Source organism: Bombina bombina, chromosome 3, assembly GCF_027579735.1.
Source record: "Bombina bombina isolate aBomBom1 chromosome 3, aBomBom1.pri, whole genome shotgun sequence".
Taxonomy (NCBI): Eukaryota; Metazoa; Chordata; class Amphibia; order Anura; family Bombinatoridae; genus Bombina; species Bombina bombina.
In genome coordinates this window covers 744,956,421-745,028,509 of record NC_069501.1, presented here as the reverse complement: position 1 = coordinate 745,028,509, position 72,089 = coordinate 744,956,421, and positions in this window count along the sequence as shown.

Here is a 72,089-nt window from a genome sequence, read left to right as displayed (position 1 = left end):
GAAAAAAGAAAATTTGAAAACAGAAGTAAATTAGAATGTTGTTTAAAATTGCATGCTCTATCTCAATCATGAAAGAAAATGTTGGGTTTCATAACCCTTTAAATATGGGGTGTTCAAGAACAACAATAAGTGTCTCTTAATACAGTCCAGATAGTTAAAGGTACATTCAGCCAAAATTGGATATACACGGGTGCATTTCAGTTTTGTAACATATATAATATTTGCAAAACACATGTATTATCAAAAAGGCTTTATGTAAAAGCTATAGCTGTTTCAAAAGTGTACTTCAGTATGCTCTGTGCATATGTATCCACTTTTGTTAAAGCGGATAATGTGGTTTCTGGAGCTGAAGTCATGTTTTATTTTGTGAGTGATGGTGCTGGCCAACTGAGGGAAGGAGGAGGACACACTTAATGACTACAAATGGAGCGAATGGGGAGAACCAAAGGAATAAGTCCAGACTTATGTACGGCACTTACCTCATTACCATTGAGGACAAATATTGTGAGCAGACTTACTCAAAGAGAACTTTGCATCCATTATACCAGTCACATTGCTTTGAATCTGATATCAGACTTTATTTATGATTATTGTGTTTATGTTTTTTACACACAATTCTGTTGTTGCATTGTACTACATATTTTAAGCATTTATTTATTTTAATGATTCACTTCTTTATCCAGATCATATATGCTTTGGTGGTTCATTGTATATCTCCACTAAGCGCTATACTTATTACCATTTCTTTTCATTGTATATATATATATATATATATATATATATATATATATATATAAATATATATATACTTCATCTACTTCATACATATATCATTCATCTATGGAATTTCAATTTTGATCAGAATGTCCCTGTGAACTGCAAAGACCCTTGTGTAGATTGCAGGAGTATTTGGATACTTGTTCTGATGTAGTGGCAATACAAAAGCTAGTAAATAATCAAACTCACCTTTATCTAGACACACTAGTGCCACTCCAACCCATACGTTGTAAGTCTTAAATTAGATACTACTAGTCAATGTCCTTGCAATATAACACTATGCTCTGATGCTTGGAGTGCCGGAAAGAATTGGGACTCTTTACCAAATGTCTGAGTACTCATCATAATAACCTGTATAAGGGACACAGACAAACTGACATGCTTAGAGCTTATTGCTGTTTATGTTAGATACTCGTGTACTTAGCACATTTTACATTTAAATATATATGCACTTTAGAGTTGATGTTCTTCTGTGATAAACCTGTTTCTTTGGTTAGCGATGGGGTTTTAATAAAGACTGAGGACACCCAGTCTAGTGGGGTTTTATCTGGATTTTGAGTATTGCACAAGGGTTGGGGTTTTTTTATTGTTATTTATATTTTTTCATTTTATATAATTATATAATTATTTTATCTTTTTTGACAATTATATAAACATTATTTATGTTTCACACAACACACACCACACACACACATGTATATATATATATAATATATATATATATATATATATATATATATATATACAGTATATATAAATATTATACACACACACATTATATAGCCCTTATCCACTTATCATATACCTTTTAACCCTTATAAAACATTTTAATTTATATAAATTTTTATTAGATAGTTTTTATATAAGTGTAACACTTTATTTTAATATATTTATGTTGTGTTTTGGTGTATTTTTTTAGCTCTAACCAGTTATGCTAGGTCTTCACTCGAGATAACCCGACGAGTTTGCAGGTGCATGTTTACTTTTTTTTTTTTCCATTAAACAGTTTTTATGTTTTTTTTATAAATTAGAATAACATAACATGGAATGCAACATTGCCAATCCAACATGGATTGTTTACAAACATCAGGTACAGACCGAAAAATACAGTAGCTGTGATAGCGAATCATACAAAAAGTACATTGGTAATGCAGTACCTAGAAAAAATATAAATCTGTAAATCTATAAATCTATAAATCTAAAAATCTAAACCTCGGCAGATCGTGTCCCCAACACCCCAACAATGGGGGTAGTACTAGATATAATATATACACTGCATCTATGATTGTAGTGTAACTATTCTCTCTGCTCCCATATGTATAGTATATCTGCAATGAAGTCTTGCTTGCCCATGTAAGTGTAGTACACTTTTTCTAAAGACAGTACATGATTCATTTCTCTTACCCACATTAAGAAATCAGGAACTTGGTGTTTCTTCCAATACCTTGGAATTAGGCGCTTGGCACAATTTAACATGGATTGCAGTAATTTCTTCCTATATCTACACAGGATTTTAGGTGTGTCATTCAAAAGGACTATGGTGGGAGATAGTGTTATTGAAGTTCCTAAGGTAGTGTTAATACATTCATTTATAGCCTGCCAGTAGTTTTGTATTAGTGGACAGGACCACCAAAGATAGATTGCCACGCTCCCCACAGTGTCTCCAACATAAGGGGGAAGAGTTAGGGAATATGCTGTGTAAGCGATGAGGGGTCAGATACCAACGAGAAAGCATGCATGTTTACTTTTAACTTGTAATACTTGCACAAGTTAACTTTCATGTGGCACTTGTAATCTAACCCAAAATATATATTAAAATGAAAGCCTGTATCTCCCAGTAGAGTATCTTAAAACAAATATTTATTTCCACTTCCATTGAAAGCATATACATCCAAACCAATTTTGTTAAATTTCTTATATGTAAAAGTCAACAGGTCCACATTATTATTGCTCATTAAAATGAATTTCAACAATCTCTTATTGTCCTTGAGAACCACTGCCCCATATGCAATGTGGCAATTTCCCACTTTTTCTGTAACCAATCATGTGGCATTCTTAAATGGCCTCACTGAATAATAGGTTAATTTGTCCCTCTAGAAAGCAGGGAATTGCCATAAATTATATAAATTATTTATAAACTATATAGCACAGCTGATTAGATATTAGTATTATGTAGCATGATAACGTAATATTTTCTGTATGAATCAAAGGTCACTGTACCCTTTTACACTTGAATCCTTACCTAGATATACATATTCATGTACTCTTAAATACAGATATATGTATACTTTAGTGGCAAATTAATGCATATTACTAACCATGTAGCAATGTTTAGAAATATGTTATTATATTGCAGAAACATAATCTTATCACCAATAATTACTAGAACTTATCTTAAAGTTGGACCTATTGTAACCATATATTAGTGAATATAAATTTACAGTATCATGGTATAACAATATGTATACTGTAATAATATAAACACAAGTAGTTTTGTTTATGTATTCATGAAATATTCTGTTAATAAGTTTTTTTATAGTATTGGTCTATGCCCTTGCACAAATGTTCAGACTTGCATAGGAAAAATATGCACTGTGCGTTATTATTTATTTTTAGCTTTAAGGGATGCTAAAGAGTAAATACATGTAAATACATGATAGACATAATGATTTATTCAAAGCAAAGATTAAATTTAGAATAATCTGTAGATGTTACCCCTTATCGCTCGCGATAACCCCTTATAGCTTCTGTGCAAAAGTTGCGCTCCGCTCATAATCTGGCCCTTTTTATTACAATCTCATACTGTGTAATATCCATGGATTTTTCTGCTGCCCTTAGAGAGGGTCAATCAGAACTCTTAGCCTGCAACATTTTAAAAGGACATTAAACACCATGACATTATAACATAAATGTAAAATTACAAGTTGTAAAGCAACTTTGCAATATATCATCTTTATTTATTTTGTTCTCTTTTCCTATAGTTTAACACTAAACTCTTGTGGCTTTCTAATTCCTGCTAATAAGTGGAATTGAAAGTCATATCTGGCTTTTTGTATAGATTCTTTCAATTTATAATGTTATCAATTCTGATTGGTTATCACTTCCTCGGTACTGTGGTAGGCATGCTCACTGTAAAAAATCACTGATCAATGAATCAGAATTGTAGGAGGGGTCAGCTATGTACTTCATCATGTCCCATCAATCCACTACCCATAACCATTATAAACCTCTGAAAATTTGCATATTTTTTGCAATTGCAGTTACTTTATTCATTTAATCAGTGGGTAATCAATATATATGTTTCTCAGTATTTGATTTGTATTTATTCAGAATTATATATATTTCTTTGAGATATTCAAATTAAAAAGTTGACCAACCTTGATTTTCTTGAAACTATGAAAAACTTTATTACCATTTAATCCCACAATGATTTTTATCAATTTGAAACTTCAAATTAGGCTTTTAATAAAATTCTGTAATATTGTTATAACATTGATAGGAATAAATTAATTTGCTAGGCACAATTAGAAACATTGATTTCTATTTTGTTATGCAGGTTAAATTAAACACTCGGCAATAAACCTAACATCTGTGGTCACAATCTGTGCAGTATTCATTTTTATTGTCTGAATTTTACTTTCATATTATTGATATCAATAAAAATTGTATGATTTCAGAAAAAAAATCGGTCATCATTCCAATCCATCAGAATTCTTATGTGAAGTGCCTTTTATGTTTTTTTTCAAGGGTTTTCAAAATCAAACCATTCAAAACAAATTGATAGGGTTTTCAAAAGCATTTTTTGAGCAAAAACACTTCCTATAAATTTGAATGGGGACAAGCTTACACTGGTATTCTAGTCTAATGGTATTCCAGTTTTTCACAGGGTTTTTGCATGATTCAAATTTTGACAGCTTTAACCTACTGAAAAACCCATTTTTCACTAAGTGGCTCGCTATTTTGCGCTCCCGCTAAAGCATAAACATTGCTAGAAGTATTCTTTTTTCATGCATGAGTTAGCATATTACAAGTTGAAAGTTAAACTTTTGCACGCAATCGAAACCCGTTGCGCTCTAACTTCAGGACCTCGGATATCGTGACCTTGCTAACTTTTTCTCCCCATAGACTTTAATGAAGAGTGCAGAAAAAAAAACTAACACTTATTGCTCGCACACTAACCCTACAAGAGTTATAATATTTCACATTCCAATGTTCTTCACATACAGGACATTATTTTTTTATATATATATATATATATATATATATATATATATATATATATATCTATATATATCTGTATATACATATATATATCTATTCCTATAGATATATAGGTATAGATATATATATATATATATTACATGAACATTATCAGATACATATAGAAATAAATATTTAATAATAAAATTTACATTTTAGAAAACAATCAAACATGCAAAATGTGCTTTGGGCTTCACACTTTAGGCCTAACGCAGTGTCAGGTTAGCACACCTGAGAAGGTGTGCTATTGAAATATAAAATATTGAAAAGTATTAATAATAATTATATTATTATTATTAATAATTTATTAAAATATTATTAATAATCATTATAGATGTACTTAACATTTCTAAATGTTTCATAGAATATATATATATATATATATATTATTTTTACAATCTATAATAATTTATAATAATTATTATTCATTGTTGATATATAATATTTCAATAATGCGCCATTAGATACTAATTCTTCATGTGCGCTAATCCAGCTCCAAGTTAGACCTAAAGCACGAAACCTGAAGCACGTTTCACATATTTTCCAATTTCACATAGCAAAAAATGTAATTTGTGTTATTAAACATATATTTCTCTATATATCTAATAACGTTAATTTAAAAAAAAAAAAAAACCAAAAAAAAACACCAAATCTATCCTATCTATTTTAAAGCTGCAGTAGTCTATTTATTACTAGCTATCAAGTGCATAGTGGATCGTTAAAGGGACACTGAAACCAAAATTTTTCTTTCATGATTCAGATAGAGTATGACATTTTAAGCAACTTTCTAATTTATTCCTATTATCACATTTTCTTCATTCTCTTGGTATCTTTATTTAAAATGTAAGAATGCAAGTTTAGATGCCAGCCCATTTTTGGTGAACAACCTGGGTTGTCCTTGCTGATTGGTAGATAAATTAATCCACCAATAAAAAAGTTCTATCCACAGTACTGAACCAAAAAAAAGTTTAAATGCCTTCTTTTTCAAATAAAGATAGCAAGAGAACGAAGAAAAATTGATAATAGGAGTGAATTAGAAAGTTGCTTAAAATGGCATGCTCTATCTGAATCATGAAATAAAACATGTGGGTTCAGTGTCCCTTTAACACCTAATGTACATTGCATAGGACAATTCAACACAAGTATTCCAAGTATTGAGAAACACATTTTTAAATTATTTTAATTCTTGACAGTCCATTTTCATATAACCTATCCTATATGTTTGTATAATTTTTCTACATTGCCAATAATTTTGAATCAGTTCACATGTTAACAAGAATGTTTAAATATTGGTTTGGTAAAAACAATACAGCAATTGGGATGTACTAGAATGAGGGCTGCATATTGGTATAGATCCTAAACTAACTAATTGTTCATGTTACAAAGCAAACACTTTGGGCTATATACAAAATTCTACAAAAAACTAAATTTATGCTTACCTGATAAATTTATTTATCTTGTGGTGTATCCAGTCCATGGATCATCCATTACTTGTGGGATATTCTCCTTCCCAACAGGAAGCTGCAAGAGGATCACCCACAGCAGAGCTGTCTATATAGACAAGCAAGAGAAAGGAGAAACTATAGGGTGCAGTGGTGACTGTAGTTTAAAAATAAAAAACACCTGCCTTAAAATGACAGGGCGGGCCGTGGACTGGATACACCACAAGAGAAATAAATTTATCAGGTAAGCATAAATTTTGTTTTCTCTTGTAAGGTGTATCCAGTCCACGGATCATCCATTACTTGTGGGATACCAATACCAAAGCTATAGGACACGGATGAAGGGAGGGACAAGGCAGGCGCTTAAACGGAAGGCACCACTGCCTGCAAGACCTTTCTCCCAAAAATAGCCTCCGAAGAAGCAAAAGTATCAAATTTATAGAATTTTGAAAAAGTATGAAGCGAAGACCAAGTCGCCGCCTTACAAATCTGTTCAACAGAAGACTCATTTTTAAAAGCCCATGTGGAAGCGACCGCTCTAGTAGAATGAGCTGTAATCCTTTCAGGAGGCTGCTGGCCAGCAGTCTCATAAGCTAAGCTTATTATACTCCTTAGCCAAAAAGAAAGAGAGGTTGCCGAAGCCTTTTGGCCTCTCCTCTGTCCAGAGTAGAAAACAAACAATGCAGATGTTTGACGAAAATCTTCAGTAGCTTGTAAATAAAACTTTAAAGCACGAACCACGTCAAGATTGTGTAAAAGACGTTCCTTCTTAGAAGTAGGATTAGGACACAGAGACGGTACAACAATCTCCTGATTGATATTTTTATTAGATACCACCTTAGGTAAAAAACCAGGTTTGGTACGTAACACTACCTTATCTGCATGAAAAATGAGATAAGGGGAATCACATTGTAAAGCAGATAACTCTGAAACTCTTCGAGCCGAGGAGATAGCTACTAAAAACAGAACCTTCCAAGATAAGAGCTTAATATCTATGGAATGCAAAGGTTCAAACGGAACCCCTTGAAGAACCTTAAGAACTAAATTTAAACTCCAAAGTGGAGCAACAGGTTTAAACACAGGCTTGATTCTGACTAAAGCCTGACAAAACGCCTGCACGTCTGGAACCTCAGCCAGACGTTTGTGCAAAAGAATAGACAGAGCAGAAATCTGTCCGTTTAAGGAACTAGCTGACAAACCCTTCTCCAATCCTTCTTGGAGAAAAGATAATATCCTAGGAATCCTGACCTTACTCCATGAGTAACCCTTGGATTCACACCAATGAAGATATTTACACCATATCTTATGATAGATTTTCCTGGTGACAGGCTTTTGCGCCTGAATTAAGGTATCAATGACCGACTCGGAGAAACCACGCTTTGATAAAATCAAGCGTTCAATCTCCAAGCAGTCAGCCGCAGAGAAATTAGATTTGGATGGTTGAAAGGACCCTGAAGTAGAAGGTCCTGTCTCAGAGGCAGAGTCCATGGTGGAAAGGATGACATGTCCACCAAATCTGCATACCAAGTCCTGCGTGGCCACGCAGGTGCTATCAAAATTACCGATGCTCTCTCCTGCTTGATCTTGGCAATCAGACGAGGGAGCAGAGGAAACGGTGGAAACACATAAGCCAGGTTGAAGGACCAAGGCGCTGCCTTGAGATCCCTGGACCTGGATCCATAACAAGGAAGCTTGGCGTTCTGGCGAGACGCCATGACATCCAGTTCTGGTTTGCCCCAACGTTGAATCAACTGTGCAAACACCTCCGGATGGAGCTCCCACTCCCCCGGATGAAAAGTCTGTCTGCCTCCCAGTTCTCTACTCCTGGGATATGGATAGCTGATAGATGGCAAGAGTGAATCTCTGCCCATCGAATTATCTTTGAAACCTCCAACATCGCTAGGGAACTCCTTGTTCCCCCTTGATGGTTGATGTAAGCTACAGTCTTGATGTTGTCCGACTGAAATCTGATGAACCTCACTGCCGCTAGCTGAGGCCAAGCCTGAAGAGCATTGAATATCGCTCTTAGTTCCAGAATGTTTATTGGAAGGAGTGCCTCCTCCTGAGTCCACGACCCCTGAGCTTTCAGAGAGTTCCAGACTGCACCCAGCCCAAAAGGCTGGCATCTGTTGTTACTATTTTCCAATCTGGCCTGCGGAAGGTCATACCTTTGGACAGATGGACCCGAGATAGCCACCAGAGAAGAGAATCCCTGGCCTCTTGATCCAGATTTAGTAGAGGGGACAAATCTGTGTAATCCCCATTCCACTGACTGAGCATGCAGAGTTGCAGCGGTCTGAGATGTAGGCGGGCAAACGGAACTATGTCCATTGCCGCTACCATTAAGCCGATTACTTCCATACACTGAGCCACCGAAGGGCGAGAAGTATAATAAAGAACACGGTAGGAATTTAGAAGTTTTGACAACCTGTCCTCTGTCAGATAAATCCTCATTTCTACAGAATCTATCAGAGTTCCCAGGAAGGAAGCTCTTGTGAGAGGGGATAGAGAACTCTTTTTTTCGTTCACTTTCCACCCATGAGACCTCAGGAATGCCAGAACAATGTCCGTATGGGACTTGGCAATTTGGAAATTCGATGCCTGTATCAGAATGTCGTCTAAGTAAGGGGCTACTTCTATGCCCCGCGGCCTTAGGACCGCCAGAAGTGACCCCAGAACCTTCGTAAAGATTCTTGGTGCCATAGCTAACCCAAAGGGAAGAGCCACAAACTGGTAATGCCTGTCTAGGAAGGCGAACCTGAGAAACCGATGATGATCTTTGTGTATCGGAATGTGAAGATAAGCATCCTTTAAGTCCACGGTAGTCATGTATTGACCCTCCTGGATCATAGGTAGGATGGTTCGAATAGTCTCCATCTTGAAAGATGGGACCCTGATAAATTTGTTTAGGATCTTGAGATCTAAGATTGGTCTGAAGGTTCCCTCTTTCTTGGGAACCACAAAGAGATTTGAATAGAAGCCTTGCCCCTGTTCCTCCTTTGGAACTGGGTGGATCACTCCCATAACTAGGAGGTCTTGAACACAATGTAAGAATGCCTCTCTCTTTATCTGGTCTGCAGATAATTGTGAGAGGTGAAATCTTCCTTTTGGGGAAGAAGCTTTGAAGTCCGGAAGATATCCCTGGGACACAATTTCCAATGCCCATGGATCCTGGACATCTCTTGCCCAAGCCTGGGCAAAGAGAGAAAGTCTGCCCCCTACTAGATCCGTTACCGGATTGGGGGCTGATCTTTCATGCTGTCTTAGAGGCAGCAGCAGGCTTCTTGGCCTGCTTACCTTTGTTCCAGGCCTGGTTAGGTCTCCAGACTGGCTTGGACTGGGCAAAATTTCCCTCTTGTTTTGTATTAGAGGAAGATGATGCCGCGCTCATCTTAAAGTTTCGAAAGGCACGAAAATTAGTTTGTTTGGTCCTTAATTTATTAGACCTATCCTGAGTAAGGGCATGACCTTTTCCTCCAGTAATATCAGAAATGATCTCCTTCAGTCCAGGCCCGAATAGGGTCTGCCCCTTGAAGGGAATGTTGAGAAGCTTAGACTTTGAAGTAATGTCAGCTGACCAGGATTTAAGCCATAGCGCCCTACGCGCCTGAATAGCAAAACCTGAGTTCTTAGCCGTTAGTTTGGTTAAATGAACAACGGCGTCAGAAACAAATGAATTGGCTAGCTTAAGCACTTTAAGCTTGTCAAGTATATCATCCAATGGGGTTTCTGAAAATAGAAGAAAACAGAGGCACCACCATGGCCCAGTACCACCAAAACAAAGAGATATGTGGACAGATGGCAATATATATACTCACAAACATAAAGCACCCAGATGGTGCTATTGGGGCAGACTGGAACTTCACAGTAGTCCAGCTCACTGATAGTCCTCTCTATAGATTCAGTTGGAGTTCCTTGGAGGGCCTAGGTAATATGCCTAGAAGAGAGAAAGGCAAACCAACATGGTCTAGTATTGTTTGGGCCCAGGGAGGATGTGACCAAATGAATATACTCACAGGAAACAAAGCACCTCCAGGTGCAATACCAGCAAGCTGGAACCACAAGTAGCCCAGTAGACAAACCCCAACAGGTGATCCTCGACTTCCAGCAGAGATGATATTAGTAAAAAGTGGTATGATAGACACCACAACAGATTAATGGGTCAAAATACCACACATGCAAGTGTATATGTAAAATAAAATATTTAATAACACAGCAACGCATTTCTCAGCCTCCTATGGGCTGTTTCATCAGGCTATAATAAAACATTAAAATATACACTTGCTATATACCAGATAGTGGAACCTAAAAAATTATCTAATTGGACAGTCAATTAAAATTTCAACCAATGTGTGATCGTTAACAATCAATTACTATGGCAACCAAAAAATCACATTCATTAACATTCGGGTGGAAAGGTGGAACAAGGTGTGCACCTAATTTACAAACAGGTGCACCTCCTAACTAGCAGACCCTGCCACACAATTCATTACCATAGTAACCAAAAAACACATAAATCAGTACAAATACATCGTTAGTTTGTCTGATATGCATGACACATCAAAAGGATATTTGGGAGTACTTGGATATTCATTCATGATCTATATGCAAAAATATATACCTTGTATGAAAATAATATAGAACACAGACCTTAGAGAATGACCTGGAGTACATGTATTTAACTATATGTGACTACCCAGTGTAGTAGTGAAAAAATTCATCTTGATATAATCACTAACCCCATATGAGAACCTTGATATAAATCAGAGTGACACAACATATTGGATCTTATATATATATATAAGAGATAGTGGTGATGATCTTAATAAATAGAAATAAAAATAACTGTGATCTAATGAGCCGTGTGTGAATGCATGACTTCCACTTTATAGTTAAACATTTCTTAACTTATGTACCATCATGGAATAAACATCCCTTGTGTATACGATCAATCCTTAACGAACTTCTGTACTATAAGGCATCTATTAGCCTTATTCGCAAATTACTACTATGAATATGGAGATCCTCGACGCCATCAATAGCGTCTTGATCTCTGCCTGTGTTATTTTACATAGTTTGGCGATATCGGAGCTTCCTCCAATCGTTCTAACTATTCTAAGGGGAGTGTAAGCCCACTCCAATCAGTTTGCATGTTGTGGGAGGTATATGATGCCTAGTCAAATTGTGTTCACTTGCTATCTCCCATACGTGTTATCCAATGAAAGGGGAGCACGGGTAAAGTGCCTATCCAGGAGTGTCAAGTGACACACCTTCCATTTAGTCGGTTCCCATTGGTCAGTGGGCATGAGAGGCATGTAAACCTAATCTAAAACGCCCACGTAATGTAATGGAAGATCATACTAATCCTAAACAACAACCATTGTGCATATCGTGAAAATACACGAATATTACCATAAAACATATATGTCCTGTAACTGTAAAGGGGAATAAGTAGTGTGTTATTCTTGAATCCTAAAATCGCAAGTAAAGGGAAATAAATGTATATGGTGCCGTGCTAATGAACGGAGACAATTTGTTGGTTTGGTCAGTAAATGGTGACACTGCTGTGTCATGCTAAAGTGTGTACTGCTGTGTGATGTAAAGTAATGTGTGTTGATGTACTTGTGCATACATCATCCTTGAAATCAAACAAAATTGTGATGGTGAAGTGATTGGTGTAGAATAATAAATAAATTAATGTGTGTGTGTCTCTGAATAATAAAATATTGGAAGTTAAAAATACTTAACGTATGCACTGGTAATCCAGTGATAGGTGACCAGTGGAAAATAATGGTCCTTAAATAGTGGATGTTGGGGATCCTATAACTGTGAAGAAGAAATGAAGATAATGTGTTGTTCTAAAATCCTAAAGTCACATAATAAAGGGAAATCTAAATGTATGTAGTGCCGTGCTATAGAAAGGGGACAATTAGTTGGTTTGATCAGTAAAGTGTGACATTACTATGTCACACAATAATGTGCACTACCATGTGATATTAAGTGATGTGTATTGATGTGCTTGTGCATACATCAACCTGAAAATCGAACAAAATTATGATGGTGATTATGGGGTTTCTACCTGTAAGGCCTCTTCCAGAGACTCAAACCAGAAGGCCGCAGCAGCAGTGACCGGGGCAATGCATGCAAGAGGCTGGAGAATAAAACCTTGTTGAATAAACATTTTCTTAAGGTAAACCTCTAACTTTTTTTCCATTGGATCTAGGAAAGCACAACTGTCCTTGACGGGGATAGTTGTACGCTTAGCTAGGGTAGAAACTGCTCCCTCCACCTTAGGGACCGTTTGCCATAAGTCCCGTGTAGTGGCATCTATTGGAAACATTTTCTTAAAAATAGGAGGGGGAGAGAACGGTACACCTGGTCTATCCCATTCCTTAGTAATAATTTCTGAAAACCTTTTAGGTATTGGAAAAACATCAGTGTAAACAGGCACTGCATAGTATTTATCTAATCTACACAATTTCTCTGGCACTATAATGGTGTCACAGTCATCCAGAGTAGCTAAAACCTCCCTGAGCAACACGCGGAGGTATTCAAGCTTAAATTTAAATGTAGACATATCAGAATCAGGTTGAAGCATCTTCTCTGAGTCAGAAAAATCACCCACAGAAACAAGCTCTCCTGCCTCAGCTTCCGCATATTGTGAGGGGATATCAGACATAGCTACTAAAGCGTCAGAGTGCTCTGTATTTTTTCTAGTCCCAGAGCTGTCTCGCTTTCCTTGTAACCCTGGTAGTTTGGACAATACCGCTGTAAGGGTATGATCCATAACTGCCGCCATGTCTTGTAAAGTAAATGCCATGGGCACGCTAGATGTACTTGGCGCCTCTTGGGCGGGAGTCCCTTGAGTGGGAGTCAAAGGTTCTGACACGTGGGGCGAGTTAGTCGGCATAACTTCCCCCTTGTCAGTTTCCTCTGGTGATAAATCTTTTAAAGACAGAATATGATCTTTATAACTTAAAGTAAAATCCGTACATTTGGTACACATTCTAAGAGGGGGTTCCACAATGGCTTCTAAACATAATGAACAAGGAGTTTCCTCTATGTCAGACATGTTTAAACAGACTAGCAATGAGACCAGCAAGCTTGGAAAACACTTTGATAAATGTAAACAAGCAAAAAATAAAAACGGTACTGTGCCTTTAAGAGAAACAAATTTTGTCAGAAATTGAAAAACAGTGATAAAAAGCAGTAAATCTTACGAAATTTTTACAGTGTGTATAATAGACTAACAGAGCATTGCACCCACTTGCAAATGGATGATTAACCCCTTAGTTTAAAAACCGGATCAAAAAAACGATATAAACGTTTTTCAACAGTCACAGCAAACTGCCACAGCTCTGCTGTGGCCCTACCTGCCCATATAATGATTTTGAAAGGCACAAAAACCCCTCAGAGAGGTCCCAAGTGTTCAGGAGACTCCTTCAGGGAAACTGGATGTCTCAAGCTGCAAAATCTGATGCGCATTTAGGCGCGAAAATAGACCCCTCCCACCCTGTATTCACAGTGAGAGGGCCTAACAAAAACTAACCCTAGGCAAAATCTAGCCAGCCATGTGGAAAAAACTGGGCCCCAATAAAGTTTTATCACCAATATGTATAAAAAAACGTTTAAAACACTTCCAGCAAACGTTTTATTTTTCAGTAATGTGAGAAAGTAATAAGAATATTACCTTTTACAGCAAGCATGGTACAAGTTGTTATTAAATCACTGTAATCAGGCTTACCTTAAATAACTCTGGTATTAACAGCATTTTCTAGCATATTCTTTCTCTAGAAAAATTTAAACTGCACATACCTCATAGCAGGAGACCCTGCACGCCATTCCCCCAGCTGAAGTTACCTCTCTCTTCAGTTATGTGTGAGAACAGCAATGGATCTTAGTTACAACCTGCTAAGATCATCAAAAACCACAGGCAGACTCTTCTTCTATTTTCTGCCTGAGGCTAAAATAGTACAACTCCGGTACCATTTGAAAATAACAAACTTTTGATTGAAGATAAACTAAATAAACACCACATCTCTCTAGCTACTTCCTATCTTGTCGAGATCTGCAAGAGAATGACTGGTAGTGGCAGTTAGGAGAGGAGCTATATAGACAGCTCTGCTGTGGGTGATATCCCACAAGTAATGGATGATCCGTGGACTGGATACACCTTACAAGAGAAATACATTACAAAGTATAGATACATTCATATTAACACCATCTAATTAAAAAAAATTATTTAAAAAAAAATTGCACAAAAAAGTTATAAGGGCTCAAAGATGTATGAGATATTGGGTGTTAGAAAGAAAGCAGGCAAAGTACTTTAACATAGAGATACACACAGATACATTGCTATTAGCTGTATTTGTATGTATATACAACAGTCTATATATGTGTACATATATATAAATGTATTTATATGTGTATATATCTATTGACAGACATATATACACATATAAACACATAAATATATATGTACACATATATAGAGAAATATATATATAAGTGCATTAGAGGCCTTTGCCCTTAAGTAGATGAAAAGATGTAAAAACATATATATGCAATATTAATATTTAATAAAGATTTTAACTATGTATTTTCTGTAAATATTTCACATTTGCTAATGTAAATACGATATGTTGTTTGTGCAATGTGTTTTATGTTTTTTCAACATTTTTTTCTCTCCTTTGACTTCTATGGAGAATGCGAAAATGGTGTTAGTTTTTTTTTTTTTTACTTTTTCTTCTCTGTTGATTTCTATGGGGAAATACATGCACGCGCACATGAAAGTTAGGATTTTTGCGCTATTCGGGCTACTGCTAGCGCAAAATATTTTTTTTTGTAACTTGTTATATGAACGCAACCCGACTAGTTCAAAAAGCTTAACTCTAGCAAAGTTTTTGTGTTCGAAAAAAAAAATACCGCACCCCTTGTATTCTTGCCCTTTATTGTGAAAATTAAGTTAGAAATATCCATAAATTTAACTATTTAGTCATCTTACCAATAATTTATGTTCTTTCTATAATAAAACTATTTGATACAATGTGTGCCTTTTAAGGTTTGCAATCAATGTAATTTCTTTTTCCTTTACTACATTTTCAGGATGGCTGCTTTTGTTATGAAACCAGTAAGGTGAAATGTGCATCTAATATATGAGATGAATATATAGATAAAAATTAACAGTGCTCCAGGAAGCTTCATGAGCCTTCAAAGCAAAGCTGTTTTTAAAATGAAGCCTTTAATAACCATGACAAAACGTGATCTATTTTATGTGAAAACAAATTTTATTTATTTTATCAATAAACAATTTAATCTATGCTCGATGAATATAATGATTTTATTAAAAATTATATAAATAATCAGAGATGAGGGTGATAATGTTGATAATTAGTGGGACAGTTACGAAGGCATTTTTTATTGTAAAGTACTTTTTAAATTATTCAGTAATATTTGAACTAAGCTTAGATAATAAAAAAAGTAATTTTCTACAGAATGCGACAAATTTAGAAATATATCTTTATCTAAGGATTTGCCATAAATCAAAATTAAATTGGTAAATAAGACACTCAAAACAGAGTACAAAAACACATCAAAGCCTAATAAAAGTAATAAACAGCTATTTAAATAAAAAATAGTTACTCCCAAACAGTTATAAGGAACATATGTCTTAGGTATATATTTTCAGGAGACTTATTATTCAAAGGAAGAATATAAATTCATATTTTGTTTTTAATCTAATAATGAACATTAACTAAAGAAAAAAATCTATATACAGTACGTGTGTATAAACAAATTGACTTTTTTTGCTGATGTTGTGATACTGGAAGCTTATAGGGGTTCACAAGTCATGGCTACTGAGTCTGGCTTTTATTATCCTTTGGGACAAAGCTATTGGAGATATGCAGTAAGTATAAGATTTTTTTCTGAATCTCATTATTTGTTATCTTTATTTGTAAAGTGACGATCTGTTCTGTAAAACTATACAGAGCATGCAAAAAATAAAGGCAAGACAGAAATGTCAGACTGGGACAGAAGCTGCCTGATCCTTAGAGAATATTCTATTCTAAAAGAGCTGATTTACGGTTTGGCCTCATGTTATAGTGTACAAAACACGTATCATTACATTACAGGTATTGATCAAAGAGAAACGGGACTCCAAAAATCCCATTATAGTATATATTTGGTAGATTGGGAGAACTTTGATATCATGGCCTGATTTTTAGTATTATGTGCTTATTTTGTAGTACACTGGCAGCTGATAAGTTAAACTTAATGGGTCATGATGACAGGGCAGTAAGCTCAACTTTATTAGAATATACCATATTAAACAAAAGCTGTCACCTAAATAAAAAACCTTGAATCAATATATAGACTGTAATCACTTGACTGAATGGGCTCATTTGTATTTTAGAGCTTTATTTTGGTTAGAAACATTCATATATTGGATATTGCATACTTAGCCTATTGACCAATGGAGCTAAGGGCATGATATAAAATCGACCTGGTCCTAATTTTGACAAAACAGCTCTGAATCAAGTTCTACTCTTATTTGAATTTCAGGCCATTGATAGAGTACCTAAAAGAAATACAGGAGGAGATAGACTAGCAAAGTTAAATAAAAAAGAAGCGTTTTGGATTCACAAGCTGCAAACAGGATATCCTAAGGGTATGAATTAAATATGGGATTTACAACTATATACTGGCATTTAAATCTAGTTAAGTTAATGTACTACAAAATCTAAGGTGTATTTACATTAATTTACCTTTACCTGTTAATAATAATAACTATAATATTGTGATCGTTTATATAGATTTGAGACAAGAAGCTTAAAGTCAATGTACTAAGCAATTCTTCAACTATATCGTTAAGTCTCTACTTAGCATAATAATATATATGTACTTCTATTATCCTCCTTTTTTTTTTTTTTTTTTTTTTTTTTTTATATATTTTTATTGAGGTATATTTAAAGGCATACATTAACCATAAAAAAAAATAAGTTTTTGCATCATATGTCACATACAATGAAGCTTCACTGTTACAGGAATGGTGAAATAAACATAAAAGAAATGTAAAGACAACAATTTACATACCATGCAACCATTGTATATATAGGATGCCAATCATCTAGAAACCTTCTACATGATGCCTTAGGCCACTCTCGGACCATCATAAGTAATAGTAAACACTAATATATAATGCAATGTAATATATAGTATGACATTCACCTCCTTTAATAATAAATAGAACCTGAAATGGGATATTGAAACTAGCACCTCAATATAGGCAACCAAAAGCTGCGTTAAGAATGTATGCTTAGGTGAAAGGTAATGGTGATCAGTCCTGCTGATCCGGATGGGCCTACAGATTAATTTCTTTGATGTTATGTAGGATTTAAACCTAAGGAGGTAGTTAAAAATAGTACAATGAAAGAAGGCAATAATAAACAAAGGAGACCTCTTTTGGATCTCATTAATAAACCTCATTTTTTTGTTAACCAAAGCATAGAATATAATATAGAATATATGAAATAATGTAGTATATAATGCGAGTGTTGTTTAGCAAATAGTACTGGAAATATTAACAAGAATGACTGTTCAATGGCATGGTCTCTATGATTAAGACAGTAAAACAGGGTACATTGATAATACAATTAACTCTTTTCCTGTAGAATGACATATCTCAATAGTTATAGTAAAAAAAACAAAGTTTAACCTCTTTTTTTTAAGCAATATAGTGTAATATTGTATCAATCTCTCACGTGTTACCTTAGGCCACTCAAGGACCTCACTGCGCTGCAATTATCTTTTAAGAGAGTATGATAAACAGTAATTTGAATGAAAAAGCTTGAACTCAAGTTGTAGGTAATGTTGAAGATTATGAAGATGTGGCATGGGCAAGAGAAGCCACGTATTTAACCCTCCTAAACTAGGAGGTATATTATGGAAGGGGGGGGGGGTTATTAATATAATAGGCAGCTTATTTAACAGAAGTGTTAGTCCATCCTACTCTAGACATAGAACACACACTATAAGGTAAGATTATGGAGTCCAATAAGGCTGTGGCTATAGCAATACTTTATATATTTTAAATATTTAAACAGGTTCAAAGCAAATGTGCGAGGGTCTAGATATATATTAGGTATTGAGCGCTGAAATCTATCTGGAGATACTAGGGCCTCTACTCTACCTGTAGCCCATACATAAGTGTAGGCGAACTCGGACATCCCGGCCGCAGATATCCAAGCTCCCCAGCTCATGCTCACCTAAGAGCCACATAAAAATAGCTGCAGAATGCATGGTAGTCAGGTGCATACAAGATAGTGGTGGATAAGCCGTTGGACTAAAAGGGATATTATAAGATACAACTTTATGCTGAGTTGCTATGACTACCTCTATAGGGGATATTAGTGAGTAAGTTATTAGGTGGTAGCTAGATCAGAGGAGGTATCACAATGCGCTATTTATGCTAGGCAGAAAAGGATGCCTCTATATGTAATACTTATAACTCAAGCTATTTGTAGCAAACTAGCACCTTGGTAGTTAGAGAGTAAGTAATATGTCTTATACTCAAGGTGCGTGGAGACTCAATATAGAGTCTGGTGAAGACAGGCCTTCAAGAGAAGTGCTAAATAAGAAACATATAAGCTAGTGTTGGAACTATATCCTAAAATAGATAAACAATGCACAAATATTAATAACAATTGAATAAAGTAATTTCAATGCTAGCATAATTATCCCTCCATATTTGTAAAGCACAGTTAGTATCAAAGCAGGAGAGACAAACAGTAGGACACGCAGCTCAACTTAACACCAGTGATAAACTATATACATATAAAAGGTGTATGTCCACAGTGTGATTTATGACGCTTATACCAAAGAGAATGTGGTGAAGTCCTTCAAATCATAAGTGTAATTATTAACAGTCCAGTCCCAACATTCATCTAACCAATACCACTCCTGGAATTGGCCTGTCTGAGAGGTGATGAGGAGAAGTAATTTATCAAGCAGTGGGAAAGTAGGTGTCCCTCGCTATTCCATTTCTGTACACCAAGTCCTCCAATGGCAAGAGGGTCCGGCATGCACTGATCCAGCATCGCGTCCATTCTTTTAAGACCCCCATTAGGAGCTAACCAAAGCTGTGTCACAGGAGGATGGGTAGCTTTGCGCACCATAGGAGAAGATAGGTCACGGGGTGTTGAGAATGTCGGCTCATAAGTGTCAGGCCTCAAGTCCGGTGCTGTCTTCATCGATTTCACAGGCTCCGTCTCAGTATTACTGACAGGACTCACTGCAACCGTCTCGGTAAGCTTACTGGTTAAGGCGGAGTCTGTGTCTAGCGGTTCTGGCATGGAGGAGCTAAATGCTGTTTCAATGGAGTTCAAGAATCTTGCGCGATGCGCAGCTAGCAAATCAGCAAAGGCTGTAATAAAAGTGAAGGGCTCCATCTTCGCTGCCGAATGCGTAGTAAGGCTGACACACTAGAGGGATATTATGATACCTTAGACTGAGATTGTTGTTCCCCACAAGATTCTAAGAGCTGGGTTGAGGTAATTTGTGCAACACAGTGCTGTGGCATCGCCACTTGCCGTTAGTTCAGTGATATGCAGAAGACAAGCAAATCGATGGGGTATTGCTCTGTAACACCCGTAAAAAAACGAAGTCCCATATGATCTACGGATCTGATGCGTTTTCTCTCACTTTTTTAGTATACTTTCATGCTGTGGTTGTATGCTTTAGGTGCTGTTATTAGAAATCCTTATGGAGAGCTTCTCTCTCGAGCGGCCATTTCCAGCGGCACTTGGCTCCGCCCCCGCTATTATCCTCCTTTAACCTTCTAAACCTACAATTGTATTTACCCATAAAGTTGAGATATATATTATTCTATAATTTTGTAAATATTGTTTCAAATATTTTGAATATTTTAATTAGTGTATTTATCTTGTCGGAATTCTTTCCCCTGACTGATATTTTGACTCACAAGCTATATTTTTTAGCTTAGGGTTTGTTAAATGTTTTGTGACAACTCTTGTCAATTCAGTATATCAGGGGTTAATAAACCGACAGGTATAAATGTTCGTAAGGGAATCAGCTGTTATCCCTGATGAAGTGCTTTTTGTAAGCAGGAAACGCGTCAGAGAACAGCTCCTGTGTGCTGGGGTGATGTGTGTGTGCTTAAAATCGTGTTATAAGTCTTTTAACATGTTCATAATAAAGCCATTTGGATTTTAAATTTATCGCTATTGGTGCTGCTTTCAAATTTTTCATCCCCTGTTGATGTTGTATTGCCTAACATACAGCGTATGGAAAATCGCTGCTTAAGAAGGATTTGTCTCTCATATCTAAACTCTGGAGGCCGCTCATGTGATTGACGTGTGCATTGATTGCTACAAGCCAGTGTGTTTGTGGGCCTGGACTCACGGCAACACAGTAAGACATACCACTGCTCAGTCTGTTCACTTCCTGCGGTGAGTAGGACCGGTCTGACTCAATCGTCTAAAAATCATAAGATACTCCGGTGTGTGGACTAAACAGACACAAGAGAAAGAAAATAAGGTATTGTCTTGAACTTTTCATATATAAACAAAAGTTGTTGTTGCAATAATTTTGGATACTGGACTGCACTAAATATCTGTTTGAGTATATGAAGCATAGTTTTCCTACGTTGTTACTTGTTCACTTATATATTATATACAGCACAAAACAATGCCCAAACAGCACCTTCACTCCCTTTTACCTTTTCTCAGGTTTTGATGCCAAGTGGTGTAGAGGAGACTGCTTTCCTCTCAATACTCCAACAACACAACAGTCGACAGCACCAAGATAGTAAAAAAACTTATTTAGACTTTATTGAGGTACAGATAAAATGCAACGTTTCGGGATCAACTCCCTTAATCATGCATGATTAAGGGAGTTGATCCCAAAACGTTGCATTTTATCTGTACCTCAATAAAATCTAAATAAGTTTTTTTACTATCTTGGTGCTGTGGACTGTTGTGTTGTTGATATATTGTATACACTACGATCATTTGCAAACAAGTGCCTAACCTGTATTACCCGCAGTCGAATTTGAGCAATAAAATACACATGCAGTGTATGCATAATAGGGCCACAGAGTGACATTTTATTTTAACCCTAAGCAACTTGTTACGCTCTTCTTGAAAGAACTTATGTGTGAGTGCTGAAAGTTCTGGACATGATATAAATTATATGGCCCAATTACTCACATATCAGCTTCTGTTTAGAATTTACCAGCTCCTTTGGTTCTTTACAAACAAACAAAAGGAATTCAACTTTTTCAAAGCTTTGAGTGCATTAGAAGTCTAAATTGCTTTGAATAGTAAAGCAAATCTGTAAAAACTTAGCTTTTGCATTGTTAAACTTTCATTAGTAAATGTTTATAACACAGCCTCTGTATACTGTACTGGTATAAAAAGGGATAAAAAGAAAGAGAATAATAAGGCAGTTTTGGCTGTTAGCTTTCTAGAACTAAAACTCATGTACCCTTTTAATTTTCCAAAATAAACCAGAAACAAATAAATTATAAATGGAATGCATGATCTACAGATTGTCCACTCAGAACTTTCAGGGACAGTTTTTTTTAGCAACTTATCTATTAATGCTACAAGACCTATATTGATTTTTACAGTGGTTTTAGGCAACTAAATATAGTCAATGATAAAGTTTCATTCTTTAGAGATTTTTTAAGGTCTAGATAAAATGTTTTTCCAAGAAAAATGTATAAATAAGATGGCTTCATGAAAACCATAAACTTCAAATTACTTCACAATACTGGAAAATTATCTCCCCAAAGTAAACAGTTATTATTGCTAAGTAATATTTGATTAAGTTCATAATGCATCTCAGTCTTTAAAGGAACATAAAAAGGGATAATAACATTCTAATTTGCTAATGCATTTTACTATTGCACTATTGCTTGCAGAGAATTTTGTGAAAATGGTTTATATGCAAATAATATAGTTCTGGAGCTGCCCTCTTTTGCTCCAAAGCTAACACAGATGGTGAGCCAATAGGGGATATGTAACTGTTAATCAAATGCCATGTTCCGCACTTGAGTGCAAGGGAAATGCAGCTCAGAGTTGACTTTAATGATGTATTTAACCCCCTTCTTTACAATAGTCTAATAGCCTTTAAGGGGTAAATATAAAATTAGCATACTTTTATTCTATACACGGTCAGCAAAGGATGACTAGAGAACAAGAGAATCTACTAAATAGCATGGATTTCTTATATTGGTATAAATACTGGATAATTGAAGTATGCCACACAATTAAAGGGACTTAAAACCCGAAATTGAAAAAGGAAAAAAAATAGAAGAAAAAAAAGTATGGGAAAGGTGAGATATCAGAGGAAAAGAAGAGAGCAGATGTATAATAATGCCAGAGGGAGGGAGATAAATGAATAAGAAATGTAGGCCTAGATTTGGAGTTCGGCGGTAAAAGGGCTGTTAACGCTCCGCGGGCTTTTTTCTGGCCGCACCATAAATTTAACTCTGGTATCGAGAGTTAAAACAAATGCTGCGTTAGGCTCCAAAAAAGGAGCGTAGAGCATTTTTACCGCAAATGCAACTCTCGATACCAGAGTTGCTTACGGACGCGGCCGGCCTCAAAAACGTGCTCGTGCACGATTCCCCCATAGGAAACAATGGGGCTGTTTGAGCTGAAAAAAAACCTAACACCTGCAAAAAAGCCGCGTTCAGCTCCTAACGCAGCCCCATTGTTTCCTATGGGGAAACACTTCCTACGTCTGCACCTAACACCCTAACATGTACCCCGAGTCTAAACACCCCTAACCTTACACTTATTAACCCCTATTCTGCCGCCCTCGCTATCGCTGACCCCTGCATTACACTTTTAACCCCTAATCTGCCGCTCCGTAAAACGCCGCCACCTACGTTATCCCTATGTACCCCTAATCTGCTGCCCTAACATCGCCGACCCCTATGTTATATTTATTAACCCCTAATCTGCCCCCCACAACGTCGCCGACACCTACCTACACTTATTAACCCCTAATCTGCCGAGCGGACCTGAGCGCTACTATAATAAAGTTATTAACCCCTAATCCGCCTCACTAACCCTATCATAAATAGTATTAACCCCTAATCTGCCCTCCCTAACATCGCCGACACCTACCTTCAATTATTAACCCCTAAACTTCCGATCGGAGCTCACCGCTATTCTAATAAATGTATTAACCCCTAAAGCTAAGTCTAACCCTAACACTAACACCCCCCTAAGTTAAATATAATTTTTATCTAACGAAATAAATTAACTCTTATTAAATAAATTATTCCTATTTAAAGCTAAATACTTACCTGTAAAATAAATCCTAATATAGCTACAATATAAATTATAATTATATTATAGCTATTTTAGGATTAATATTTATTTTACAGGCAACTTTGTAATTATTTTAACCAGGTACAATAGCTATTAAATAGTTAAGAACTATTTAATAGTTACCTAGTTAAAATAATAACAAATTTACCTGTAAAATAAATCCTAACCTAAGTTATAATTAAACCTAACACTACCCTATCAATAAAATAATTAAATAAACTACCTACAATTACCTACAATTAACCTAACACTACACTATCAATAAATTAATTAAACACAATTCCTACAAATAAATACAATTAAATAAACTAGCTAAAGTACAAAAAATAAAAAAGAACTAAGTTACAGAAAATAAAAAAATATTTACAAACATAATAAAAATATTACAACAATTTTAAACTAATTACACCTACTCTAAGCCCCCTAATAAAATAACAAAGCCCCCCAAAATAAAAAATTCCCTACCCTATTCTAAATTAAAAAAGTTACAAGCTCTTTTACCTTACCAGCCCTGAACAGGGCCCTTTGCGGGGCATGCCCCAAGGATTTCAGCTCTTTTGCCTGTAAAAAAAAACATACAATACCCCCCCCCAACATTACAACCCACCACCCACATACCCCTAATCTAACCCAAACCCCCCTTAAATAAACCTAACACTAATCCCCTGAAGATCTTCCTACCTTGTCTTCACCATCCAGGTATCACCGATCCGTCCTGGCTCCAAGATCTTCATCCAACCCAAGCGGGGGTTGGCGATCCATAATCCGGTGCTCCAAAGTCTTCCTCCTATCCGGCAAGAAGAGGACATCCGGACCGGCAAACATCTTCTCCAAGCGGCATCTTCGATCTTCTTCCATCCGGTGCGGAGCGGGTCCATCTTGAAGCAGGCGACGCGGATCCATCCTCTTCTTCCGATGTCTCCCGACTAATGACGGTTCCTTTAAGGGACGTCATCCAAGATGGCGTCCCTCGAATTCCGATTGGCTGATAGGATTCTATCAGCCAATCGGAATTAAGGTAGGAATTTTCTGATTGGCTGATGGAATCAGCCAATCAGAATCAAGTTCAATCCGATTGGCCGATCCCATCAGCCAATCAGATTGAGCTCGCATTCTATTGGCTGATCGGAACAGCCAATAGAATGCGAGCTCAATCTGATTGGCTGATTGGATCAGCCAATCGGATTGAACTTGATTCTGATTGGCTGATTCCATCAGCCAATCAGAAAATTCCTACCTTAATTCCGATTGGCTGATAGAATCCTATCAGCCAATCGGAATTCGAGGGACGCCATCTTGGATGACGTCCCTTAAAGGAACCGTCATTAGTCAGGAGACATCGGAAGAAGAGGATGGATCCGCGTCGCCTGCTTCAAGATGGACCCGCTCCGCACCGGATGGAAGAAGATCGAAGATGCCGCTTGGAGAAGATGTTTGCCGGTCCGGATGTCCTCTTCTTGCCGGATAGGAGGAAGACTTTGGAGCACCGGATTATGGATCGCCAACCCCCGCTTGGGTTGGATGAAGATCTTGGAGCCAGGACGGATCGGTGATACCTGGATGGTGAAGACAAGGTAGGAAGATCTTCAGGGGATTAGTGTTAGGTTTATTTAAGGGGGGTTTGGGTTAGATTAGGGGTATGTGGGTGGTGGGTTGTAATGTTGGGGGGGGGTATTGTATGTTTTTTTTTACAGGCAAAAGAGCTGAAATCCTTGGGGCATGCCCCGCAAAGGGCCCTGTTCAGGGCTGGTAAGGTAAAAGAGCTTGTAACTTTTTTAATTTAGAATAGGGTAGGGAATTTTTTATTTTGGGGGGCTTTGTTATTTTATTAGGGGGCTTAGAGTAGGTGTAATTAGTTTAAAATTGTTGTAATATTTTTATTATGTTTGTAAATATTTTTTTATTTTCTGTAACTTAGTTCTTTTTTATTTTTTGTACTTTAGCTAGTTTATTTAATTGTATTTATTTGTAGGAATTGTGTTTAATTAATTTATTGATAGTGTAGTGTTAGGTTAATTGTAGGTAATTGTAGGTAGTTTATTTAATTATTTTATTGATAGGGTAGTGTTAGGTTTAATTATAACTTAGGTTAGGATTTATTTTACAGGTAAATTTGTTATTATTTTAACTAGGTAACTATTAAATAGTTCTTAACTATTTAATAGCTATTGTACCTGGTTAAAATAATTACAAAGTTGCCTGTAAAATAAATATTAATCCTAAAATAGCTATAATATAATTATAATTTATATTGTAGCTATATTAGGATTTATTTTACAGGTAAGTATTTAGCTTTAAATAGGAATAAGTTATTTAATAAGAGTTAATTAATTTCGTTAGATAAAACTTATATTTAACTTAGGGGGGTGTTAGGGTTAGACTTAGTTTTAGGGGTTAATACATTTATTAGAATAGCGGTGAGCTCCGGTCGGCAGATTAGGGGTTAATAATTGAAGTTAGGTGTCGGCGACGTTGAGGGGGGCAGATTAGGGGTTAATAAATATAATATAGGGGTCGGCGATGTTAGGGGTATCAGATTAGGGGTACATAGGGATAACGTAGGTGGCGGCGATTTGCGGTCGGAAGATTAGGGGTTAATTATTTTAAGTAGCTTGCGGCGACGTTGTGGGGGGCAAGTTAGGGGTTAAGAAATATAATATAGGGGTCGGCGGGGTTAGGGGCAGCAGATTAGGGGTACATAAGAATAACGTAGGTGGCGGTCGGCAGATTAGGGGTTAAAAATTTTAATCGAGTGGCGGCGATGTGGGGGGACCTCGGTTTAGGGGTACATAGGTAGTTTATGGGTGTTAGTGTACTTTAGGGTACAGTAGTTAAGAGCTTTATAAACCGGCGTTAGCCAGAAAGCTCTTAACTCCTGCTATTTTCAGGCGGCTGGAATTTTGTCGTTAGAGCTCTAACGCTCACTGCAGAAACGACTCTAAATACCAGCGTTAGGAAGATCCCATTGAAAAGATAGGCTACGCAAATGGCGTAGGGGGATCTGCGGTATGGAAAAGTCGCGGCTGAAAAGTGAGCGTTAGACCCTTTCCTGACTGACTCCAAATACCAGCGGGCGGCCAAAACCAGCGTTAGGAGCCTCTAACGCTGGTTTTCACGGCTACCGCCGAACTCTAAATCTAGGCCGTAGAAAGCAAGAGAATAAAAGTGGAGAAATGTGAATGAAAGGAAAAAGAAGCTGGCTGGTGCTATAGGAATGTGAAGCCTTCCTCATGGATCAGGCAGACACTTTTTAGTTCCCCAATGTCATGAAGATAGGGACTCCCACAATTCTTAGTCAAGGAGTTTTCTCAATGTCAATCAATGAAGAAGGTACCTCTTAACCTCTAGGGAAAAACATTTTTTTTTGTCTCATTCCCCTCTATGAAGCAGGTGATCACTTATTCGGAAATAGTCGTCCCTTAAAAAGCAACTGTCTTCCATGTGGCATAATAGAGAGTGTCATGAAACTCCAATTTAGAAAATAAAATACCCATTGCGCAATAATGTTTTTCTTACCTCTGTTAGAGAAAAACATGTCACTAATATAAAAAGGAAAAGTTCTCATTTTAATTGGATGTGGTTGATATTTAAATGAGAATTATCAGTCCATTATGCACATTTTGAATGGTTCTAGTTGCTTAAATAAACTATTTTTATACACCAAATGTGGCATTTTGTTTATTTTTCTATTTATGTCACATGACCCCAATTAAATTAGTTTGATGATTTCTATTTCTTGAACTTCTAACCTACTACTGTCAGACTTTATTTCCCTTTTGGGTTTGGTTTGGGTTTTAAAATTAATGTACATAAATTAGAGTTGACTAGTTTCATTTTCAACTGAAAAAAGGACACTGTTGGAAATACTACATATTACTATTCTACTCAAGAGCAAGGATATCCATACTTCTGAGACAAATAAATATATGCATATTCTTATTTATTAACAGACTATGCTTAGGTAGACAACTGCAATTGTTTACCTTTTATAATTGTTACAGGGATATTCCTGTGTCATTTCTCAGTTACAGAGAAAAGCAAATACAGTACTCCTATATTCAACTTTAAGATCACATTTCTTGTTTGAAAAGGAATATTAATAAAGTAAAAACTTTCCTGGTTTAGTAACACAGTTTAAGCGCTCGTCAGATTACGCTGGTATTATGAGTTGAAAGTAAACAGGTTACTTCGAGCACAATTAGACTGTCGTGCAAAAGATAACTTCTTCACCATAGAAGTCAATGGAGTAAAAAAAGGGATATGCGCTAACCTGACATGAAAATATGAATATTTCACATTTCAATGTTTTGCATATAGTAGAATATATTTTATTTATTTATAAAACACAAATTGCTCTCTCTCTCTCTCTCTCTCTCTCTCTCTCTCTCTCTATATATATATATATATATATATATAAATATAAATATATACACATAATTATAAATATATATATATATATATATATATATATATATATATATATATATATATATATATATATATATATATACTAGTTGGTAAGCCTGCCCAAAGGGCAGTCTGTGTTGTTAATAAGAAAAAATTGAACTACAGAAAAAAATAAACAAATTATGAAAAATTAACAAATTAAACCTAATCCCTATAAAAAATTTAAAAGCCCCCCCCCCAAAAAAAACCACCCCCTAATCTTATGCTAAACTAACAATAGCCCTGAAAAGGGCTTTTTGTAGGGCATTACCCTAAGTTAAACAGCTCTTTTGCAGTTACCAAAAATTCTAAGTCCCCCCTAACAGTAAAACCCACCACCCAACAAACTTCCCAAAATAAATAAACCTAACACTAAAAAAACTAAAGTATCCATTGCCCTGAAAAGGGCATTTGTATAGGCATTGCCCTTAGAAGGCATTCAGCTCTTTTGCTGCCCATCTCTAATCTAAAAAAAAAAAACCCCTAAGTCTAACCCCCCAAAAATGTAAAAATTAAACCTAAGTTTAAATTAAGCTAAAGTTACAAAAAATAAAAAAGCTAAGATTACAAAAAATAAAAAAGGCTAACATTACAGAACAAAAAAAAAAACAAATCATCAAAGTTTAAATAAAAAAATTATACCTAATCCCTATGAAAATAAAAAGCCCCCCCAAAATAAAAACACCCCCTACTATAAGAATAAACTACCAGTAGCCCTTAAAAGGACTTTTTGCAGGGCATTGCCCCAAGATAATCAGCTCTTTTTCAAGAAAATACACAAATCCCCCCTAACAGTTAAACCCCCCCACCCACCAAACCCCCCCAAATAAAATAACCTAACACTAAAAAACCTAAACTACCCATTGCCATGAAAAGGGCATTTGTTTGGGCATTGCCCTTAAAAGGGCATTTAGCTCTTTTTCTGCCCATCCCTAATCTAAATAAAACAAATCCCCCCCAAAAAACCTTAAAAAATCCTAAATCTAACCCCCAGGTTGGTACTCACGGTTCCTAAAGTCCGGCGGAGAAGGTCCTGTTCCAGGCGGTGAAGTCTTCTTCCAAGCGCAACCACTTCTTTTTCCTGGAACATCCTGCGCGGAGCGGAGCTGAAGACCGTGGAGCTGAAGGCCAGCGACTCTGGAACTGACGATCGGCGACCGCGGAGCCATGGAGCGTGGAGGATCCTCTTCGTACGATCTCCGCCGTACACTGAATAGTGAATTCAAGGTACGCGTTTAAAAATGGCGTCCCTTGAATTCCTATTGGCTGATTTGATTTTTCCAATTCAAATCAGCCAATAGGATGAAAGCTGCTCAAATCTTATTGGCTATTTAAATTAGCCAATAGCATGAGAGCAAGTGAAATTCTATTGGCTGGTTTGAATAGCCAATAAAATTTCACTTGCTCTCATCCTATTGGCTAATTTAAACAGCCAATAGGATTTGAGTAGCTTTCATCTTATTGGCTGATTTGAATTGGAAAAACCAAATCAGCCAATAGGAATTCAAGGGACGCCATTTTTAATCGCGTACCTTGAATTCACTATTAAGTGTACGGCGGAGATCGTACGAAGAGGATCCTCCACGCTCCATGGCTCCGCGGTCACAGGTCTTCAGTTCCAGAGTCACCGGTCTTCAGCTCCTCTCCACACAGGATGTTCCTGGAAGAAGAAGAGGTTGCGCTTGGAAGAAGACTTCACCGCCTAGAACAGGACCTTCTCCGCCGGACTTTAGGAACTGTGAGTACCAACCTTGGGGTTAGACTTAGGATTTTTCAAGGGTTTTTTGGGGGGATATGTTTTATTTAGATTAGCGATGGGCAGAAAAAGAGCTAGATGCCCTTTTAAGGGCAATGCCCAAACAAATGCTCTTTTCAGGGCAATGGGTAGTTTAGGTTTTTTAGTGTTAGGTTATTTTATTTGGGGGGTTTGGTGGGTGGGGTTTTTTTTACTGTTAGGGGGGGCTTTGTGTATTTTCTTGAAAAAGAGCAGATTATCTTGGGGCAATGCCCTACAAAAAGCCCTTTTAAGGGCTACTGGTAGTTTATTCTTAGAGTAGGGGGTGTTTTTATTTTGGGGGTCTTTTTTATTTTCATAGGGATTAGGTTTAATTTTGTTAAATTTGGTAATTTTATTTTTTATTTTCTGTAATGTTAGCCTTTTTTATTTTTTGTAAACTTATTTTTTTTTAATTTTTTGTAACTTTAGAATATATTAGTTTAGGTAATTTGGGTTTATTTAATGGGGTGTTGCGTTGCGTTGTGGGTTTTGGCGGTTTAAAGGGTTAATAAGTTAAATAGGTTTATTGCGATGTAGGGTTTTGCGGTTTATAGGTTAATAGGGTAAAAAGGTTTATTGCTATGTAGGGGTTTTACGGTTTAGGGGTTAATAATTTAAATAGGTTTATTGCAATGTAGGGGTTTTGCGGTTTGGGGGTTAATAGGGTAAGTAGGTTTATTGCAATGTAGGGATTTTGCGGTTATGGGGTTAATAGGGTAAATAGGTTTATTGCGATGTAGGGGTTTTGCGGTTTAGAGGTTAATAGGGTAAATAGGTTTATTGCGATGTGGGGGTTTTGCAGTTTAGGGGTTAATATGGTAAATAGGTTTATTGCGATGTGGGGGTTTTGCGGTTTAGGGGTAAATTGGTTTATTGCGATGTGGGGGTTTTGCGGTTTAGGGGTTAATACTTCGTGTAGAATTTTTTTGTTATATTTCGTGTGGGCAGTGTTTTTTTTTTAATACTTGATGCGGGCGGTTATTTTTTTTAAAAAAAATACTATAATGTGGGCGATTAGGTGTTGCTTTTGTAATGCTCCGTTTGCCTTCGCTGCATCCACCGGGAGGCAGCTTACGCTGCTTCCCGGTGGATTGCAAAAATGGCAGGGTGGTGAAAGAATCCACCTTACGCTGCATCCCCGTGGATTCTGAAAATGGCAGGGTGGTGAAAGAATCCACCTTCGGAGGATTCTTTCACCACCCTGCCTTTTTGGGAATTCACCTGTATGCTGAGGTGAATTATTTTGTCCTCGCGCTGCCAACATTCTATTGAGATGCATGCGCAACTGCCGACGGCGATGAACATTACAAACGCAATTATAGTATAGATATAAATATATATATATATATATATATGTGTGTATGTATACAGTATATATATATATATATATATATAGAGAGAGAGAGAGAGAGAGAGAGAGAGAGAGAGAGAAAAAGAGAAAGAGAAAGAGTGAGAGAGAGAGAGAGAGAGAGAGAGAGAGAGAGAGAGAGAGAGAGAGAGGAATATCTATAAATACATGGAACATATTCTGCTATGTACAGAACATTGGATTGTGAAATATTAGTTAAAGTACATATACATTATAACACTTTATAAAAAATTTATATTGAAAAAATATTGTTGTTTTTCATGTGTGTTACGGTACCAACAGTGTACCAAGGTTAATATCAGATGAACAATGTCCTGCATAGGGAATCAGCAATTCACAACCCAGCCAGTTTTCAGGTTTAAAACAGAATGACATTTATTAAAAGGCTATGCCTAGTATTTATGCAGGTCTGACCCCCCCCCCCAGATGGGGGTTGAAAGGCTGTTGTACATTACATGGAGGGAATAAGCCCTTTGACATGATACAATAGAATTATATTACTTAAACACTTCAACCACAAGACACTCTTGGACCTTCTTATCACTTAGGCGTTTTCTCTCTGGAGGTGATCAAACAATAGAATGCTTAGCACTAATTAGATTATAGCTGGAGCCAGCAACTCTGTCTTTAGAAATTAGTTTCTTAGCTAAACACAATTAACTCCTTCAGTCCTGACAGAAGGGTCTGTCACATATCTCCCCCGTTGTGGAACACTCCGGCAGACCCGGCTTGACCCTTTGGCGGGTCAACCTGGGGATGACCGGACTAGGAGGTGGTAGGCATGTCAGTTTGCCAGGACAATCCATCTGTATTCCCGTTATGAGAGAGAATTCCTGTCCATACAAAGAAGGGTTCAACTTCCTCAGTGCCCAGACTAGGGCTAAACAGTCCTTCAAAATCCCATCAGCTTCTTTACGAGTTTTCTGTACCTGCTCTTTATAGGTATCCACAATCCCTTCATACTGACATAGGGTGCCCTTGAGTTGCTGCACCTCACTATGAGCCAGCGTCAGCTTCTCCTCAAGTGTCGCTAAGTTTGTCTTTAAGGTTTCATGTCCCACTCTCAAGCTGGTGTTTTCTGCAGTCTGTCGGTGCAGCTTGTCTAGCAGAGATTCACGTTCTAAACGTGCTTTTTCCTCTGCGCTCCTCTTCTCCTTCATCAGCGCATTGTAACGGGACCTCCACATATCAATAGCGGATAGAGATTTACTGAGCTCAGCGTCCTGGCCGGATAATTTTCCGGATAATATCGTGACCCAGTCCTCTGCGGGTACCTTGTGTAGTGCACATTGCCTCTCAAAATCCGCAAGGAACCCATCAATCTCTCCTTCTGTTTCCAGGAAGTTTTTAAAAGCTGCAAAATTTACTTTTCTCTTTTCCACTTGGGCTGCTGCAGCGCTGCTTTGGCGAAGTAGGTTGGCCTCCACAGCTGCTATGACCCGGTCAATAATTTCCGCAGATGGGTTGGGGCCATAATGTGCCAGTCTTATTTTAACCGCCCGATCAAAGCTTGCTTCTTCAGGGGTTCTGTCTGATATGCTGGGCCCATTGGTTCCTTCTGTCCCTGGTACTCTTTCCATCTTAGTCAGTATTGTAATAATCCCCCTCTTCCTGAGGTTACTGGCTTGTGTAGTTGCTCTTCTGGGCGATAAGGTTCATCCCGTCGCTTGCCACCAATTGTTACGGTACCAACAGTGTACCAAGGTTAATATCAGATGAACAATGTCCTGATTAGGGAATCAGCAATTCACAACCCAGCCAGTTTTCAGGTTTAAAACAGAATGACATTTATTAAAAGGCTATGCCTAGTATTTATGCAGGTCTGACCCCCCCCCCAGATGGGGGTTGAAAGGCTGTTGTACATTACATGGAGGGAACAAGCCCTTTGACATGATACAATAGAATTATATTACTTAAACACTTCAACCACAAGACACTCTTGGACCTTCTTATCACTTAGGCGTTTTCTCTCTGGAGGTGATCAAACAATAGAATGCTTAGCACTAATTAGATTATAGCTGGAGCCAGCAACTCTGTCTTTAGAAATTAGTTTCTTAGCTAAACACAATTAACTCCTTCAGTCCTGACAGAAGGGTCTGTCACAATGTGTTCATCTACTTAATTGCAAAGGGCTCTAATGTACATATGCATTTAGGTGTTTATATGTGTGTATGTAGGTCTGCAAATACATATATACACATATAAATACATATTAGACATGTATATATACATACAATTACATTTTTAGAAATGTATATGTATGTATAATCTCAATGTTAAAGTCCTTTTTCCTGCCACCTCAGATCTCATATCTTTGAGCACTTATAACTTTTTTGTGCAATATGTTTTTTGAATAATTGTTATTAGACAGAGTTATTATGAGCGTAACTGGAGGCAAATTGCTGAAACATTGTGATTGACCCCACAATTAGTTATCATACTTTTCCATTGGCTGAGTATATTTTGCTCCCTTGAATGGCTGAAAAAACCTATGAAAACCATTCCACAACATACGCAGTATTTGGATATGTGGATTGAAGGATTTAGTAGAAGTTCAATTAGTTGAATACTTGGAATTATTCATCTTCAGACATACAATTTGTTCCATGACCTTGTTTCTGTGGTGCCTGTCCTTTTAGCCTGCCTTATAGTAATAGTATTTGGTTTGCTGACTTGACTGACCCCTCTCTTATTTTAGGATTTTACAGTTTGTGTTTTCTTTATTAAACTATTACTACTACTTTATTAGGACTGCTTTTTTCATATTATTTTTATTAAGTTTTGACATTTAGGGGTAGATTTAACAACTGTCGAACGGACATGATCCGCTGTAGCGGATCATATCTGCCTGACATCTCTAAATGCCAACAGCAAACACCGTCGGCTTTTAACATTGCACACGCATTTCTAGAGAAAAGCTTGTGCAATGCTTCCCCCTGCACATTTGCGGCGAAACAGCCGCTAGCATGGTGTGTCAATCATCCCGATCATATCTGATCGGGGTGATTGCTCTCCGCCACCTCAGAGGTGACGGATGAGTTAAGGAGCAGCAGTCTTTAGACATCTGCTTCTTAACTTACATTTCCGGCGAGCCTGAAGGCTTACGCAGAAAAAGCAGCATTCACTGCTTCATAAATATACCCCTTACACTGTACATATTATAGATTTTTTACAATGGTTCACACAACTCATAAATATTCTGTTGTCATATATCTCAAACAGTGGTAAGAGATATACATGCCAATTTATTAAATAATGACAAATTGGACAATCTAGTTTATATATATATAAAAAAAAATCTCACCTCTTCTTATTGTATTTTATATATCTTATTAATTGAAGAGAAGTTTATGCCAAAACTGCATTATTTTTGTATATTGCCACATACAGTGTATCAAATCTGTTGTTTAATGGTACAACATGTAAGGCATATACATTCTTCAATTGTATGCCAGATTGCAGAGATGTAGGTGTTATATATTTTTGATGTATTAACTTAATATGATATTCTCTAAGCTGAGAGCGCTGCATTACAAACATTTACAATACGTTTTATAATTGTGCCCTGTGTGATTTCCTTCTGTTATTGGGTTGATCATTTTAGTTTTAAATACTGTAAGATGTTTGCCCCTTTTTCATTTATAATATATTTATAAAGTTATAATGGCGTATCGTTATTAGTTTCACAATATTACTGTATTTATTTTCTTCTAATTTTGAGAAGCTTCCAATGTATTTTTAATTGTCATTTAAATAATGATTTACTTTGAAGTAGACATGTGCAGCCAAGAAATTTTAGTTTTGGATGAATATTTGTTGGCTATACGATTCTGTATTTCTTTAGTTTAAAACAAAACGAATACTGAATTTTAGTTAAACATTCACATCTGTTTTCATTGAAAAAAATGTAAATGTTCAAAGTTACAGCTGAAAAGTTAATTTGAAAAGGTAATTGAAAAACAGTTGATCTTGAGGCTTTTGCACAGAAAAATCAAATAGATTAGCATTAGGGCCTACTGAGGGTTGCACACCATACATGGTATTTGCATATGGGGATAGAAGGTTTTAGCAGAAGTCCAAGTAGTTGAATACTTGGAATTATTTGTATTATTATTCATCTCTCATATTCCAGACATAATATTTGTTCCATAACCTTGTTTCTGTGGTTCCTGCCCTTTTGGCTTTCCTTATAGTAATAGTATTTGTTTGGTTTGCTGACTTGTCTGACCGCTCTCTTATTTTATGATTTTACAGTTTATGTTTTTTTGTTATTAAACTATTACTACTATTTTATTAAGATTGCTCTATTTCATATTATTTTTATTGAGTCTCAACACTTACACTGTACATATTATATTTTTTTACAATGGTTCACACAAATCATAAATATTCTGTGGTCATATTTCTCAAAAATGGTAACAAATATACATGCAAAATGTGTGCAAAGATTGGTATAACGGCGCACTATTTAGGTAGAAAATGGATAGTTACAATCCAGTGGATATTATCCCAGTCTAAAGTTCCTAGAAGGTCAATAAATAGATATAAATATAAATGTAGACGTTTAAAATATATAAAAACACTAAATGTAGACGTAAAAATATAGAAAAAGACTCTAATTATCCTTCCATACTGAGAGGAAGTGGGATCAGTAACTACTCGTTGCCTAATAGGTGTCTGAGTCTAAATCTAAATAAATCCAATTTGGTGGAGTAAGCACAATCACTTGGATCCCACAGTATTACTCTTCTCAAATAAAAAGTCCTCCTAAAAGTTTACTCAAGTTCAATTAGTAGAGACACTATTTTTATAAATATCCTCTGATGAAGAAGCGTTGCACTATTGTCTTGCATTTGTGTTTCCTCCTATATCTGACCCCCTATGACGTGGAGAGAGAAGGTCTAGAAAGACGCCTGGAACAAGGGACGAAGAATTCACCATACTCAAGCTGCATTGAAGCAAATATTTGAACTGCGATACACGGGACCTGCTGTTGTGATATGCACCATACTTACCTCATTTGATTGAGGTAACATCTAGTAATGGGCATTCTACTATTTATGTGTGGATACCGACATAAGAATTTTGCATCAGAGATACAGTGATTGTGTTTTTTCATCTGATATGGACTATTGTCCTCTAATATTGTCTCTACTAATTGAACTTGAGTAAACTTTTAGGAGGACTTTTTATTTGAGTTTACTGTGGGATCCAAGCGATTGTGCTTACTCCACCAAATTGGATTTATTTAGATTTATACTCAGACACCTATTAGGCAACGAGTAGTTACTGATCCCACTCGATTTATATAAGCTTCCTCTCAGTATGTAAGGATTTAGAGTGTTTTTCTATATTTTTACGTCTACATTTAGTGTTTTTATATATTTTAAACATCTACATTTATATTTATATCTATTTATTGGCCTTCTAGGAACTTTAGGCTGGGATAATATCCCCTGGATTGTAACTATCCATTTTCGACCTAAATAGTGCGCCCTTATACCAATCTTTGTACACATTTTGATTCACTAATTTGGACATTGGATATTCTTGGGTGGGAACCCATTTATTGTGTGAAGTCTAGGTATTGGGCAGCCTATTTATAGCTACTTTGCATTATTTCAATTGTCCCAGGGTTTCACACCTAGCGCTGATTGCACGTTCTCTTGATACATATAAATATAATTGCAAAAGTATTAAAAAATTACAAATTTGACAATTCGAATATATGTATATTATTTTTGTAACCATCTAGATGTATAGAAAACTATGAAAATAAATTAAATTACCAAAGGAGAGAAAAAGAAAAAGTAAAAAAAGAGAAACAAAACACACACATACATATATATATATATATATATATATATATCCTCTTCTAATTGTATTTTATATATCTTATTAAGAAGACTGTAGGTCAAAACTGCTGTATTCTGTTATATCGCCACATACAGTGTATCAAGTACCTTTTTTTTTATTTATTTTTTTACAGCATTTAAGGCATATGCATTCTTCATTTTTTTACCAGAGTGCCAGAGATGTAGGCGTTATATTTGCTTAATGTATTAACAATAAATGATTCTCTATTTTGAGCTGAGAACATAGCACTGCAAACATTAATAATACATTTTATAATTGTTCCCTGTGTGATTTCCTCCTGTAATTGGGTTGAATATTTAAGTTTTAAAAACTGTAAAATTTTCTTTTTTTCCATTTATAATATATTTATAAAGTTTAATGATGTATAGTTATTAGTTTCACAATATTATCTATTTTCTTCTAATTTCTAGTCTAGTCAAACTTAAATTCATGATTCAGATAGTGCATGCAATTTCAAACAACTATCCAATTTACTTTTATTATGAAATTTGCTTTGTTCACTTGAAATTCTTTGTTGAAAGCTAAACCTAGGTATGTTCATATGCTAATTTCTAAGTCCTTGAAGGCCGCCTCTTATCTCAGTACATTTTTACAGTTTTTCACAGCTAGACAGCACTAGCTCATGTGTGCCATATAGATAACATTGTGCTCACTCCATGTGGAGTTATTTATGAGTCAGCACTGATACACAATCAAGTTTTTTAAAAAGAACTGAAATAAGGGGGCAGTCGGCAGATGCTTAGATACAAGGTTATCCCAGAGGTAAAAAATGTATTAAAGGGACACTGAACCAAAATTTGTTCTTTCATGATTCAGAAAGAGCATGCAATTTTAAGCAACTTTCAAATTTACTTCTATTATCAATTTTTCTTCTTTCTCTTGCTATCTTTATTTGAAAAAGAAGGCATCTCAGCTAAGGAGCCAGCAAATGTTTGGTTCAGAACCATGGACAGCACTTGTTTATTGGTGCTGCCCAATTAGCAAGGACAACCCAGGTTGTTCACCAAAAATGGGCCGGCATCTAAACTTACATTCTTGCTTTTCAAATAAACATACCAAGAGAATGAAGAAAAATTGAAAATAGGAGTAAATTAGAAAGTTGCTTAAAATTGCATGCTCTATCTGAATCACGAAAGAAAAATTTGGGGTTCAGTGTCCCTTTAATATAACAGTGTTGGTTGTGCAAAACTGTGGAATGGGTAATAAAGGGATTATTTCTCTTTTTAAACAATAACAATTCTGAAGTAGAACGTCCCTTTAAATTACAATTTACTTGGAAGTAGACTTGTGCACTCAATACATTTTCATTTCGGACGATTATTTGGGGAAATATTTGTTGGCTGTACTATTTTCCATTAGTTTAATTTAAAATGAAACAAATACTGATGTGAAAAGGTCACCAGTAGCAGTTTATATAATTATATTATGCATGCTGGGGAGTGTGCTAACCCGCTCCTCTTCTTGCCAGAGCGCCAGCCAAGCTCTGGCCCTAAACTAACTTCCTCCTCTAAGTGCGGCCGGGGCTCTGGCAAGGAGAGGATCTCCAGTGCTCTCCAGCGTGCAAAAAGTAAATATTAACCCTCAAACTCTCCAGCATGCATAAAGTAAATATTAACCCTCAAACTCTCTAGCGTGCAAAAAGTAAATATTAACCCTCAAACTCTTCAGCGTGCAAAGAGTAAATATTAACCCTCAAACTCTCCTGAGTGCAAAAAGTAAATATTAACTCTCAAACTTTCCAGCGTGCAAAAAGTAAATATTAACCCTCAAACTCTCCAGCGTGCAAAAAGTAAATATAAACTCTCAAAGAAAAAAATAAATAAAGGAAACAAATCAAAACTGATGAATTTTGGCACTATTTATTAACTTTCTTTTAATCTTTGTTGGTGCTTTCACTCAAGTATTCGTTTTTTCATAACGAAACAAATATCCATTTTTTGTGTTAACCACAGCACATCTCTACTTAGAAGTATACAAATTAATGTGTATTAGGTTTTATGTATTTAGATTTAAGTTCTTCACATGATCTAATATTTACATTTTCATCTATCTAGTATTTGACTAAAAAAAGTTAATCCTTTTTTTCCAGATGTTAAAAGGCATTGCAGTATTTTAGGGTTTAAATTCTGGGTTACCCGGGATTGGTAGGAATGCTGCGCATTGTTGGTTAAGTTTTAAATTAATACAAATTTTAGCCAAAGGGGTATACATATATGTATGTGTATATCTATCTATCTATCTATCTATCTATCTATCTATCTCTCTCTCTCTCTCTCTCTATATATATATATATATATATATATATATATATATATATATTTGTTTTTTAATTCATAAGTGTACTTTTGTAAGAATTAAATGAGGAAGCACTTGTAGAGATAAAGATTTCATTATATTTTTCTCATATCTAGAAGTGACTTGATTGCCTTCCACTAGCCAGACCATTACAATTTTGGATAAAATAACTGTTATACCATTGTATATTCAGCAACAGAAGACCACCTTTTCTACTTTCATATTCAATTAATTATTAATAATTCATGTGTTTTTTTTATTCTCCAATATAAACTGTTTAATAAGTGTGTTTAATTTCTTAATATGTTAATTTGAATCCATTTATGAATCCATATTTCAGTTTGCTTTATTTAATCCTTATAAGTCAGTTGATACATCCATCTTCAGGATTGTTCGAGATCTTTATTCCAAGAAATATAAAATTTTATATTTTATTTTAATACTCAGATCCCATCCCTTTCTATCTTTTGCTTTCCATTACCCAGCCATTATATCTCTGATGTGTTTTATTAAAGGGACAGTATACTGTAAAATTGTTTTTCCCTTAATCTTAGCGCTGCGGAATCTGTTGGCGTTCTACAAATAACCGATAATAATTAATGTGTTTCCAATTACTTTTTTTTACCAACTGCGGAGTATAAAATGTATGAAGATTTGCTTTTTAAGGTTTATTTGTGTATATGAATTAACTGATTGTGTGTTTTGAAGCCACAACCTAATAAAATGGGTTGAGCTTGTAGGTATAATCAGATCTCATTACTTTATCACATTGTGTACATATACCTGCTTCTTTATCTTATATCTGTCCGTAAACCAAAGACCAATACTTGGAGAGAACAATGTAAAAATAACATTTTATTACCTTATCTCTTCTATACCACACTGGGAGTCTAATTTATTCTGCTGGCTGTGTTTACACAGCTTGGAATTAAGGCCAATAACTTTCAGAATATGTGGGGATACCATAGGCTAAATCAATTATTTCAAGCGCCAATATAATGGTAAAGGAAACACTTGCAAACAATTTAATATACTCCAGCAGGTAAAGTGTATTATTGGGAACAAATAAAATGGGAAAAATATTTTGAGTAAATTGTCACTTTAATTTTAAATACATTGATTGAACCACGTTTTTTAACAATCTTGGGTATATTTTCCTTTGACCTATTGATATATAAAAGCAAGTCGTCTGCATACAATGATTTTTTTTGTTTTTTTGTTTTAAACAAGCTTTATTGAAAATACGATGCATTACAAATATAAACAAAATAAGCTAACAACATAAATCAAAAACATAACAAAAAGAAATCAAAATCATACATAGCTGCATATAAGTTGTCACTCATGTCGCATACCATCGTATTATATCTTCAGGAAAGGTATTTTTTGAGCTCTTTATATAATTAGATATTCTCTATGTCCCATATATTGCATACAATGATTTTAAATCTCATCATCTCCTATTTTGATGCCATCAAAACCAGATCTAAATATATTGACAAAGGTATTGAAATGTTGAAATGTAGTGGTAACAACGGACAGCCTTATTTTTTTCTCTATACAGTGGGGCAAAAAAGTATTTAGTCATCATAGGTATACCTCAACTATGAGAGACAAAATGTGGAAACAAATCCAGACAATCACATTGTCTGATATGGAAATAATTTATTTGCATATTATGGTGGAAAATAAGTATTTGGTCACCTACAAACAAGCAAGATTTCTGGCTCTCACAGACCTGTATCTTCTTCTTTAAGAGGCTCCTCTGTCCTCCACTCATTACCTGTATTAACCCTTTAAGGACACATCTTTCTGTTTGCTCAATTGTTTTATGACGGAAAAATTCCGTCATATGTCCTTAAGAGGTTAATGGCACCTGTTTGAACTTGTTATCAGTATAAAAGACACCTGTCCACAACCTCAAACAGTCACACTCCAAACTCCACTATGGTGAAGACCAAAGAGCTGTTGAAGGACACCAGAAACAAAATTGTAGACCTGCACAAGACTGAAGACTGAATCTGCAATAGGCAAGCAGCTTGGTGTGAAGAAATCAACTGTGGGAGCAATAATTAGAAAATGGAAGACATACAAGACCACTGATAATCTCCCTCGATCTGGGGCTCCACAGCAAGATCTCACCTCTTGGGGTCAAAATGATCACAAGAACGGTGAGCAAACATCCCAGAACAACACGGGGGACCTAGTAAATGACCTGCAGAGACCTGGGACCAAAGTAACAAAGGCTACCATCAGTAACACACTACGCCCCAAGGGACTCAGATCCTGCAGTGCCAAACCTGTCCCCCTGCTTAAGCCAGTACATGTCCGGGCCCATCTGAAGTATGCTAGAGAGCATTTGATCCAGAAGCGGATTGGGAGAATGTCATATGGTCAGATGAAACCAAAGTAGAACTGTTTGGTAGAAACACAACTCGTCGTGTTTGGAGGAGAGAGAATGCTGAGTTGCAACCAAAGAACACCATACCTACTGTGAAGCATGGGGGTGGCAACATCATGCTTTGGGGCTGTTTCTCTGCAAAGGGAACAGGAAGGCTGATCCATGTACATGAAAGAATGAATGGGGCCATGTATCGTGAGATTTTGAGTCCAAACCTCCTTCCATCAGCAAGGGCATTGAAGATGAAACGTGGCTGGGTCTTTCAGCATGACAATGATCCTAAACACACCGCCCGGGCAACGAAGGAGTGGCTTCGTATGAAGCATTTCAAGGTCCTGGAGTGGCCTAGCCAGTCTCCAGATCTCAACCCCATAGAAAACCTTTGGAGGGAGTTGAAAGTCCGTGTTGTCCAGCGACAGCCGCAAAACATTACTGCTCTAGAGGAGATCTGCATGCAGGAATGGGCCAACATACCAGCAACAGTGTGTGACAACCTTGTGAAGACTTACAGAAAACGTTTGACCTCTGTCATTGCCAACAAAGGATATATAACAAAGTATTGAGATGAACTTTTGATATTGACCAAATACTTATTTTCCACCATAATTTGCAAATAAATTCTTTCCAAATCAGACAATGTGATTGTCTGGATTTGTTTCCACATTTTGTCTCTCATAGTTGAGGTACACCTTTGATGAAAATGACAGGCCTCTCTCATCTTCTTAAGTGGAAGAACTTGCACAATTGGTGGCTGACTAAATATTTTTTTGCCCCACTGTATATATTTTAAATATTTATATAATCATGACAGATTCTTTATTTTTCCCTGTTAATTCAATCCAGTTTTTATCTCCACGTAATGAGATCACTGTTAATAGTTATCTTCGATTTTTACTTAATGTCCTGCTATTAATGAATCCTGACTGATCTTCGTGTATTTAAAAATACTTAGGTACTATTTGTAATCAGTCTGCTAAGATTTTAGTAGGGATCTTATGTAGTCAACCTTAAAGGAACATTAAACACCTCAAGTTATTAATATAATTTTTTTAATTACATGTAGTAAAACAACTTAGCAAAATACTTTTTTTATTTATTGTTTTCTTCTTTCCTGAATTTAATTCTGAATATTGTGGGCTTTGCAATTCATGTTAAACATGGAAGTGCAGACACAGCTATATTCCACACAGTCGTTGGTTGCACACTCTAGTAAGCCATTTATATACATTCCTAATTGGCCATAGTGTAAATTTTGTGGCACCAGGGGCGTATTATGGCCTAGGCCAACAGGGCCGGTGCCAAGGGCAGCAGATTTGGGAGGAGCAGCACATATGTCCTATCCTCTCTCTAAAAGCCAACACAAAGTACAGTGAGCTATAAAGGGCAGGCTTTTACAGAGAAGACAAGGCACATGCGCTGATTAAGGTCACTCTTTACAGGCAGTGCTCCTTTAAACCATTGCTTTATTTAGAGCCGCCGGCATTTTTGCAGTGGAAGCATTCTTGGTGAGAAACTTGACCGGGGATATGCTTCCAAGGTGAGGCTGGAGGAGAAGACCTTGTGCCAATATGCTGCCTCCCCTTATCAGCTGTGGTGGGTCTGCGAGCGCAGTGCTTATTGCAGGTCTTAGTAACTAACAGACTGGATGTGTCTGTGCACTGCTTAGATTAGCTTGTGATGTCTAATCATAAACTCTCAGTGCTAATGTATGTTAGCTACTAATAGCTAGCTTTCTCTGCTTTTGTGTGATGTCTAATCATAAACTCTCAGTGCTAATGTATGTTAGCTACTAATAGCTAGCCATATCTGCATTCATGTGATGTCTAATCATAAACTCTCAGCACTAATGTATGTTAGCTACTAATAGCTAGCTTTCTCTGCTTTTGTGTGATGTCTAATCATAAACTCTCAGCGCTAATGTATGTTAGCTACTAATAGCTAGCCATATCTGCATTCATGTGATGTCTAATCATAAACTCTCAGTGCTAATGTATGTTAGCTACTAATAGCTAGCTTTCTCTGCATTCATGAACCCATGGAGTAAATAGTAAACGGACACTTAAAAAGTTTCATAACTTGAATAATGGTTATTAATGTATGTTGCATGTAAAGGGCAGTGATTGTTTCAAAGTGTATTCTTCTTTCCCTCCCTTCCTCTCTCCTTTTTTTCCCCTTCTCCCTCCCTCCCTTCCTCCCTCAACTCTCTCTCTCCCTCCCTCAACTCCCTCCCTTCTTTCTCTCAACTCCCTCCTTTGCTCTCTTCTTTTACTCCTTTCTTTCCCTCACCACTTTTCTCTTCTCTCTCTCTCTCTCTCTCTCTCTCTCTCTCTCTCTCTCTCTCTCTCTCTCTCTCTCTCTCTCTCCCTCCCTCTCTCTCTCTCTCTCTCTCTCCCCCTCCCTTTCTGCTTTCCTTTCCCTCCCTTTTTTTCCCTCCCCTACTTTTCTCTCCCTTCTCTCAGGAAGAAAATGGTATGAGATGCATGCAATACAACCCACCTGTATGCAGGTGTTTTGCTAGCCCATTTTCTTTTGAATTGTTATAAAAAAAACAAAAAACAAAAAAAACATTTTACAACTGACCCGAAAAAAATATTAAGAGGAAAAAAGGCCTAAAACCTTTGTGGGGGTGGGGCAGGGCAGCAGAATTTTGAGTGCCCAGGGCAGCACTAAACATAAATACACCACTGGGTGGTACCCACTGCTTTATGAACTTTAACTTTACCCTTATTATTTCAATATATAAACTGCTAATATTATTTTTAAAAATACATGTACAAATTATTCTCAAGCTAATCTTTGCTCAATGATTTATTTAGTGTTTAATGTCCCTTTAAGTAGGGCTAGTGGTCTAAATAAACTTATATCTTCACTATCTTTGCCTGGCTTTAATAATAAGGGCTAGATTATAAGTGGAGCACAAACATTTTCACGGGGGTTATCACAATCATTTGAGGGCTCAAAAGTTCTCATAAAATTAAAATAATAATCTTGTCTATTCATCAAATTTCTCAAGTTTTTTCTATTAATACAAAATGTAAAATACCACCTTAAATTTTTCCATAGGTCAAAATGTTCAGTTTCACCTTGTTTTTTCAAGATAGGAAACAGCAAATAGCAAAAACTTGAAAATCACAAATATTGTATACTAGGTCAACAAATGTTTTTTGCACAAATGAATGAAAAGTTAGAGTTGCTGAGTGAACAGATATAACTGCATTAGTAATATCTGGCATATAAACATATGTAACCCGCTCATACTTACAGGCATATTAAACTCAAAATTATACTTGATCCATGTTTAAAGAAAATAAAACATAGCTACAAATGAGTTTTCAGAAGAAAAGTTCCCAAAAATATGATTTCAGTTGTTATCAAGATCAAAACTTAGAATGCAACTGAAACTAACATATAAACTGGCCCTTTCAACCCACTTAAGGTTATATTATAGATTACTGTTTAATTAACCCCTTTGTACAGTGTGTAAGGGAAATCATAATTTACATGTATGTAATTAACCTATTGTAATCTGAATCAATCCATCTTAAATTTGAATGCCATTTGTGTAATGAGATGCAAGACACAGCATAGAAGGTACAACACTATTTTATTGCAGAACATAGAAGTAAACAGCTTTTACAACACATCTAACTTAGTAACTGTGACATAGACTACTAACGGCTATAAGCCATGCCTACATCACCTCCCACTCTCATCACAATTTGTATATGGCCATAATAGATAAACTGGGCATGTTTCATCAATGACTATATTGAAACTTTTAATATTTAACTCCTGCAAGGGTCTCACAGAGTGTTTTTTGTTGTAGAAGAATCGGTAGCCCCTTTTTGCCTCTTCATCCCTCCTAAGGACCTCATCCCAAAGAACAGAGCTGCTGGCTGGAAAACACCCACAGAGGGTAGAGTGGTGCGAATCTGACGTCCTAACATCAGCTGTGCCAGGCTAAAACCTGTGGCTTGGATAGGAGTCACCCTATAGGTCAAGAGAGTTAGGTACGGCTCAGATTGGTTCAAAATGAACTTTGTTGTTTGTACTGTCCTTTCAGCCATTCCATTGGCCAGTGGGTAATGTGGTCTTGATGTAGAATGGACAAAATCATATTCACTGCAGAAGAAACTGAACTCCATGGAGGCAAACTGCATTCTGTTATCACTCAATGACTCCATTGGTATGCCCCACCGGGCGACCAAGCTCTTGAGATGAGTGATAACGGTTTGACTGGTGATCTCATTCAAGGGTGCAATCTCCAAATACCTGGAATAGTAGTCAATCATGTCTAGGTACTTCTTCCCATGCAATTCGCACAAATCTGCAGCTATTTTCTTCCATGGGCCTGCAGGCAGTGGGGTAGAAATCAAGGGCTCCCTTCTCTGAGTAGGCTGGCGTTCCTGGCAAAAGGCACACTTTGACACATGGCTTGCAATGTTGGAACTAATCCCAGGCCACCATACCGCCGTATCTGCCCTTTCTCTGCACTTTGTAATGCCTAAGTGGCCATCATGAATCCTGCTTAACATCTCCTGCCGCATGCTAACAGGAATGACAATGCGGTCTTGTAACAGCACTAACCCATCCAGCTCCATGAGCTGCGACCTCTCTGACTGGTAAGAACTTAAAGACATTCAGGCTGCTCAGCTCTCAGGCCAACCTTCTTTTATGTACTTAATACGTTTTTGAAGGTCTGTATCTAAATGTGTCTCCTTTCTTATTTGCTCTAGCTTTCCTGACGAAATAAATTTGGAAGCCAGAACTGAATCCACATACACTTTTACATCTGATTCCATTGAAGATTCTTCAGCAGCAGCCAGCGGGAGACTGGAAAGTGTATCTGCCACTACCAGTTGTTTCCCCGGCACATGCACTGCCTGAACGTTGAACCTGAGCAGCCTCATCAGAAGTCTCTGGCAGCTTAGCAGTGTTTTGTCAATATCAAAGGAGTTGATTAGAGGGACTAGCAGTTTTTGTTCAGTCTCCAAACTGAACCAACTAGGAAACGCTCACAAGCCCAAAATGCAGCCAGGCACTCTTTTTCAATTTGTGCGTATTTCAACTCAGTTGTTCGTTCACTTCAGTTCGTTCTCATTCAGCTGCAGGAGGGTGTCCCTTAGTCCATAACTGCTTGCATCAGCACTAACCACAGTCTTTTTAGAAGGGTCATAGAACCCTGACACTGGGGCAGACCCCAGCAAGGACTTGACCTGTACAAAAGCTTCTTCCTGTAAAGAACCCCAGACAACATCTTTCTTCAACAACTCTGTGATAGGGTGCAGTACTGTGGATAAATCTGGAAGGAACCTGCCCACATAATTCACAAGGCCCAATATTTGTCTCAGCTTGTGTACATCAGAAGGACTTTTCATCTGTTCAATAGCAAGGATTTTTTATCGGGGTCCGGCTTGATGCCATCTCCATTGATGATATGCCTAAAGTAGCATAACTCAGATTTTCTGAAATGGCATTTCTCTTTATTTAATTTCAGCCTGGACTCTCTAATGGTTTGCAGCACACAGCTCAATCGCTGATCATGTTCTTCCAATGTAGACCCATACACTAAAATGTCATCCATGATGACTACCTGGCCCTCGTGGTCCCTTAGGAGGGAACTCATCTCTCTTTTTAAGATTTCAGGAGCAGAGGATATCCCGAAGGGGAGTCTGCAGAAGCAAAACTGACCTAGCAGTGTAATGAAGGTAGCCAGTTTCGGAGCTATGTCTTCAAGCATTGGCAGCACATATCTCTTTGTCTTCATTGCCTCATTCAGCCTTTTCAAGTCTACGCAGATGCATACTTTCCCATTTTCTTTGCAATAGGCACAATGGGGGCACACCAGTCAGTTGCTTCAACAACCTCTTCAATAACTCCCATATTCTTCATACGCAGAAGTTCCTTCTCCACTTGAGGCATGAGCGGGAATAGAATTCTACGAGGAGTGGTAATGCTGTATGGGACTGCATCACTTTTAAGTGATATTCTGACTGGGTTGCAATTCAGTAGGCCCAATTCACCAAACATGTCTTCTGAAATCTCATTCACTCTGGCGACCAGGCCGAAACCACAGGCTGCTTTCCTGTTCATTAGGTTATTAACACACTGACCTCTAATTACATGTACCCACATGGTGAAATTCCTCTGCTTCTACTTACAGCTGGCAAGAAATTTCTCCGCAAAATCGATGCGGCCACCAGGACTATGAACTTTTGTTGTAACTTTCGCCAGCTGAGGCTGTCAAGGCAGTTTTATGAATGTTTCAAGGGACATAACAGTGATGTCTGCTCCTGTGTCAATCTTGAAGGCAACCTTGGCTCCCATTACAGTAAGGGTAACCCGCCAATCTTTGTCTGAACCAGACCGTTCAACAACAGACCTACAAAGGACACTACTTGACAATCCTGGTCACTATCCACTTGCATCTCCTTAATGTATTCAGTTTTACATGCCACTTCAAAATGGCCCATTCGGTTACACTTTCTACATCTTTTATCTTTAGTGTGGCATACGTTATTCTGATGATGGGTACTGTTACACCGTGTGCAGTGAGCCTGCTGCGCTTATCCACTTCTGGGCCTATCTGTTGCCCTTGGTCTACCACTCACACAGTGTCTTTAACCTGCAGCTCTCCTGAACTGCTGCACCTCATCCACAATACTCTCAGACATCAGATCAGCACTTTGCTTTCTCACCAGTTTACTCTGGCGAGCCATCCTAATAGCCCCATTCAATGTTAAATCAGCCTCTAACTGTAGCTTCAGTAAGACTTCAGCATCTGCAATTCTTATTACTATTATGTATCTGATTTGCTCTTCTTTAGCAACACCAAACTCACAGAATTCAGTTAGTTCATACAGGCTGTGCACAAATGACACCACAGATTCTCCCACACATTGAGCACGTTTGTGAAAACAAGCCCTCTGTTCATAACTATTTCAAAGTCAAATTCTTCCCCTTCTTGGTAAGTAAAGGCATTGAACACTGGCTCCACATATTTCCCCATAGAGTATAAAAGAGAATTAACTTGTACTTCACCACTCTCCTTGTCCAGCTTGGAAGCAATCCTGAAGCGTTGAAACTGCTGACGCCATGTGGGCCAAGCTGCAGGCTGAGAGAAATCTAAAGGCTCAGGTGGGGTAAACTTCTACATCGTCATTACTCAGGAAACAGAAGCGCAGGCAAGTACTTCTGACACCATGTCATGAGATGCAGGACACAGCATAGAAGGTACAATGCTATTTTATTGCAGAGCAAAGAAGTATACAGCTTGTACAACACATCTAACTTAGTAACTGCGACATAGACTACTAACAGCTATAAGCCATCGCCACATCACCTCCCATTCTCATCACAATTTATATATGGCCATAATAGATAAACTGGGAATGTTTCATCAATGACTATATTGAAACTTTTAATATTTAAAAAATTAATATAAATTGAGAAATCACAATTTTCTGGTTTGGTGAGATTTACTGTACATCTGAAATCAAGAAGAACACTACGGGTTTCTATTAGAAGGAAATGGCTGCAACGTATCTCATCTGTTAAAACAGGATTTTAACACTTCCTGCACACTGTAAACCTTGAAACCGCTTCTTTGCAATAATGTAGAAACAAAAATATCAAGCTTTCAAACAGGATGGTTTTCAAAAGTAATTGACCCTTCATGGCGGGGCTGTTAAATGCAATTACGCCTTTATGACTGGGATTTCAACAATGTAGCCATAACAAAAGAAAACACCACTGCAGTGAAGGAGTTTTGTCTTTGCAGTTATGATGGAGAAATCCCATTTGAAATGCAGGTTACAAAGGTGGGGTTCCAATTGAAAGCCTGGTGTTGAAGATGCAATCCAGTTTGAAAGCCTGTTTATGAAGACGACAACACTGAAGCTGACAATCAGGAAAACGCAAGTGTGAATTGGAAACAAAAATTTATAGAAAGTGATACACAATTTCTAGATGCTGGGGTTCTGATTTCCATTTGCTTAGAGTCTTTTAGCTCTACTGGATATTGTGTATTAAATACTTAAAAATATGTAAATGTGGGGAGTATTGTCGGAGCAGAAGGAAGCAAGTTTTCTTCCAGGATTAACCTTGTACGTGGCTTGATTCATGCGTCCTTCACAAAAATAAATCTGCCCAATTCCAGCCTTGCTGAAGAATCCCCATAGTCGGTGCAAGACACTGTGGCTTGTATGCCTCTTCAGGTCTCTGTCTAACCATAAGAGACCTGAAGTTGTTGGATGTTGGGCAAAGCTGAAAATTGGACTCATTAAAGAGGATGCCCTTATTCCAGTCCTCTATGATCCAATCCTTATGGTCTTTTTCAAACCTCATCCTGGCTCTTCTTTGCTTCTCATGGCCTGATATTCAAAACCTTCCCGGCATGGAGAGAAATCACACAAAATCTTTAAGATTTTTTATAACATTGCACTGTAATGTGTGAGTATCTCTTTCACATAAAGAAAACTACATAGCACTATGACATTTCTCAAGATAAAATTTGTGTTTTTAATTTTTTTTTTAAGGGCCTCGGCACACCAAAGAGAATTCTTAAAATATTTCACCTGAGCGACGAGGTTTTGAATATCAGGCCCAAATTGTTTAAGGGCTTTTTTTAGCTTTGCACTACTTTAGTACTTTTACAGTACACTATCCCTTTAACATCAGATGATATACTCTTTCTAAGAAGAGCAGAAGAGAAATATTTACAGTAGTAGCAATTACATTTTACCCCATAAGTATATAAATTAAAAAAAAACAATTTATTGATCAGTTATTATGTCATTTAGGCCCTGATATTCAAAACCTCTATGCTTACGTGAGATTTCCTAAAATGATCCTCCAGCACTGCAAGATCCCTAGTGAAATATTCAAAACGCTGATTTTGCAATACTTCTCTAAGGGGCATTTCCTGCATTTCTGTATGCTAAGCAGAGACAAGCCCAGTGCAATATAGCACTGCAAGACATGACAGTCCTGCTGCATTTACACTTTGTGCTTTCTATTTTATATCACTTTACATTTCAGATTACATTTTACTACATTTAAACTTTGCACTTTCTATTGTGTATTTTAATATGTATACACCACTGTATTTAGGATTGTGATTTTACAAATTCTGATTATGCCTTTATAATTTCTTTAACAAATTAGACTCATACTTTATATATTTATGTGTATCTTTTACCAATTAGATTGCACATTGTATGTCTTTTATTTAAATTATAATTGAAAAAATTGTCAGCTTCAGTTTCACAGAGAGCATCATTACTTTCTATTGGTAGAGATAATCAAACATTGTCTAGTTTGGAGTGAGATTATAGTCTTGACTTCACAGGAACTCACTGAATTTTCTATGAAAAGGGGAGGAACCTGGAAATCCGATAGCAATCACAGATGCCTTCCATAGAAAGTAATTAAGCTCTCTGGGATACAAAATTTCACATGGAAGAGAGAAGGTAACTTGAGAACCCCTAGGGCTGATATAAAGGCTCCATTAGCATCAATCCCAAATTAAACTGAAATATTTTTACTACAATTTAACTTGATTTTTGTGTATATTTTAGTATATACTACTTTTCTGTTAGTTAAAATAAGTGTATTGTAAATTTTGAGCAAACTTCCCCTGCATACAGCTGGCGAGACAAATCAATGAGGCCAGCTTGTTTAAAATGCTTAGAAAATTTCACAACAGAGCTTCAGACAAACCCTGGGAATTTCCCTGTTCAGCTCAGGGAACTGCCCTGTCCCTTCTACTTTTGGAAAGTGTCAATTTTAGTTTGTAATGCAGCAAATACAAGGTGCAATGTTATTTGTAAAAGCCACACAGAAATATACAAAGTATGATCCTACGTTATTTAGGTAACACAGGAACTTTCAAAGCATAATCAGAATGTGTAAAATCAGTGCTAGATCAACTTTAAATGTATTAAAATATAAATGAGAAAGTACAAAGCTTAAATTCAATAATACTGGAAGTACCCATTCTGAAATGTATAGTAATGTAAAATACAATGCACAAAGTGTAAGTAACAAAACTCTCATATCATGCAGTGCTTTATTGCACTGGACTTGTCTCTGCTTCACAAAATTCAGTGAGTTTAGCCTTTGTGAAGTTTGAATTACAGTTTTTCTCCAAGCTGAAGAATCTTTGAATATCAGGGCCTTAATTGTTAAAGGTATACTAAACCCAACTTTTTTCTTTCATGATTCAGATAGAGCATGCAATTTTAAGCAACTTTCTACTTTACTCCTACTATCTATTTTACAACGGGAACCTGTGGATGACAGATGGAAGAGGCGCCTCATGGGACAAGTATCGTTTAAGGCAGCAAAGGGACACGCTCTTGTGAGTAACACTCTGTGTGGGGGGTCCGCTGCTTATGTGTGTCCCTTTGCTGCCTTAAACGATACTTGTCCCATGAGGCGCCTCTTCCATCTGTCATCCACAGGTTCCCGTTGTCCACTCACCATTTCTGAGAGAGCTGCCTGGATTGCTGTTTGCCGAATCCGCCATCTGCCACATGCTGTGATCATTTGCGCACTTCTATAGAGACTCTGTGTGCTATCTCGGTTCTCTTTAATCTACTATCTATTTTACTTTGTTCTCTTGCCAGCCCATTATAGGTTCAGCACCCTGGATGTTGCTTGTTTATTGGAGGCTACATTTAGCAAACCAATAAGCAAGCATAACCCAGGTTCAAAACCAAAAATGGGCCGGCTCTTAAGCTTTACATTCCTGCTTTTTAAATAAAGATAGCAAGAGAACGAAACATGATAATGAAAATGACAATAGGAGTAAATTAGAAAGTTGCTTAAAATTCCATGCTCTGCCTGAATCGTGAAAGAAAAAATTTGTGTTTAGTGTCCCTTTAATAGTTAATGCCATGGAAACACCATATGGGTAGCTATTGATTGTATAATTTATGTTGGATATGAGGGACATAGTGGTTCCAATCATTCGGAAATTCACATGCAATAGAGAAAAATAAGTTCAAGCAATATTGTTTTTATCAAACATATCACAATCTTACATAGTCAATACAGCTGAGCTTGAAAGCTCCCACAATATTTGATCTTCATACCCACAACTATTCTATAATGTATGTCAATTGTTTAAAAACAGGCCATAAATTCCTGTTCTGTTGGGTCAGTATTCTCTCTTCTCCTTACGGCATTCTCTCTCTCTGCATATTGCAACTGTCGATATCTTGTAGATATTTTCTCATTTAATAGCTGATGATGATGTATTTATTATTTCTTTATTGGCATGGCTGTCGCATTCTTATTTTCAGGTATGAGCATATGCAAATTGGTGTTTTATCACTTGACTTGGAGCGAAAGCTCCAATAATCTTTTCAAAGGTTCTTGGTGCCCTTCTATCTGTAATCAGAGAGCAGGGTATTTGGACGATATCTTGGTACTAGCTTAATCTTTTTATTTAGCAGAATCTTGCACGAAACAACTAGTATGGTTTCTTCAAAATTATGGTTGGGGGATCAGTTTACAAAAGAGTTTCTTGATTCCTCAGACAAGGGTCACCTTTTTATGTTTCCAGATAGATGCAATGTCCATGACTCTTTCTCTGACAGACAAGAGATGGATAAAGTTAGTTTTAGCTTGTCTAAACCTTCAGCCTCTATCATTCCCTTCAGTAGCTATGTGCATGGAAGTTTTAGGTCTCATGACTCGTTTTTATACGAGGCCTCTACAGCTTTGCATGTTGCACCAATGGTGCAGGGATTATACTCAGATATCACAACTGATATACTTAAATCCCAAAACTCAACTCTCTCTGACTTGGTGGTTAGACCATCACCTTATTGTTCAAGAGGCCTCATTTGTTTGTCCCATCTGGACTGTGATTACAACAGAGGCAATTCACACAGGTTGGGGAGCTGTCTGGGGGTCTCTGACATCACAAGGGGTTTGGTATCCTCAAGAGGCGAAGTTGCCAATCAATATTTTAGAACTTTGTGCTATTTTCAGAGATCTTCAGGCGTGGCCTCTATTGAAGAGAGAACTTTACATTCATTTTCAAACAAACAATGTCACAACAGTGGCATATGTCAATCATCAAGGAGGGACTCACAGTCCTTCAGCAATGAAGGAAGTATCTCGGATACTTTCTTGGATGGAATCTAACTCTTGTCAAATTTCTGTGATTCATAACCCAGGTGTAGACAATTTGGAAGCGGCATATCTCCGCCGTCAGCCGTTACATCCGGGGGAATGGTCTCTCTATCCAGATGTGTTTTTAAATCTTGTACAGATGTGGGGTCTTCCAGAAATAGCTCTGATGGCCTCTAATCTAAGCAAGAAGTTTCCCAGATACCTTTCCAGGTCTAGGGATCCTCAGGTGGAGATGGTGGATGCCTTAGCAGTTCCTTAGTTTTACCAACCTGCTTATATTTTTCCACCTCTGGTTCTTCTTCCAAGGGTGATCTCCAAGATCATAATGGAACAATCTCATGTGTTTCTGATAGCACCAGCATGGCCTCACAGGTTTTGGTATGCGGATCTTGTCTGGATGTGCAGTTGCCAGCCTTGGCCACTTCCTTTAAGGCCAGACCTTCTGTCTCAAAGACCGTTTTTTCCATCAGTTTCTCAAATCTCTAAATTTGATGGCATGGAAATTGAACACTTAGTGCTTAGTCATAGAGGTTTCTCTGACTCAGTGATTAGCACTATGATACAGGCTTGTAATTCTGTTTCAAGGAAATGTTATCATCAGGTTTGGAAAACCTATATTTTATGGTGTTCCACTCATAATTATTCTTGGCATTCTTTTAGAATTCCTAGGATTTTACAGTTTCTTCAGGATGGTTTGGATAAAGAGTTTGTCTGCAAATACTTTGAAAGGACACATTTCTGCTCTTTCTGTCTTATTTCATTAAAAGATTGCTAAACTTCCTGAATCCTGATATTCATTGTTTTGTTCAGGCTTTAATTCATATCAAACCTGTTATTATATCTATTTCTCCTCTTGGAGTCTCAATTTGGTTTTAAAGATTTTACAGGCTCCTCCTTTTGAGCCTATGTATTCTCTGGATATTAAATTACTTTCTTGGAAAGTGTTATTTCCTTTGGCTATCTCTTCTGCTAGAAGAGTTTCCGAATTGTCTGCTCTCTCTTGTGAGTCTTCTTATCTGATTTTCCATCAAGATAAAGCTGTTTTACAGACTTCATTTAAATTTTTGTCTAAAGTTGTAAATTCTAACAACATCAATAGAGAAATTGTTGTTCCTTCTTTGTGTCCTAATCCTAAGAATACTCTTGAAAGATCTTTACATTCTTTGGATGTGGTAAGAGCTTTGACATATTATGTTGAGGCAACTAAAGATTTCAGAAAGACTTCTGGTCTATTTGTTTATTTTTTCTGGCTCAAGGAAAGGTCAGAAAGCCTCTGCCATTTCTTTGGCATCTTGGTTGAAACTTTTGATTCACAAAGCTCATTTGGAGGTGGGCCAGTCTCTGCCTCAGAGAATTACAGCTCATTCTACTAGATCAGTTGCCACTTCTTGGGCTTTTAAGAATGAAGCTTCGGTTGATCAAATTTGCAAAGCTGCAACTTGGTCTTCTTTGCATACATTTACTAAATTTTACCATTTTTATGTGTTTTCTTCTTTGGAAGCAGCCTTTGGTAGAAAGGTTCTTCAGGCAGTTGTCTCAGTTTGATTCTAATGTCTTTGATTTTTTTTTTTAAATGTTTAAGAAAACTTAATTATTTTTTTGGATTTAATTTCTCTGATGATTTAGCTGTTGTTATTTTATCCCTCCCTCTCTAGTGACTCGTGGATTTCCACATCTTGGGTATTATATCCTATATGTCACTAGCTCATGAGTCCATGAGACCCACCCTATTTTTTGTATTTTTGATTTTTTTGTATAAACATTTATTTTTTTCCAGTTCCTCTTTTTATATGCTTTTTACTCCTTTTTTTACACCTCACTTCTTAGCTACATGTTAAACTAAGGTATATGTGAGGCGGGGGGTGTATTTATAGGCATTTTGATGTTTAGGAAACTTTGTCCCCTCCTTGTAGGAATGTATACAGTGGGGAAAAAAAGTATTTAGTCAGCCACCAACTGTGCAAGTTCTCCAACTTAAGAAGATGAGAGAGGCCTGTAATTTTCATCATAGGTATACCTCAACTATGAGAGACAAAATGTGCAAACAAATCCAGACAATCACATTGTCTGATTTGGAAAGAATTTATTTGCAAATTATGGGGGAAAATAAGTATTTGGTCACCTACAAACAAGCAAGATTTCTGGCTCTCACAGACCTGTATCTTCTTCTTTAAGAGGCTCCTCTGTCCTCCACTCATTACCTGTATTAATGGCACCTGTTTGAACTTGTTATCAGTATAAAAGACACCTGTCCACAACCTCAAACAGTCACACTCCAAACTCCACTATGGTGAAGACCAAAGAGCTGTTGAAGGACACCAGAAACAAAATTGTAGACCTGCACCAGGCCGGGAAGACTGAATCTGCAATAGGCAAGCAGCTTGGTGTGAAGAAATCAAGTGTGGGAGCAATAATTAGAAAATGGAAGACATACAAGACCACTGATAATCTCCCTCGATCTGGGGCTCCACTCAAGAACTCACCCCGTGGGGTCAAAATGATCACAAGAATGGTGAGCAAACATCCGAGAACCACACGGGGGACCTAGTGAATGACCTACAGAGAGCTGGGACCAACGTAACAAAGGCTACCATCAGTAACACACTACGCCGCCAGGGACTCAGATCCTGCAGTGCCAGACGTGTCCCCCTGCTTAAGCCAGTACATGTCTGGGCCTGTCTGAAGTATGCTAGAGAGCATTTGGATGATCCAGAAGTGGATTGGGAGAATGTCATATGGTCAGATGAAACCAAAGTAGAACTGTTTGGTAGAAACACAATTTGTTGTGTTTGGAGGAGAGAGAACACCATACCTACTGTGAAGCATGGGGGTGGAAACATCATGCTTTGGGGCTGTTTCTCTGCAAAGGGAACAGGACGACTGATCCGTGTACATGAAAGAATGAATGGGGCCGTGTATCGTGAGATTTTGAGTGCAAACCTCCTTCCATCAGCAAGGGCATTGAAGATGAAACGTGGCTGGATCTTTCAGCACGACAATGATCCCAAACTCACCGCCCGGGCAATGAAGGAGTGGCTTCATAAGAAGCGTTTCAAGGTCCTGGAGTGGCCTAGCCAGTCTCCAGATCTCAACCCCATAGAAAACCTTTGGAGGGAGTTGAAAGTCTGTGTTGCCCAGCAAAAGCCCCAAAACATCACTGCTCTAGAGGAGATCTGCATGCAGGAATGGGCCAACACACCAGCAACAGTGTGTGACAACCTTGTGAAGACTTACAGAAAACGTTTGACCTCTTTCATTGCCAACAAAGGATATATAACAAAGTATTGAGATGAACTTTTGATATTGACCAAATACTTATTTTCCACCAAAATTTGCAAATAAATTCTTTCCAAATCAGACAATGTGATTATCTGGATTTGTTTCCACATTTTGTCTCTCATAGTTGAGGTATACCTATGATGAAAATTACAGGCCTCTTTCATCTTCTTAAGTCGGAGAACTTGCACAATTGGTGGCTGACTAAATACTTTTTTTCCCCACTGTATCCCATACGTCACTAGCTCATGGCTTCTTGCCACTATGAAAGAAATGAATTTAGCAGGTAAGTTCTTACATAAATTATGTTTTTTCTGGTACAGAAAAGGAGTTATCGATTACATTGTGATCATTCCAATGTTGAAAAAGGCATATTGGAAACAAAAATTAACCAATAAACATGATTGACAAGACATAAATCCATCCCCACTATTACAGAATTTCCTTACTAGTGGCTCATTTTAATAACAATACTTTGACCTCACCATAGATGCTTTAAATGCTTTTAAAATCGGAAGCAAAATTTAAATTTTAATCGTATATGATTAACAGCTTTACTCACTGACACAGTTCTAGTTTCCTAAACAATGCATTAAGGAGCAGTTGCCCAGTTTAAATATTTTGGGTTGCTATATAACATTTTTATGAGACAAAAATCTCTGTTCAGTTTTGTACCCAAGTCATAACGATCTGATTTATGCTTAGTATTTATAAAATTGGCTTTTAGTTCATAACTATAAAAAATAACATATTTTTGACCCGTTTGTTGTGTCTATTTATCTTACATGTCTGTAGCCCATAAACATGAGATTGTTGTAAAACCTCTTTCCTTGGTAAGTATATTGTGCTAATAATAAACTACATATGCAGGATTAGTCTACTGTTGTGTTCTAAATATATCCTCATATATAATTCAACAATTTGGCTTCCACTCTGACGTTAAAGACCAGAATGTCAATTTGTTAGTCTGTGAATTAATTAACACATTGTTATATTTAGTACACTTTTAAAGTGTTGCTGTTTACTGCTGTGCAGTCTTTTGCATCTAAACTTTGAGATCTGAAAGTTGGAGCTTTATGTGATTTCTTTTTTTTTTTTTTTTAAGTTTAACAAAATCTTGTAATAAGGGACAATGATTTATAGTAAGTAGTCATCCTAATTATATGTAGACTTGGTGTTTAAAGTGTTATTCAGTGCAGAAGGTGAGAACACAGAACATGTTTAAATAATTATAAATAACATAGCTTTGATCTAACTGTGCATCTGCATGGACCATGATCAAATTCCCAGTCTATTCTGCACAGATTTTTTTCTGTGCTTCACAATCTAAATTTGTATTTATGCGTCATCAATTTTGAATATTTATTCCAAGAAATAACCTTCGTATCTTGAGAATTTGTTTATAAAGCTAGATTATTATGGGCTAGATTACAAGTTGAGTGCTAATTTTTTGCACGCCCAATTAGCAATTAGCGCTTACAAAATTAGATCGCCAATGCCCCCAAAATTCAGTGTAATGTATTTTATTAAAAATTAAAAATTTTAGCATTTTTATTTTTTAATAAAATAACTGTACTAGGCAGTATTTAGGGGTAAAGTTGGCGGGAGTGGGGTGTTAGAATATCTTTATATACATATATATTTATGTGTTAACATGTGTATATACACAAATTAACACATAAATATTTGAATATATAATCATATACATATACATTTAATATTGCTACCATTGATGCACTTTTTTATCCCCTTCGCCGCTCTTAGCTTCTAATGTCATCTCTGACGGCATCAGAACGAGGCTCCCATAGGAGCCTATGGAAGCATGCTCTCATAATATCAGCCACATTTGGGTGCGCTGGTATTACTCAGTGAAGCAAAAATAATGCTTTTATGAAAGCAATATTTGGCACTCTACTTGTAATTCGACCCTATATCTTTTAACACATTCGCCTAGATTTAGAGTTCTGCGTTAGCGGTCCAAACCAGCGTTAGGGGGTCCTAACGCTGGTTTTGGCCGCCCGCTGGTATTTAGAGTCAGTCAGGAAAGGGTCTAACCCTCACTTTCCAGCAACCACTTTTCCATACCGCAGATTCCCTTAAGTCAATTGCGTATCCTATCTTTTAAATGGGATCTTTCTAACGCCGGTATTTAGAGTCCTGGCTGAAGTGAGCGTTAGAACTCTAACGACAAGACTCCAGCCGCAGAAAAAAGTCAGAAGTTAAGAGCTTTATGGGCTAACGCCGGTTCATAAAGCTCTTAACTACTGTGCTCTAAAGTACACTAACACCCATAAACTACCTATGTACCCCTAAACTGAGGTCCCCCCACATCGCCGCCACTCTAATAAAAATTTTTAACCCCTAATCTGCCGACCGCACACCGCCGCAACCTACATTATCCCTATGTACCTTTATCTAACGAAATAAATTAACTCTTATTAAATAAATTAATCCTATTTAAAGCTAAATACTTACCTGTAAAATAAACCCTAATATAGCTACAATATAATGAATAATTATATTGTAGCTATTTTAGGATTTATATTTATTTTACAGGCAACTTTGTATTTATTTTAACTAGGTACAATAGCTATTAAATAGTTAATAACTATTTAATAGCTACCTAGTTAAAATAATTACAAAATTACCTGTGAAATAAATCCTAACTTAACTTACAATTAAACCTAACACTACACTATCAATAAATTAATTAAATAAACTATCTACAATTATCTACAATTAAATCAACTAAACTAAATTACAAAAAATAACAAACACTAAATTACAAAAAATAAAAAAAATTACAAGAATTTTAAACTAATTACACCTACTCTAAGCCTCCTAAAAAAATAACAAAGCCCCCCACAATAAAAAAATGCCCTACCCTATTCTAAAATAAAAAGTTAACAGCTCTTTTACCTTACCAGCCCTTAAAAGGGCCTTTTGCGGGGCATGCCCCAAAGAAAACAGCTCTTTTGCATTTAAATAAACATACAATACCCCCCCCCCAACATTACAAACCAACACCCACATACCCCTAATCTAACCCAAACACCCCTTAAAAAACCTAACACTAAGCCCCTGAAAATCTCCCTACCTTATCTTCACCACGCCGGGTATCACCGATCCGTCCAGAAGAGGGTCCGAAGTCTTCATCCTATCCGGAAAGAAGAGGTCCAGAAGAGGGTCCGAAGTCTTCATCCTATCCGGCAAGAAGAGGACATCCGGACCGGTAGACATGTTCATCCAGGTGGCGTCTTCTATCTTCATCCATCCGGCGCGTAGCGGCACCATCTTGAAGCAACCAACGCGGATCCATCCTCTTCTTCCAGCGAATCCCGACGAATGAAGGTTCCTTTAAGTGACGTCATCCAAGATGGCGTCCCTCGAATTCCGATTGGCTGATAGGATTCTATCAGCCAATCGGAATTAAGGTAGGAAAAATCTGATTGGCTGATTGAATCAGCCAATCAGATTCAAGTTCAATCAGATTGGCTGATTGGATCAGCCAATCAGATTGAGCTTGCATTCTATTGGCTGATCGGAACAGCCAATAGAATGCGAGCTCAATCTGATTGGCTGATTATATTGCTATCTGCTATAAAATGCCAGTAACTGAAAGATTCAGCGCTAACTGTGACACAAGTACATACAGGAACTAGAACAATTTTTATAAAAAGAATTCAAACCATAAATTAAAATTAAAAGCATTTAATTATTACAGTAATATTAATTATTCATTAGTACTACCTTTTCCCACCACCCTATTGCCCCTCCCTTCTAATCTTTCACTTCCCACCACTTCAACCTTTTTGTAAAATCTTCCTTTTTTTCAACTCTCTCATTTTTTTTTTCCAAATCCCTCATGCTATAATACAGAAATGCATCACTTTCTCACACACTGTCTCCATTTATAGTTATCCTTGGTGACTCAGAGAAGGAAAGGACAAGTGGCACCAATAGGCAGCAGAGTTACTAAACTGGGTAGGCCTCTGATTACAGCACATAAACATAAAACATACTTCTTCAAGGGAGGAGTACAAACATGGGCTCAATCCCTTGGACACAGAGAATGGCAGTTCACTAAGGATTAGGTAGTGACAACTAATCACCACCACAGAGCAGGAAGGGCAAGGACAGAAGAAGCAGCAGAAGGCAGCAAAGTTACTGAACTAGGTAGGCCTCTCAGTACATAAAGCCCAAAAATACACCATCAAGGAAGGAGGACAAATGTGTTTAGAGTCTTGTACTCAGTGGCCCTAAAGATTAGGCAGTGATGGATGATGAACAGCCACCACAGAACAGAAAGAGCAATAGCGGAAGAAGCAGCAGCAGGCAGCAGAGTTACTGAACTAGGTAGGCCTCTTATAAAAAAAAAAAAAAAAAATACACCTCCAAGGTAGGAGCACAAACACATGCTTAGAGACTCTTGGACACAGTGGCCACAGTTTGCCATGATTTTTTACTTTAACTGTTGATGACCACCAAATAGCAGGAAGGGAAGGAGCAGGAAAGGAACCAGCAGGCATCAAAGTTCCTGAACTAGGTAGGTATAAAAGTACATAAACCTCAAAAATACACCTCTACTGGAGGAGTACAAAATCGTACTAATCCCTTGGACACAGCGACAAACAATCTTCAGTGATTTTTTACTTTAGCTGATGATGACCACCACAGAGCAGGAAGAGCAGGAGCCACAGGAGCAGCATTTTAGGAAACATTTACTATTTAGGGCTAGATTATAAGTGGAGCACTATTTATCGCTCCCGTTCACGTGTTAACTCTGCTAGAGGTAAGCTTTTTGTGATCATTGGGTAGCACACGTATTACAATCCGACGCAGGCAAAAAAAACTAATTTCGACTAATGGGACCATGTTAATGTATTCCCATATGGACCTCAATGGAGCATGAAAAGTGGACACCTAGCACACCCAAAAAGCCCAAAAAGTCAAAACCCGACATGAAATATGAATGTCTCATTCCAATTTCCTTCCCATAGCATAATATGTTCTATTTATTCTTAAATAAATATTTCTATATTTATATCAGATGGTTTTTTGGTGGAAAAAAAAATGAAGATTAATGTGAAATATTTACACTTCATACACAGTTAAACAATATATTAAAAATAAATATTGCATAAATATGAATTTTCACGTTTTCAGCTACTTGACTAAAAAGGGCTCCAATGCACATATATATATATATATATATATATATATATATATATATATATATATATATGTCTATATATATATATATATATATGTCTATATGTATTTATGTTTTTATATGTGTATATATGTCTGTAAATACAAATATGCACATTAAATACATAAATACATATAAACACACATATAAACATATGTACATGAATAGACATGTATATGTATGTATCTCTATGTTAAAGCCCTTTGCAGCCTTTTTTCTAACACTTGAGCCCTTATAACTTTTTTATGCATTTTTTTAAATAATATTTATAAGACAGTGTTATTATGAGTGTAACTGTACTTTTAAATGTAGTTTTGATGTGTTTTGTGCAACTTTTTTCTCTTGTGTAGCAGTTAACCATGGTTCTGAAGTCACTCAGAACCCGGCATTCGTTAAATTAAATTGCACTCAAGCAAACTCGTTTACTTTCAACCTGTAAACAGCAAATAGAATGCCAGCTTAATTCTATTGGCTGATTGGGTCAGCCAATAGGATTGAACTTCAAATCTATTGGCTGATTGGATCAGCCAATAGGATTTTTCCTACCTTAATTACGATTGGCTGATAGAATCCTATCAGCCAATCGGAATTCAAGGGACGCATTCTTGGATGACGTCATTTAAAGGAACCTTCATTCATCGGGAGTCGTTGGAAGAAGAGGATGCTCCGCGTCGGCTGGCTTGAAGATGGACCCGCTCTGCTCCGGATGGATGAAGATAGAAGATGCCGTCTGGAAGAAGACTTCTGCCCGTCTGGAGGTCCTCTTCTGCCCGGATCGGATGAAGACTTCTGCCCCTCTGGAGGACCACTTGTGCCCGGCTGGGTGAAGGGGTTAGTGTTAGGTTTTATTAAGGGGGGATTGGGTGGGTTTTAGAGTAGGGTTGGGTGTGTGGGTGGTGGGTTTTAATGTTGGGGGGTATTTTTTTTTTTTACAGGTAAAAGAGCTGATTACTTTGGGGCAGTGCCCCGCAAAAAGCCCTTTTAAGGGCTATTTGTAATTTAGTATAGGGTAGGGATTTTTATTATTTTGGGGGGATTTTTTATTTTATTAGGGGGATTAGATTAGTTGTAATTAGTTTAAAATTCTTGTAATTATTTTATAATTTTTTTGTAATTTAGTGTTTTTTTTCCGTACTTTAGTTTATTTAATTTAATTGTAGACAGTTAATTGTAGTTAATTTAGGAAATTATTTTAATTATAGTGTAGTGTTAGGTGTAATTGTAATTTAGGTTAGGTTTTATTTTACAGGTAAATTTGTTTTTATTTTAACTAGGAAGTTATTAAATAGTTAATAACTATTTAGTAACTATTCTACCTAGTTAAAATAAATACAAAGCTGCCTGTAAAATAAAAACAAACCCTAAACTAGCTACAATGTAACTATTAGTTATATTGTAGCTATCTTAGGCCTAGATTTAGAGTTCGGCGGTAGCCGTCAAAACCAGCGTTAGAGGCTCCTAACGCTGGTTTTGGGCGCCCGCTGGTATTTGGAGTCAGTGATTAAAGGGTCTAACGCTCACTTTTCAGCCGCGACTTTTCCATACCGCAGATCCCCCTACGCCATTTGCGTAGCCTATCTTTTCAATGGGATCTTTCTAACGCCGGTATTTAGAGTCGTTTCTGCAGTGAGCGTTAGAGCTCTAACGACAAGATTCCAGCCGCCTGAAAATAGCAGGAGTTAAGAGCTTTCTGGCTAACGCCGGTTTATAAAGCTCTTAACTACTGTACCCTAAAGTACACTAACACCCATAAACTACCTATGTACCCCTAAACCGAGGTCCCCCCACACCGCCGCCACTCGATTAAAATTTTTAACCCCTAATCTGCCGACCGCCACCTACGTTATATTTATGTACCCCTAATGTGCTGCCCCTAACCCCGCCGACCCCTGTATTATATTTATTCACCCCTAACCTGCCCCCCACAACGTCGCCGCCAGCTACTTACAATAATTAAACCCTAATCTTCCGACCGCAAATCGCCGCCACCTACGTTATCCCTATGTACCCCTAATCTGCTGCCCCTAACACCGCCGACCCCTATATTATATTTATTAACCCCTAATCTGCCCCCCTCAACGTCGCCGACACCTGCCTACACTTATTAACCCCTAATCTGCCGAGCGGACCTGAGCGCTACTATAATAAAGTTATTAACCCCTAATCCGCCTCACTAACCCTATCATAAATAGTATTAACCCCTAATCTGCCCTCCCTAACATCGCCGACACCTACCTTCAATTATTAACCCCTAAACTTCCGATCGGAGCTCACCGCTATTCTAATAAATGGATTAACCCCTAAAGCTAAGTCTAACCCTAACACTAACACCCCCCTAAGTTAAATATAATTTTTATCTAACGAAATAAATTAACTCTTATTAAATAACTTATTCCTATTTAAAGCTAAATACTTACCTGTAAAATAAACCCTAATATAGCTACAATATAAATTATAATTATATTATAGCTATTTTAGGATTAATATTTATTTTACAGGCAACTTTGTAATTATTTTAACCAGGTACAATAGCTATTAAATAGTTAAGAACTATTTAATAGTTACCTAGTTAAAATAATAACAAATTTACCTGTAAAATAAATCCTAACCTAAGTTATAATTAAACCTAACACTACCCTATCAATAAAATAATTAAATAAACTACCTACAATTACCTACAATTAACCTAACACTACACTATCAATAAATAAATTAAACACAATTGCTACAAATAAATACAATTAAATAAACTAGCTAAAGTACAAAAAATAAAAAAGAACTAAGTTACAGAAAATAAAAAAATATTTACAAACATAAGAAAAATATTACAACAATTTTAAACTAATTACACCTACTCTAAGCCCCCTAATAAAATAACAAAGCCCCCCAAAATAAAAAATTCCCTACCCTATTCTAAATTAAAAAAGTTACAAGCTCTTTTACCTTACCAGCCCTGAACAGGGCCCTTTGCGGGGCATGCCCCAAGAATTTCAGCTCTTTTGCCTGTAAAAGAATAAATACAATACCCCCCCCCCCAACATTACAACCCACCACCCACATACCCCTAATCTAACCCAAACCCCCCTTAAATAAACCTAACACTAAGCCCCTGAAGATCTTCCTACCTTGTCTTCACCATCCAGGTATCACCGATCCGTCCTGGCTCCAAGATCTTCATCCAACCCAAGCGGGGGTTGGCGATCCATAATCCGGTGCTCCAAAGTCTTCCTCCTATCCGGCAAGAAGAGGACATCCGGACCGGCAAACATCTTCTCCAAGCGGCATCTTCGATCTTCTTCCATCCGGTGCGGAGCGGGTCCATCTTGAAGCAGGCGACGCGGATCCATCCTCTTCTTCCGATGTCTCCCGACTAATGACGGTTCCTTTAAGGGACGTCATCCAAGATGGCGTCCCTCGAATTCCGATTGGCTGATAGGATTCTATCAGCCAATCGGAATTAAGGTAGGAATTTTCTGATTGGCTGATGGAATCAGCCAATCAGAATCAAGTTCAATCCGATTGGCTGATCCAATCAGCCAATCAGATTGAGCTCGCATTCTATTGGCTGTTCCGATCAGCCAATAGAATGCGAGCTCAATCTGATTGGCTGATGGGATCGGCCAATCGGATTGAACTTGATTCTGATTGGCTGATTCCATCAGCCAATCAGAAAATTCCTACCTTAATTCCGATTGGCTGATAGAATCCTATCAGCCAATCGGAATTCGAGGGACGCCATCTTGGATGACGTCCCTTAAAGGAACCGTCATTAGTCGGGAGACATCGGAAGAAGAGGATGGATCCGCGTCGCCTGCTTCAAGATGGACCCGCTCCGCACCGGATGGAAGAAGATCGAAGATGCCGCTTGGAGAAGATGTTTGCCGGTCCGGATGTCCTCTTCTTGCCGGATAGGAGGAAGACTTTGGAGCACCGGATTATGGATCGCCAACCCCCGCTTGGGTTGGATGAAGATCTTGGAGCCAGGACGGATCGGTGATACCTGGATGGTGAAGACAAGGTAGGAAGATCTTCAGGGGCTTAGTGTTAGGTTTATTTAAGGGGGGTTTGGGTTAGATTAGGGGTATGTGGGTGGTGGGTTGTAATGTTGGGGGGGGGGTATTGTATTTATTCTTTTACAGGCAAAAGAGCTGAAATTCTTGGGGCATGCCCCGCAAAGGGCCCTGTTCAGGGCTGGTAAGGTAAAAGAGCTTGTAACTTTTTTAATTTAGAATAGGGTAGGGAATTTTTTATTTTGGGGGGCTTTGTTATTTTATTAGGGGGCTTAGAGTAGGTGTAATTAGTTTAAAATTGTTGTAATATTTTTCTTATGTTTGTAAATATTTTTTTATTTTCTGTAACTTAGTTCTTTTTTATTTTTTGTACTTTAGCTAGTTTATTTAATTGTATTTATTTGTAGCAATTGTGTTTAATTTATTTATTGATAGTGTAGTGTTAGGTTAATTGTAGGTAATTGTAGGTAGTTTATTTAATTATTTTATTGATAGGGTAGTGTTAGGTTTAATTATAACTTAGGTTAGGATTTATTTTACAGGTAAATTTGTTATTATTTTAACTAGGTAACTATTAAATAGTTCTTAACTATTTAATAGCTATTGTACCTGGTTAAAATAATTACAAAGTTGCCTGTAAAATAAATATTAATCCTAAAATAGCTATAATATAATTATAATTTATATTGTAGCTATATTAGGATTTATTTTACAGGTAAGTATTTAGCTTTAAATAGGAATAAGTTATTTAATAAGAGTTAATTTATTTCGTTAGATAAAAATTATATTTAACTTAGGGGGGTGTTAGTGTTAGGGTTAGACTTAGCTTTAGGGGTTAATCCATTTATTAGAATAGCGGTGAGCTCCGATCGGAAGTTTAGGGGTTAATAATTGAAGGTAGGTGTCGGCGATGTTAGGGAGGGCAGATTAGGGGTTAATACTATTTATGATAGGGTTAGTGAGGCGGATTAGGGGTTAATAACTTTATTATAGTAGCGCTCAGGTCCGCTCGGCAGATTAGGGGTTAATAAGTGTAGGCAGGTGTCGGCGACGTTGTGGGGGGCAGATTAGGGGTTAATAAATATAATATAGGGGTCGGCGATGTTAGGGCAGCAGATTAGGGGTACATAGGGATAACGTAGGTGGCGGCGTTTTACGGAGCGGCAGATTAGGGGTTAAAAGTGTAATGCAGGGGTCAGCGATAGCGTGGGCGGCAGATTAGGGGTTAATAATTGTAAGGCTAGGGGTGTTTAGACTCGGGTTCATGTTAGAGTGTTAGGTGCAGACGTAGGAAGTGTTTCCCCATAGGAAACAATGGGGCTGCGTTAGGAGCTGAACGCTGCTTTTTTGCAGGTGTTAGGTTTTTTTTCAGCTCAAACAGCCCCATTGTTTCCTATGGGAGAATCGTGCACGAGCACGTTTTTGATGCCGGCCGCGTCCGTAAGCAGCTCTGGTATCGAGAGTTGCATTTGCGGTAAAAATGCTCTACGCTCCTTTTTTGGAGCCTAACGCAGCATTTGTTTGAACTCTCGATACCAGAGTTAAATTTATGGTGCGGCCAGAAAAAAACCCGCGGAGCGTTAACAGCCCTTTTACCGCCGAACTCTAAATCTAGGCCTTAGGGTTTATTTTATAGGTAAGTATTTAGTTTTAAATAGGAATTATTTATTTAATTGTAGTAATTTTATTACTTTTTATTTAAATTATATTTAAGTTAGGGGGGTGTTAGGGTTAGACTTAGGTTTAGGGGGTAATACATTTAATATGGTTGCGGCGACGTTGAGGGCGGCAGATTAGGGGTTAAAAAATGTAGGTAGGTGTCGACGATGTTAGGGACGGCAGATTAGGGGTTAATAAAATTTAACTAGTGTTTGCGAGGCGGGAGTGCGGCGGTTTAGGGGTTAATATATTTTTTTAAGTGGCGGCAATGTCCTGTCGGCAGATTAGGGGTTAAAAACTTTAGTTAACTGTTGCGATGTGGGGGGGGCTCGGTTTAGGGGTTAATAGGTAGTTTATGGGTGTTAGTTTACTTTTTAGCACTTTAGTTAAGAGTTTTATGTTACGGCGTTAGCCCATAAAACTCTTAACTACTGACTTTTAAATGCGGTAGGAGTCTTGACAGGAGAGGGTGTGCCGCTCACTTTCTCCAAGACTCGTAATACCAGCGTTAGGAAAATCCCATTAAAAAGATAGGATACGCAATTGACGTAAGGGAATTTGCGGTATGCTCGAGTCGCGGAAAAAAAGTGAGCGGTACACCTTTACCTGCCAGACTCGTAATACCAGCGGGCGTTAAAAAGCAGTGTTGGGACCTTGCAAGACTCGTAATCTAGACGATAGTGTTTGAAAGCAGGTACAGGGGCATATGTACCAATGCCCCATGCACAGTAAAAACTATACCTGAAATAATGATAACTTTTACTTGAGGCATTCATTCATTCATGTGGACTTCTGAGTTTTATGTCTCTTTAAATATTCATAAAGAACTCTGCATCAAATATTTGTATTTTGTATAAATGGGTCTCCTAAATAGTGATGCCACGAATAGTTCGCCGGAGAACAGTTCCCGGCGAACATAGCTTGTTCGCGTTCGCAGCGGCGGGCGAACATATGCGATGTTTGACCCGCCCCCTATTCATCATCATTGAGTAAACTTTGACCCTGTATCTCACAGTCTGCAGACACATTACAGCCAATCAGCAGCAGACACTCCCTCCCAGACCCTCCCTGCTCCTTGGCAGCAGCCATTTTAGATTCATTCTGATCCTGCATTCTTAGTGAGAGGAGGGATAGTGCTGCTGCTGCTGCTGCTGCTTATTGTATAGGGAAATTGATAGCTAGGCTAGTGTATTCAGTGTCCACTACAGCCCTGAAGGACTCATCTGATCTCTGCTGTTGATCCTGCTGATCTCGGTCGTTTTTTTTTTCTTTGTAATCTAATAGCAGTTGCCTGCCTAGCACTGCCAGCCTGTGTGTCAGGTTCACAGCATATACTGTGCCTACTTGCTCAGTGCCACCAGTCATATCTGGTGTAACATTAGTGTAAATTAAAAAAATTAAACTTTTACATCAGTCTGCTAGTGTAATCTAATTGCATTTGCCTGCCTGCCTGCCTGCCACCTTGTGTGCCAGGCCCACTTGCCAACTAGTGCCACCAATCATATTTGTTATAACAGTAGTGTAAATATTTTAAATAAAAACTTTTTTGACTGTGAAACATCAGTCTGCTAGTGTAATCTAATTGCAGTAGCCCGCCTGCCAGCATGTGAGCCAGGCCCACTTGCCAACTAGTACCACCAATCATATTTGTGATAACAGTAGTGTAAATAGTTAAAATAAAAACTTTTATGACTGTGAAACATCAGTCTGCTAGTGTAATCTAATTGCAGTAGCCCGCCTGCCAGCGTGGTGCCAGGCCCACTTGCCAAATAGTGCCACCAATCATATTTGTTATAACAGTAGTTTAAATATTTAAAAAAAAAAACTTTTTTGACTGTGAAACATCAGTCTGTTAGTGTAATCTAATTGCAGTAGCCTGCCTGCCAGTGTGTGTGCCAGGCCCACTTGCCAACTAGTGCCACCAATCATATTTGTTATAACAGTAGTGTAAATATTTAAAATAAAAACATTTTTGACTGTGAAACATCAGTCTGCTAGTGTAATCTAATTGCAGTAGCCCGCCTGCCAGTGTGTGTGCCAGGCCCACTTGCCAACTAGTGCCACCACTCATATTTGTTGTAACAGTAGTGTAAATATTTAAAAAAAAAAACTTTTTTTTTTAGTGTAATCTAATTGCAGTTGCCTGCCTGCCAGCGTGTGTGCCAGGCCCACTTGCCAACTAGTGCCACCAATCATATTTGTTATAACAGTAGTTTAAATATTTTTAAAAAAAACTTTTTTGACTGTGAGACATCAGTCTGTTAGTGTAATCTAATTGCAGTAGCCTGCCTGCCAGCGTGTGTGCCAGGCCCACTTGCCAACTAGTGCCACCAATCATATTTGTTATAACAGTAGTGTATATATATAAAATAAAAACTTTTTTGACTGTGAGACATCAGTCTGTTAGTGTAATCTAATTGCAGTTGCCTGCCTGCCAGCATGTGTGCCAGACCCACTTGCCAACTAGTGCCACCAATCATATTTGTGATAACAGTAGTGTAAATAGTTAAAATAAAAACTTTTTTGACTGTGAAAAATCAGTCTGCTAGTGTAATCTAATTGCAGTAGCCCGCCTGCCAGCGTGGTGCCAGGCCCACTTGCCAAATAGTGCCACCAATCATATTTGTTATAACAGTAGTTTAAATATTTAAAAAAAAACTTTTTTGACTGTGAGACATCAGTCTGTTAGTGTAATCTAATTGCAGTTGCCTGCCTGCCAGCGTGTGTGCCAGGCCCACTTGCCAACTAGTGCCACTAATCATATTTGTTATAACAGTAGTGTAAATATTTAAAATAAAAACTTTTTTGACTGTGAAACATAAGTCTGCTAGCGTAATCTAATTGCAGTAGCCTGCCTGCCAGTGTGTGTGCCAGGCCCACTTGCCAACTAGTGCCACCAATCATATTTGTTATAACGGTAGTGTAAATATTTAAAATAAAAACATTTTTGACTGTGAAACATCAGTCTGCTAGTGTAATCTAATTGCAGTAGCCCGCCTGCCAGCGTGTGTGCCAGGCCCACTTGCCAACTAGTGCCACCAATCATATTTGTTATAACAGTAGTTTAAATATTTAAAAAAAAAAACGTTTTTGACTGTGAGACATCAGTCTGTTAGTGTAATCTAATTGCAGTAGCCTGCCTGCCAGCGTGTGTGCCAGGCCCACTTGCCAAGTTAGTGGCACCACTCATATTTGTTGTAACAGTAGTGTAAATATTTAAAAAAAAAACTTTTTTTTTAGTGAAATCTAATTGCAGTTGCCTGCCTGCCAGCGTGTGTGCCAGGCCCACTTGCCAACTAGTGCCACCAATCATATTTGTTATAACAGTAGTGTAAATATTTAAAATAAAAACTTTTTTGACTGTGAAACATCAGTCTGCTAGTGTAATCTAATTGCAGTAGCACGCCTGCCAGCGTGTGTGCCAGGCCCAATTGCCAACTAGTGCCACCAATCATATTTGTTATAACAGTAGTTTAAATATTAAAAAAAAAAACTTTTTTGACTGTGAAACATCAGTCTGTTAGTGTAATCTAATTGCAGTAGCCTGCCTGCCAGCGTGTGTGCCAGGCCCACTTGCCAACTAGTGCCACCAATCATATTTGTTATAACAGTAGTGTATATATTTAAAATAAAAACTTTTTTGACTGTGAAACATCAGTCTGCTAGTGTAATCTAATTGCAGTAGCCTGCCTGCCAGCGTGTGTGCCAGGCCCACTTGCCAAGTTAGTGGCACCACTCATATTTGTTGTAACAGTAGTGTAAATATTTAAAAAAAAACTTT